This window comes from Sorex fumeus, unplaced genomic scaffold (genome assembly GCF_029834395.1).
Source record: "Sorex fumeus unplaced genomic scaffold, SorFum_2.1 ptg000014l, whole genome shotgun sequence".
In the NCBI taxonomy this organism is placed as follows: Eukaryota; Metazoa; Chordata; class Mammalia; order Eulipotyphla; family Soricidae; genus Sorex; species Sorex fumeus.
Genome location: NW_026606071.1, coordinates 6695448 through 6767536, shown reverse-complemented (window position 1 = coordinate 6767536; position 72089 = coordinate 6695448). Strand labels below are relative to the sequence as shown.

The 72089-nt window shown below is 39.5% G+C and overlaps 1 protein-coding gene across 2 annotated transcripts; it reads left to right on the top strand.

Moving 5' to 3' along the window:
* Positions 1-34483: 34483 nt before the first annotated feature.
* SLC40A1 (solute carrier family 40 member 1) lies at positions 34484-59330 on the top strand. Of its 2 annotated transcripts, none has more exons than XM_056111897.1 (8): positions 34484-34904; positions 35327-35394; positions 42267-42426; positions 46182-46297; positions 47636-47762; positions 54568-54813; positions 55815-56465; positions 57737-59330. In XM_056111897.1, the coding sequence occupies exons 1-8, from the start codon at positions 34862-34864 to the stop codon at positions 58048-58050; spliced, it is 1725 nt and encodes a 574-aa protein (XP_055967872.1). In that variant the 5' UTR covers positions 34484-34861; the 3' UTR covers positions 58051-59330. The 2 variants fall into 2 exon arrangements, with proteins under 2 accessions (XP_055967872.1, XP_055967871.1); XM_056111896.1 differs by having other exon boundaries at positions 55812-56465.
* Positions 59331-72089: the final 12759 nt, after the last annotated feature.

Here is a 72089-nt window from a genome sequence, read left to right as displayed (position 1 = left end):
CATCCCATATGATCCCCCATACACAAACAGACCAGGAGTAATTCCTGAGTGTAGAGTCAGGAGTATCCACTGAGCACTGATAGGTGTGACCCAGACATAGAATGATTGATTGCACTCATTATATAAATGATATAAAAAACATAGTCTATGACTGATATATAAAGATGGAAGAAATAGGGGCTAGGAGGACTAGGTCCATGGTTGCCCAAGTATGTGTGTGGGAGGGAGGGGGAAGGGCAGAGGGGAGTTAGAATAAAAACCAGACTACTATGAAGAACTGAGTGCTGAAAATAGGTAAAGGAATATATATGATAATCTTTCAGCACCTGTATTGCAAAGCATAATGCCCAAAAGAAAAAAGAGAAGAGAAAGAGGAAGGAAGAGAGAGAGAGAGAGAGAGAGAGAGAGAGAGATTGCATCTCACAAAGAAGAGGATAAGAGACAGACAATAAGGAAATCACACCCTTGTAGACAAAGCACAAAGGAGGTGAGCAATTAACCTGGGGATCAGACTATTGCACACATGCAAGGAAGACAGAATCCCGCCCTCTATGCTGGGTGTGTTTCTGCCTATGAAAGGAAGGGGGGGGGAGAGAGAGAGAGAGAGAGAGAGAGAGAGAGAGAGAGAGAGAGAGAGAGAAGTGCATGCTATAGAGGTAGGTAGGAAGAAGGAAACTGAGGACATCGGTGGTGGGAAATGTACACCGGTGAAGGAAGGGATGTTGAAACACTGTATTACTGAATCCCAACCATGAATTCTGTAACAACTTTGTAATTGTATATCTTGTATATCTTATGGTGATTCAATAAAAAAAAGATTAAAAAAAAAGAAAAGGATCTGAGATCAATTCCAGGTCCTGTCCCATAACTCAGTGTGTGACTGTTTCTTCTCCATTGTGGGCACCACAACAAAAGTGAAGTGGTGGTGGTATCTATTATTTACCTGAGCATGAGAAGCACTAATACTTAGTAGCACTGTAGCACTGTCCTCCCATTGTTCATAGATTTGCTCGAGCGGGCACCAGTAACGTCTCCATTGTGAGACTTGTTACTGTGTTTTTGGCCTATCAAGTACGCCACGGGTAGCTTGCCAGGCTTTGCTGTGTGGGCAGGATACTTTCGGTAGCTTGCCAGGATCTCTGAGAGGGATGGAGAAATTGAACCCAGGTTGGCCCTGTGTTATATTCGATATGCCAAAAGAAGTTATTGATGCCCGCTCGAGCAAATTGATGAACAACGGGAGGACAATGCTACAGTGCTACACTAATACTTGGTATGTGATTTTATCTTGGATTCTAATTTCATGATCCATAAAATAGAATTTTTCATGCTTACTTCCCTTAATTAATATCCTATAGTAACTAATCAATATTCTATTAAGTTTTGCTTATACTGCTGGGGTCAGCAATATTTTAGCCAGAGAGAAGCAAATATGTACACTCAAGACAAATCTTATCCTGTAGCCGCTCTTGCATACTCTAAAGCCTTACTGCATTCCTGAGTGGGAGGGAGAGGAGTGGAGATGTGGCCTACAACTCTGGGCACGCTCAGAGGACTGTGAGGTGCATGCCAGTGTCATCTTTATCAACCAAACAGACACTAATTAGAACACGTCTTTCCTCTGTCCACCCAGTCTCACCTCAGCACATCTTCCCAATCTGATTAGCTCATATTTACTCTTCCTCCTCCTCCACTCATCTACTTCTCTTTCTTTACCTGTTGTGGTCACTGTCACTGTCACGGTCCTCCCGTTGTTCATCGATTTGCTCGAGCGGGCCCAGTAACATCTCCATCGTGAGACTTTGTTGTTACTGTGTTTGCCATATGGAATATGTCATGCGTAGCTTGCCAGCTCTTGAGGGGGGTGGAACCTGTTGTGGTAAAAGTATATATTTGCTATATTTGTAACTTTCCTTCTCTTTTGCCTTCTCTGACTTGATACATATATATATATATTTTAAACTGGTTGACAGAAGAATCATAGACCGAAGTAGTTTGCAGGGAGAGTGTGATCTTCCCAACTTCAACATCAGTTCTCACAGTATGGTCTGGCATATTTTTTAAGCCTTTACAAAATAAAAGCATTGGAAAACAGCCATTAGAATGAGACAGAAATTTTAATGTTGCAATCATAAACTATTTTGAGATTGTGAAAGAAAATTGTTGCTGTTTTTGAAGTTATTTTAGAATTGCTTGCAGTTTTTTGTTTTTTTTTTTAGCAATTCTGTTGTGCTTTCTATAGGTAAAAAAGGTAAAGGCCCTCCCATTGTTCATCGATTTGCTCGAGCAGGCCCAGTAACATCTCCATTGGAGATTTTGTTGTTACTGTGTTTAGCATATTGAATACATCACGGGTGGCTTGCCAGGCTCTGCCGTGCGGGCAAGATACTCTCGGTAGCTTGCTGGGCTCTCCGAGAGGGGTGGAGGAATCGAACTCAGGTCGGCCATGTTGGCTGCGTGCAAGGCAAATGCCCTACCGCTGTGCTATTAAGCATTATTTTTATATTGTCTTAACAGTTTGTCCCTCTTTCAATGTCAATTTCTCTTGTGTTTGTTTGTTTGGGGGTCCCATTCTGTGATTCTCAGGTGCCATTCATGACTCTACTCAGCAGTGACGCTTGTTTGGCTGTGCTTGAGGGGCCATAGGTGTTGCTAAAGATTGCACCTGGGTTGGTCGCATCCTTGGCAATCAAGATAACCTCTATTCTTTCACTGACCCCTCCACTGTGTTTTTATGTCTACTCTTTAAATCAAACTACAGTGCACTTGTCAAGAAAAGGTCAAATGTGCTAGTTTTACCTTTGAGGAATATTTTTATTTATTTATCTATTTGGGGCTGGAGCCATAGCACAGCGGTAGGGCGTTTGCCTTGCATGTAGCCAGCCCGGCCGAGTCAGGTTCGATTCCTCTGCCCCTCTCGGAGAGCCCGGCAAGCTACTGAGAGTATCTCGCCCGCAAGACAAAGCCTGGCAAGCTACCCATGATGTATTCGATATGCCGAACACAGTAACAACAAGTCTCAAAATGGAGATGTTACTGGGCCTGCTTGAGCAAATTGATGAACAACGGGAGGGCAGTGTTTGTTTTTGTTTTTATCTATTTATTGAATCACCATGAAATACACAGTTACAAAGGTGTTCATGATCGGGTTTCAGTCATAAAATATTTTAACACCCATCCCTCCATTAGTGCACATTTCCCACCCCCAATGTCCTGTTTCCCTCTTGTCTCCCCATCCCCTTCACTCTCCCCCATAGATGTCTCTATGGAAGGTACTTTCCTTCCCTCTCTCTTTCTCTGTCTTCTTTTAGAATTTGCAATATAGATACCGAGAGGTTATTATGTTTGTTCCTATACCTATTTTCAGCACACAGTTCTTATCCAGAGTGATTATTTCCAACTATCTTTGTCCTGGTGGTCCCTTCTCTATCTCAACTGCTTTCTTCCCCAGGACTTGAGGCAGGCTTTCAGTTGTGGACCAATTCTCCGGGCACTTGTTTCTACTGTCCTTGGGTATTAATCACATATTATGCTTTTTACAATATTTTTATATTGAGGAATATTTTAAAGTGGACCAGAGAGATAGTGCAGAAGGTAAGGTACCCTTGCATGTGACTGTAGTGGTCATCATCCCAATCCCATCTCTGGTAACACATAAGATCTCATGAGCACTTCCTAAGATAACTCCTTAGCACAGAGCCAGGAAAAGTCCTTTAACATGGCTTGGTGTGGCCCCACCCTCTTTCTAAAAATGACAAATTTATTCTAAGCAATTTTAATTAATCATTATCATTATTTCTCCAATAAGAATTTTATACAAGGTTGAAAAATGATGGGGGTATGGTGTCGCCAGCAGGTCAGTCTGTACTTGTGAGGAGAGTGCATCAGCAGCCTGATGGCACCGTCAGACTTTCAGATACCCCAAAATTACTGCTGTGCCTTTGGCCAGACCCCAAAAACTTGGGGGAAAGTTTACCAAGAAAGTAAATGGACAAAAGTTAGGTATGTGGGAGACATACCCACAAACCACCTCTGGCTCAGCTATATAATTTGAAGCAAGGCCTCTCTGGTTCCTGATCGAACTGCTTAATGGCCATAATCCCAGAGACTCAGAGACAAATCTCGAAATGCAGCAGCTTTTGGTAGAGATGCGTCCAGTTCCTGCAATGGGTTACAGGGGCCAGACCACCCCAGGGGGGAAAGAATGTTGTTACTTCATCTGCTCCCCCTTAGTGGCTTGGTGGCTGCCATCTTCCAGAGGCCATTGGACAGTCAGGTTTGGGCCCACAGTGGCGAGACACATAGGGCCTTAAGGGATTGGGGTAGAGCTGGCCCTTTCCTCCCCACCCCAATGAGACCTCCGAGTCGCTGCCCATGAACGGCCACTCTGGCTCCTGATCAAGCTGCTTAATGGCCATGATCCCAGAGACTCAGAAACAAATCCCGGAACCCAGAGGCTTTTGGCAGAAATGCATCCAGTCCCTGCAGTATGTCAACGGTGCCTGGCCACCCCAGGTAGGAATAGGTTTTGTGTCTTGGCCTGTTCCCCCTGGTGGCTCGGTGGCTGCCATCCTCAAGAGGCCATTGGATGGTCAGGTTTGGGTCCGCAGTGATGAGACACGCAGGGCCTCCTGGGATAGGGTTGGAGCCGGCCTTTCCTCCCCGCCCAAATGAGATCCCAAGTTGCCGTCCACAAATGGCCTCTCTGGCTCCTGATCAAGCTGCTTAATGGCCATGATCCAAGAGACTCAGAAACAAATCTCAGAACCCAGCAGATTTTGGCAGAAATCCCTCCAGATTCAATTGTTAAAATTTTGGAATTCCAAATTCACGTGACCACTACTGCAGCTGCATGACATCACGTGTTATTCATAACCAGCAATAGACAACAAATTGTCTACTGTTGCCTTTTCAGCAGATCTAAGTATTGGGGTAAAATCCCAAATAATGGTGGGTCTGGTGTCGAAATATTGAATGTAATCAAAATAGAGAGATAGTAATGTGGAAATCATCTGCCCCACAGGTAGGGGTAGGGTGTGGGACGGGGGATATACTGGGGTTTTTGGTGGTGGAAAATGGGCACTGGTGAAGGGGCGGGTGTTTCATTGTATGACCGAGACTTAAACCTGAAAGCTTTGTAACTGCTCTCATGGTGATTCAATAAATAAAATTATAAAAAAGGGGAAAAAAATAAGGTGGAGTTCATGCCCAATTCAGTCAGCCTAATCAATGACTGAATAAATAGCAATACTCCTACATAAAAAAGAAAATGAACTATCCATGAGCTTAAAAGAACAATTTATGAAAGGAAAGACAAAATAATATGGCATATGGAATCACTTTGAAGTGGTATGTATCAGGGGATTATTTTTTTCTCCTTTAGTAGAGGGCTCCAAACAGTGCTTCTGGAACACAATAGCCACTGTCCATAATAGTTAGCCCAACCTAGTGGATTTGATGATTCCATGGCCATTCAGGTGACCTCGAGGATTACATCAGTGGTGCTCAGAACACTATGTGGTGCCTGGGACCAAGATTGGACCTCATGCATGGAAGGCATGGGCTCTAGCGCTTTGAACTCTCTTTTCCGGCCCCAAGTGATGTTATTAGGTTCTTGAAGTCTTCTAGAAATCTGTACATACAATGCCTATGAAATTCATTTTCTCCAAATTGATACATTTATTTCCACTTTAATCAATTAGTTTTGTGGAGTATAAGAGAGGCTTCCTCTCTACTGCCAGATTTCCAAACTGAGTAGTTGTGATATAAAGAGTTTCTATAATGCAATTTCAGTAATTAAAATAAAAACTTCTGTACTCTTAGCTCAGATATTTATGTTCAGGCAATAATTTAAAAATAGGCTGAAACACAAGTGTCAGTACTATAGTAATAATCAGGACTGTTAATGAAGAGAAAATAAGGATAAATTCAGATGAACTGGATAAATAGCTTTGCTCTTATTATTGGAATCATTGCTCATTTCTCTTCCTTGTTCCAGTCCATAAACTTAACCATTGGCCATCACTACATCATTCCTCTCCCTCCTTATAGGTGCTGTAATTATTTGGATAGTGGTTAGCTCAGTGAAATTTTATAGGGGGGTTGAGAGAAAGTATGGAGCTTTAGGTGTATGCATTGCATGCCAATGACCCAGGTTCAGTCCCTTCTATCACCCATGGACCCTGAGCACCACTACCAGGAGTGATCCCTGAACACAGAGCAAGGAGCAAGTCCTAAGTACAGTTGAGTGCATAGGTGAGTATGGGCCCCAAGACAAACAAATAAAAAAAATAACAAGCAACAACAAAAATGTAGGACCTTAAAGGCTTGCGGAACTCATATATTAAAAACTATTTTAAATTTAATTCTGGAGACAATCTTAGGAGTCCTCTAACTGAACTCATGTAGGTTTAAGGCAAGTTATCAGTGCTCCTAAATATCTTTTTAAAAGTTTATTGTATTTATTATTAGTTAAATTTTTTTTTTTTTGTTAAAGCCCAGTGCTCAGGGCTTACTCCTGGCTCTGCATTCAGAGATCACTCCTGGCAGGACTTAGGTATCAAATCTGGGTTGACCACATGCAAGGCAAGCACCCTACCTGCTGTACTATCTCTCTCAATACCATGAAATATTAAAGTAGGAAAGCAGAAGCCTCAAGCAACTAGTTATTTTAACAGATAAGGGAATCAGGCCCAGAGAGACTTGATTCTGGTGTAAGGCTACAGAGTTCTCTTCCAATTAAAATCCTCCCACCCTCACCCCTGTTTTCTCAACCATAACTCTTCCTGCATTGTGCTGTCTTCTCAATGTCTTCTCTTTTCTCTCTGTGTTAGTCCATGTGAAGCATAACATTTATTCTGGTTTATTTAGACACAGAATGTTTTGATCCACAAAATGAGTTAGTTTCTATTTTAGTTTAAAAAGACATGATTTTGGTGGCTTTCTTGGAAGAGGGGCACACCCAGCTGTTCCCAGGGGTTACTCCTGGCTCTGTGCTCCAGGGTCAGTCCTTGTGGTGCTGAGGGGACCATACTGCCCCGGGAATCAACCCCTTGGGGGCCATTTGCATGCAAGACAAGCGCCTTACTGCCTCTCTAGTGCTCCTAGTCGAGATCTGTTCCATGTGTTATTCTTCTGAGTTCTTAGCTTGTGACCTAGTGCAATCTCCATGGTGAAATGAACTGGCATAGTTCTGGGGAGAAATTCCTTAGAGTTTCCCAAACACATTTTTTTTAACTCATTTAAAATTTCCTGTCCAGTCAAGGCAACTCTCTTTTCTCTTCATAAATCCTTGGAAGCCCTTGGAAGGCCTGGACTCTAATTATGTGACCTCTCATATAGGAAATAAAACCATATTAGGGGCTACTGGGGGACCACTGGATTGAATAGATGAGGAAGAGGAGGTGGGAAGACAGAGGGAGGGAGAGATGAAGGAAGGAAAGAAGGAAGGAGGGAAGAGAGAAAGGAGGAAGGAAAAAAAAGAAGGAAAGAAAGGAGGAAGAAAGGAAAGAAAAAGGAAGGGAGGAAAAACAGAGGGAAAGAAGGTGGGAATGGATGGAAGAAAGGAGGAGAAAGGAAGGGAGGGAAGGAGCTATATGACAATGTAACTAACTCAGTTACTTTGGTGCTCATGATTAAAAACATGGAGCTTGAGTAACTCCAACCACTATGGTCTTGTTAGCTATGTAGTTGCTGAACTGGCAGATATCTCTAACACTGCTTTCCTCCCTATTTGCAGAAGCAAGAAAAACAGCGTTGGGAATTTTAACTCTGCTTTGGAAGCTGCTCTTTATGTAATGTTGGCAATTGTCAGATTATTACGCATTTTCCTGCTCTTTATATTACATCTCATCTTCTGATTAACCTACTATAGAGTTGCTCTTTTCATTCTTTTAATAGAAGGATGAAAAAAACCATAATTATCTTTTGCATATAAACCAAGGTACAGTCTGCACTGTTTGATAGAGTGAAGCAGGTAACAGGGATAGTGTGAAAAATGACAGCTCAACATCCATGTGGACAACCAAATACTTTGCTATAGCTCACAATAATTTGGGGTGACTCAGAATGAAATGAGGCTTGTAAATAATTATGGTTAAGGCTATCAAACTGTCAAGCTGGACTGCCATTCAGAGGCTTGATATAAGCAAATCCTAAGTCACATTTTCTGTGGCAATGCATCATCTGATCTAAGTACACTTAATTAAGTAAATTTGCAGTTGTTTAGCTTCCTCTAGCCTCTGGGAAGACTCTCTAACCCAACTCTACTGAAAACTTTCTCTTTCTTTTTTTTTTAATCAGAATTCTGAAATTAGACAAAATTTTATTGTTTTGCTTAAAGAAAAAAATTTTGTGGACCAAATAGTTTTATTTAGAAAATACTATGAGAGAGGGAAGAAGAGAGAAGAGAAAGAGAGAGAGAGAGAAGACAGAGAGAGAGGGAGAGAAAGAGAAAGTCATGACATAGGGATATTATGTACCCCATTAGTTGGGATGAATTCTGAATGGGCTGTAACGATAGCACAGAGGGTAGGGCGTTTGTCTTGCATGCAGCAGTCCTGGGGTTCAATTCCTCCATCCCTTTCAGAGAGCCCGGCAAGCTAATGAGAGTATCCCGCCCGCATGGCAGAGCCTGGCAAACTATCCATGTCATATTCGATATGCCAAAAACAGTAAAAATTAGTCTCACAATGGAGACGTTATTGGTGACTGCTCGAACAAATTGAAAAACGGAGGACAGTGCTACAGTGCTATGTTCTACTTTATCAATATCTAAGTAGCTCATGAGTGAGATAGCTAGGGAAGATTTGTCAACTATCTGCATGTAAAAGTGTGTCTATCCCATCCTTTTTGAAAGGAGGTTTTTCTGAGGGCTGAGAGACTGGTTTGGTACTGGAGGAAGTCACATGAAAGGACTTGGAAGGCATATGTGGTTAGCTGGGCCTAAGGAAAGTCGGGTCAAGGAAAGGGGAACCTGAGGACCAATTCAACCCACTTCACAATCCACCTGACCGGGTAGCAGATACCATGACCTCAGCCTGGCTTCTCTCCTGATCCTTGGTAAGAGATGGTAAACATCTGAACAAGCTCAAAAACCTAAATAACAATTATAATGAGGCACCAAAGAGCCACACCTTGCTCCACATTATTTAATAACATAAATACTTTATCATTCCATCGATTTAAAGCATGCTATAGTTTCTAGTTACTTGAACATGTCTCATAAACTATCTTTACCACCTTGTTTGATGCACATATATAAGTATATATATATATATGTACATATGTATATGCAGGAGTGTAGCTACATTAAAAATTTCCATATTTTTGAACAAATTTAATTTTAGTATGAGCACTTTTCTGTGTGCCTGATAACACTGTCATGATTGAATTTTTCAATTACTTCAAATCAATAATTCATTGTAATTTATTCTGTTGTTTGAAACAAAACATAAAAAAATTAACAAAAATTGACAGCTGAAAACTCCCAGCAAATGTTGAGCCTATTAGCTAACTCTTTCAAGAGAATATGCATTGGGAAACAGATTGACATAAGTGTGAGTTTTTGCCACTTTACCAAACACTGGGGCTGGAGTAATAGCACAGTGGGTAAGGTGATTACTATGCACACAACTCCTGATACCCCATATGGTCTTCCAAGGACTGCCAGGAGCGATCTCTGAGTGCAAGCCCTGAACATGGCCAGATATGGCCTCCTTAAAAATAAAGTATATCAAATATTGGAGGAAATTGATATGAGTAATTTGCTTTAATAAAGTTAATTCTTAAGGGGCTGGAGCACCTGTACAGCAGGTAGAGCCTTGCATACAGTCAACCTGGGTTCGATTCCCAGCATCCCACATGGCCCCCCAAGGACCGCCAGGAGTAATTTCTGAGTGGAAAGCCAGGAGTAACCCCTGTGTATTGCCAGGTGTGACCCCCCAAAATTAATTCTTATATTATATACTAGCAAAATTTATCTCTGTAGGGGAGAATAACTTGTACAATCATGAGAATCAAAATTTCATCTTTCATTCATCCAAACCCAAGAATGTATAACACCAAGAGTAAAGGCTAATATAGACTTTGGGTAATAAGAAAATATTAATGGAGGTTTGTCAATTGTTGCAAATGTGCCACTCTGGGGGATGCTATTTACTTATAAGAGGAAGACCTTGCTAGTGCATGGTCACGGTCCTCCCGTTGTTCATCGATTTGCTCGAGCGGGCCCAGTAACGTCTCCATTATGAGACTTGTTGTTACTATGTTTGGCATATCGAGTACGTCACGAGTAGCTTGCCAGGCTCTGCCATGCGGGCGAGATACTCTCAGTAGCTTGCCGGGCTCTCCAAGAGGGGCAGAGGAATTGAACTTGAGTCGGCCATGTTGGCTGGGTGCAAGGCAAATGCCCTAACGCTGTGCTATCGCTCCAACCCTTGATAGTGCACAAAAGATTATAATTTGATTGAATTGATAGAAATAAAACAGAGAAGTAATGATTAAAATTGGCTAGGAAAACTTAAAATGACTAAATTCCTTAGGTATCAAAATTAAAAAGGTAAAGGTAAAGGCCCTTCCGTTGATCGTTGATTTGCTCAAGCGGGCCCAGTAACGTCTCCATTGGAGACTTTGTTGTTACTGTGTCTGGCATATCGAATACTCTGGGTAGCTTGCCGGGCTCTCCGAGAGGGGCGGAGGAATCGAACTCGGGTCGGCCATGTTGGCCGCGTGTAAGGTGAACGCCCTACCCGCTGTGCTATCGCTCAAAACATTTGTAATTTTTCTTTCCTTCATTTGCATTGAAATGAGTTTTACTTTATTTATATTAAAATTACTTTTACTGATTTTAGAACTTAGTTACCTGAAAAAAGAAAACAAGAGGTAGTACACATGTCTACATGTACAGATTTGGATTTGAGATACTTTTCTGGATTAGTTTTTCCTTGCCTCCTCCGTATCTCCATATCTGACATCCCAGATGAAGAGATATACTGCTTCTACTCCAGGAATATTTGCCTCTTTGCCACTGGTTACCAAATGCAAACAAAGGCTTGCTAGCATCAGTCCAGAACATGAGCCTCTTACTTCTGTATGCAAAGAAATTTGGAAAGTAATAAAGTAGGATTCCTTCATTCTGTTAGAGATAAGTATGGGATGGTAGTTAAATCTGTGAGTCAGGGAGATTTCAAAATGCTGTGTGTGTATTGCACAGACCTTTGCTCTTAGGTTTGTGCAATGTTTGCTTAGTAGGAGTCAGTTGTAACAAATTCAAGCAAATACAGATAGTGTTCAGAAGCTTAAGATATTTTAGGTAAAATAAGTTAGTCTTTGATCCTAAGATACTTTTGAGAATCATAAATAGTAATAATGTATTTTAGCCATAACTAGATTAACTTCTGAAACTGTAAGAATCAATAAATATTTCATATCTGTACATATAACCACACACCCATACATTCTAAATATTTATATTGTCTCATGGGTTAAGTATTTAAAATAAGTACTAATTGAAATGATAAAAATGATAAAATTGATTGCATAGCTCTGTTATTTTTAAATTTTGTTTTAGATTTTCATTGGCTAACATGATAAAAATTAGAATTTTTCCCATTGGTACTCTGTTAGAAACATAGCTTTATTTATTGAAAACAATTTATATATCATTTTCCAGCTCTGTTCTGCAGAGGGAGTTTATGTTAGCATGTTTTATCTATGATCTTTGTTTTGAACTATTTAGAAATTTAAAAACATAACTACATCAGAGGCCAGTTTATATAAAACAATTTTTTGTGTAACTTTTATTCTACAAAAACATCGGTGTAGTTTAATAGCAAATTTATCTATAGTATTTGTAAAATGTTATTATAGGTAGAAAGACTAAGGTAACATGATAAATTTCTTCTTGCTTTGTTACTGAGTTATAAACTAGTTTAAATCTCTTTCCTTTTTCTCCTGCTCCCCAGTCTGGAAACTCACTTTTATATTCCAAATGCTCTGACTTTTGACATAGACTTTCTATTGTGAATCTAGTCTTTCTCTTCATTACTCTGTTTGCTTGCATGTACTTTTTTTTTTAGGTCACACTCGGCAATATACAGGGGTTACTCCTGGCTCATGTACACAGGAATTACTCCTGGTGGTGCACAGGTGACCATATGGGATGCTGGGAATCGAACCCAGATCGACTACATGCAAGGCAAATGCCCTCCTTCCTGTGCTATCGCTCCAGCCCCTGTACTGTTCTTATTACCTGAACAATTCTAGAACTGATGCTAAAGTAACTTATTAAGACTCTTTAATTTGCTTGGTTTAACTGAAATGCATAAGCTTTTTTGATTTTGATATTTTTACAGAATACCTGTATCACTGTATCACTGTCATCCTGTTGTTCATCGATTTCCTTGAGCAGGCACCAGTAACATCTCCCTTCGTCCTAGCCCTGAGATTTTAGCAAGTGCCACCTTGGAGGCTCCTTCAGGGTTAGGGGAATGAGACCCATCATTATTACTGGGTTTTGGCATATCGAATACACTACCGGGAGCTTGCCAGACTCTGCCAAGCAGTCAGGATACATTCGGTAGCCTATCAGGTTCTCCAAGAGTGAGAACTAGACAATACAAAGTACCTGTAGCTATTATTTTCGTAGAATAGACAATATTTCAGAAATCTGACAATGTAAATGCAGAGAAATTCTAAAATAATCTAATTAGAGATTGCTTCAGAGAACAAAAACAAATCATTTTCTCTCACACAAACTTTGTTGTTTCTCCATTTGAAATATATATGACTAAATTGTTAATACCTTCATATCAATCTTGGAATTCCCATTTCTTTTACAGGAAATCTGATTTTTGTTAGTATCTTCTAATGAATTCAACCACATGAGAGCAGAAATATTTGAATCTAATAAATAGTCAAAGGGACTGGAGAGAGAGAGAGTACAGGTTATGGAACTTGCCTTGGACAAGGCTGACCTTGGTTTGATCCCCTGCACTGCATATGATCCTCCAAGCACTGCCAGGATTGACCACTGAGCACAGAGCCAGGAGTAAGCTCTGAGCATCCCTGGGGAAGGCCCCCAAACCAAATAAAATAAATAAACAATCAAAATATATTCCTTACAGCAGGAAAGGAGATTTTTGTTGTTTTTATTTCGTTTTGTTTTTTAATGACAAACTTTAAGTGGTTTGATCAGAACAGTTTAAGTCAGAGCTCTGACCTAGTGCTTTGACCTTAAGCCTGTACAGTCCTATAATTATAATGCCCATATCCATGTAGAAGCAAGGATCTCATTATTGTATTTAATTTTGGAAAAAATATATATATAATAATCAGGTTTGGTAAGGGCACAATGAATCATTGGCTACTGATATTTTCATTTTTTAATAAACTATAATTTATCATGATTAAATGGGATTAGGGTGTTTTTTTCCATAGTTGAAAATAGCAAAGAAAGAAAAGCAAAGAAAAATAAAATAAACTTAAAAAAATGTGTTTCTTAAGTAGTATTCTGAGGACGGAATATTATGTGTGGAATGATTTATGGAACTAAAAACTGCAAAATGATTTATACTTTAGGGGAAATTTGTTTCTAAGCTAGCACAGTTAAGTAGCTATTTTTGTGTTATTATTGAGTGCCAGATGGCTGTCACACCTCCTGCCCTCTGCTGTTGCAAAAAAAAAGGAAGGGGCTGTTGCAAGCCTCAACTGTTCCTTGTATCAGAAAGGGGTTAATGTCCTAAACACCACCCAGAGACCCCTGAAAACTCACTGGTCAGAAAATGCCTTGCATAAGAGACCTGGGGAAAAGGAGCCTTTTCTTGCCACTATTATGAAGAAGAAAGGAATCCTGAATTAAAAAAAAAAAACTCTCCTGGATGTGGAAGGGGGCAAGGAGGGGAGGTGTGGGAATGGGGGGGAGGGAAGGAGGAGAAGAAGAGAGGGGAGGGGAAGGGGAGGGGAGGAGAGGGGAGGGGAGAGAAGAGGGGAGGAGAGGGGAAGGGAGAGAAGAGGAGAGGAGAGGAGAGGAGAGGAGAGGAGAGGAGAGGAGAGGAGAGGAGAGGGAAGGGGAGGAGATGGGGGAGAGGAGAAGGAAAGGAGAGGAGAAAGAAGGAAGAGAGGAGGGGAGGGAAGGAGAGAGGAAGGGAGGACAAGGGAGAGGATGGGAGGGAGAGGATGGGAGAGGATAGAAGGGGAGAAGAGGGGAGAGGAGAGAAAAGGAGAGGAAAGGAGAGGAGAGAAGTGCCTGCCATAGAGACAGGCTGGGGGAAGCATGATGGCAGGTGGGAAACTGGGGTATGCTATTATTAACACCTGTCTAGCAGTGACTGTGTATGAAGAATTGTAATAGGTGACAGTTTTCAAAATGAATAAAATCTCATTTCTACTTACAAGTAACTCCTAGCCACTCTGTTTATCTGGTTGTACCACAGCATCCCATTGGTTATTCTAGAGGGAAAACTGCTTCTTGGGTGTTACCCTGGCTCCAACTTGGGACTTTGTCATGAAGTAGAGTGGAGAACTTTGTTTTAGAATCAGATTTGCTTAAGTTAGTAGGATCAAATTCCAGAATAAAGTATGACAATGGGGACTGACTTTGACTTTTAAAATTTGAGTGTCTAGAGATATATTTTGGAATTTTCAGATACAAATTGTTAACAAATCAAATATGCTACTGCCTCTCCTTAAAAATTTCCTTTCTAGTTTCATTGAAATAATAAATGTTCCTCTGCTCTTGAGCCAGCTGGTTCTAGGCCAGGGGCTTCTTGCCACCTGGTATGCATCCTAGCCTGACTTCCTCTCAGATTTATTTAGTTTATTTCTGGCTTTGAAGATCAAAGGTTCTTAGAAAACTTTTCCGCTTTTCTGTGAGATACGCAAGGCAGATCACCTATTAACTTGGTTAGCCAGACACAAATTTTTAAACTTTTTAAAATTTTTATTTAAAAACAAATTTTACTTTTTATTATTTTCAATTTTTCTTAATGAAGAGGTTAGCTCTTTATTTTCTTGTTATCTTGTTTGTTTCATTTTGAGACCACCCCTAGTTGTACTCAAGGGTTTCTCCTGACTATGTGGCCAGGGAACACTCCTGGTGGTTCTTGGGGAATTATATACAGTACCAGGAATTGGACTAGGTTTAACAGTGAGCAAGACCATGTCTTACAGGCCCTCATCCTAAAACAAATCTCAGTCCTGGGAGAGGCCTTTTAGATGGTGGATATGGCGGATACTTTTCAACTTTTATATTCCCTCAGACCTTAATTTATTTCTAAGCCCCTTTAGGTTCTATTCTTTGAGTAGGCATAAACTTTTGTAAAAATGAGAAAAACATCTCCCAATAACAATCCTAAGATAGTCATTTTTGTTGCACATTAACTTTTCATATTATTATTGTTGTTATTATTATTGATATGCAGTTCTGGGGATGGAACCCAGAGCCTCATATATGCAAGTCAGTTAAACTACCTCTGAGGTACATTTCTGGCTTTAAGTTTCTTTATTAAATGCCCAATTGATATCTCAAAGGTAATTGGGATTATCTTTACTACTCTTCCTTATTAGCAGGGATAATTAAAGATGATTATGCAGATGCATATTCTCTGGAATGTGTTTTGGACAGACATTTCAGTGTGTATGTTGGAGAACTCTGTCTTGCTACCTCTCTCATGCTGACAATGAACAGATTTTTCAGATGGGTTAAAAAAACATTTGTTTAAGCAGAGGCAATTATCTCTACTCCAGCCAGGGAGATAATTTGCTACTTGTTCTTCTCTTCCAAATTTGTTAGTAAGGTTAATTAAAATTTTCACTCTCCATAGAGATAATTAAAATATTTTCCCTTCTGTTTTGGCTAGGCAGTAATAGACTATTTGGGAACCAATTAAGGGGGGACAAGAATTATGAAGATGTTGAAAGAAAAGTTACACTACTACCAATGGCAGAAAAAATTAACATTCATATTCTTTTTTTTTCTTTTTTTGTAGGAGTACTGCTATTTATTCAGCCACTGATTAGCTGATTGAATTGTGCATGAACTCCACTAACATTCATATTCTTTAACCAAAAATTTGTACTATCTTTATACTGAACCTGGGTATTCATGTTTGTCCTAGAATTATGCAACTACTTTTTTTAATATAAATTTCTCCCATAGAAATGATCTAGTCAATCAATAAACTTTTCTTTGCACTCTCCCTGTCTAAACATGGTGCTCTTGTACCAGTTAAAAAGCAAAGTCACTGGCTAATTTTTTTGTGAGTTCACTGAGCAAACTAAATTTTTCCTTTGGGCTTTTGCTCCTCAAAGCAGGTATGCTTTGAACTCAGAGGGGAAACAACTCCAACTGTTCATTTCTTGGGTCTCAAGAAATTTTGAAATTCATTTTGAAGGTAAGAGTTAAACTGCCACCCTTGTATTTCAGGCCATGGGATTTGTAGGCCTCCTGGCTGCTCAGGTGAAGAGCATATAGTGACATCATAATTTTTGTTTGTTTTTAAATTCTTTTCTTGGATATAAGAAACTGGAATGCTTGCCCAAAATAGACTTCATTCTACCCTAAAGTCTAAGCATGTTTAAAATGAATCAGGCAATAGCCAGGCATTGTCCTCTTTGAGAGAGAAAGGCACATCGTTCAGGGGTTAGGGTACTTGCCTTGCATGTGGCTAACCCCAGTTTGATCTCCAACACCATATGGTCCACTGGGCATGATGAGCCACAAGCACAGAGCTGGAGTCTGTGCTTCCTGAATGCTGAACAAATGCACAGAAGTAGCTCCCAGCCCTGCCAGATATTGTTCAAAAACCTATAGAAGAGTGAGAGAAAGTCAAGTATTTAATGTCAGATAACTTCATGTCATGCAAAATATTAAATGATGAAGCTAAAGTTTTGATACTTCATTTAGCCTGCAATTATTTATTCACTTTCATGGTCCTAAACTATCTTACTGAAAATTACAAATATTTCTGTATTATTTTTATAGACTGCTGATCATAGTTTATATTGTTTATTATGTACTTATATATTTAGGATATATGTCTAATATGTTGTATTTTTATATCTTAAATGATACATTTCAATGTTTTCCTTTAAGTAGTATTTTTTGTTTTGTTTTGGGGCCACATCTGACTATGCTCAGGGCTTACTCATGGCTTTGCACTAGGAATTACTCCTGGTGGGTCTCAGGGGACCATGAGTGTTGGTAAATTGAAACTGGGTCAGCGGCATGCAAGGCAAACATCCTATCCACTGTACTATCACCCCAGACCCCCCTCAAACAATTTTTTATATAACTCTTCCACAAGAAAACAATAAAATAGTGAATGATTAGTAGATAACAGTTCTTTATCCTTCTCAACAACATTTTCTCTCATGTTAAGTAAGGGATTAGTAGTACCCTGAACCATGAGCTTATGCTAGTGGATCTTGGCTTTGTGGGCATAGGATCTATTACTTTTACATTTCTGCACATTTGGAGATTTCCTGCCACCTAGCAGGCACTGCCTAATGACAGTTGACAGGCAGCAAAGATGCATTCTCTGGCTCTGCTCAGAATCTTCTGGAAGGCAATTTTCCATTTTATTCTGGTTCCTCTTCTCTCTTCACTCAACCTCTATGATTGTCTTAATATTTATGGTGTATAGAAAACAGTTATTAATAGATTGCCAAGCCATCTCCCCTCTTACCCAACCTTTTGCCTTTCTTCTTATTGATTTTTATCTGACTACTTTATAACTTGATACAACATTGATGATATAATAGAACACCTAATTCTGTGTCTTATATAATATCTTGTTCTGATCAGAGTAACAAAATGTAAGTATCTGTTTCTCAAAGATAAATGTTGTTTTGACCAAAACATAGAAAATTTTTCTCTGCGCAAATTTTATTAGTAGTTATTTTTAGTTCATCTATTCAAGATCTGAAGAACTGTAAAATAAAAACTGGCATCTCATACATTTTTGAAAAATTATAATGAGTTCAAGGAAAGGACCTCAGGCTTTTACCAGACATGAAGATAAAGTTTTACTATTTGCAATTGGTACATATGAACAAAAGAAATTCACCCTCAGCAAATCTGGCATTTTGGGTATGTAATTCCTGTAACTTAAACTAGCATGTTATAATGAAAATGCAAAACTCAATATAACTTGCACACCCTAACTAGACAATTTCAAACTATATGCAGTCTACGTGGATGCTAGGTAGACAACTTATACTTATCCTCACAGTTGATCTTGAGAGATGGAATAGATTGTATTTTTGATTCTTTGCTCTTATCTTAATTGTCAAGAGAGATCTCAGTTGTTGAAGGAGTTTCTGGACTAGTGCAGTTACTACCTGGTTTGGTAATCTGGTGAAGATGTCTATTTCAAGTCAAGTTCATAGAGATGAAAGACACTATGAGGTTGTTATTGGCCCATGGTTTCTTAGCACTCTGGTCTAGAAACTCATTAAAATGAGCCCCAGATGACTAAACTTTCACTTCCTTGTCTATAAAAAGGGCACAATAATATGCTTACTTCTTGGGGTTTACTATGTCAAGGAAATGATTTCATATGTGTCAAGTACTTAGAGAGTGTCATGTTCATAGTGCCATATTGATGCTATATAGATTGGTTGATCTGGAGGGCCATATCTGACAGTACTTGTAGATGTCCCGGGGCGGGGGAGGTCACTCCCAGCACTGTTTAGGGAACTATGTGGTACTGGGGATAAAACCCAGGGCTCATGCACATAAATCATGTGCTCTAACCTTTTGAATTATTTCCCTTGTTCAAGTGTTACCTACCCTTAAAAATTATTGTCTCTCTAAAGGCAACAGAAAGGAAAAGCAGGAGAACCAGTCTTCAGTAAGAACCTTGTCACTGGTTGAGTATAATTTAGGGAAGGGAATGCTAGGACAATGGTGGAGGGGAAAAGTATCTGCCATAGAGAAGAGGCTGGGAGTATAGAAGGGAAACTGGGATTGTTTGTGGAGGGAAGTAGATAATGTTGAAGGGATTGATATTACTTTGTACATCTGTAACTGAATAATGAATAACTTTGTAATTGTAATTCATGGTGACCAAATGAGAGAGAGAGAAAGAGAGAGAACGAAGAAAAATGCCTGCCATAGAGGCAAACTGGGATGGGGGTGGGTGGTGGCAGGAGGGAAACTGGGGACATTGGTGGTGGGAAATGTACACTGGTAAAGGGATGGGTGTTGAAACTTTGTATGACTAAAAGCCAATCATAAACAACTTTGTATATCTCACATGATTAAATAAAAAATTAGAAAGCAACTAGTAGTTATAGTTAATAAAAACTAGTAGTTAATTTCAAAATAAATAAATAAAATTTAAACAATTTTAATACAATACCATGACAACCCAATCACACTTGCTTCAATCAAGGATGCTGCATTTATAACACTTCTAATTTTCATAGAAGCATATTCCTTTCTAGGGTAAATAATATGCTCTCTGTCCAGCACCATATGATGTGTGATTATAAGTTAATAAGCACCAGGTTACTTGATGAGAATGAAATGAAATGGATGGTTTGATAGAATCTTGCATATGAATATGCATAGTCAAGATGATCCTTTTATTTACTCTTGTGATCTTCCTAGGGCTACTTGTCAAGTAGTTCCCTTTTTCTGGTTTAATGCTGAATCTTTACGTCTGCCTCTGTCTCTCTCTCTTCAATAGGAACCGTCCCTTTCCAGGAAAGATTTAATCTCCCTGGAGAACCTTGCTGATGCCAAGAAGTATCGCATATTTCTTGACTTTAGCTCTAGTTTTTTTTACAGTCACTCTGAGGCCTCCAGTCACCTGCCAGATAACCCACATAGTTCCCATTGTTCTACACCATGTCCAAAGCCCTGACTCTGAGAACAGAAAGAAAATGTGTTGAAATTTGCTTTTTACTGACTCTCTGAAAAGGGAGAGAACATTCTTGAACAATTGCTTTTCAACCAATTCTATTTTGTCATAATGATAAGTTACAAGGAAAAGAAATCAAGGGTTTTTTTTTTTAAATCTTATATTGAAGACCTTTAGTGAAAAGGTTCTGATGGGAAAATTAATTTTTTAGATGTTAAACCTTTTCTTTGAGTACTTAATAAAGAATTAACATCAGTTTCACACCATCTTCTTTTCTGTGACTAATAACCAAAATTCGGTTTTCAAATAATTCGGGGGTGGGGTTGGCGACCATACCTGGTCATACTTCAGGGGCTAAATCATACCAGATACCTGGTGTAGAACTAGAGTAAGTCACATGCAAGCACGTTAGGCTCAATTCTAGCTCACAAACCTCTTACTAACAATTTTTATTATAAACTATTACCTGTCAGTAGAGTGGTAGGAATGAAGTGAGGAGTTTGCATCAGCAGTCAAAGTTTGCTGTATTAAATTCTGAAAAAACATCAGTGCTTGGGAGAAGTCAAACATCTTTTTTGCCTCATTAAAGAAAGCTAATTTTGATTAATTATTATATTCACTTCGTAGAGCTATTGTAACAAATTACCATAAACGATGGCTTAACACAACAGACATTTACTGTTTCACAATTGTGGAGGGAAGAAATCCAAGATAAAAGTGTTAGGAGGGCAGGATTCTTCTGAGGACTGTGGGCAAGAATTTATTCTATACCTCTTTCATAGTTTCTGGTAGTTTTCTGGCAAACTTTGGTGTTCTTTGACTTGTAGATGTTTGCATTACCTATGGCATTCTGTCTGTCTCTCTCCCTCCCTTTCCCTTTCCCTCTCCCTCTCCCCTAACCTTCCCCTCCTCCCCCCACCTCTGTGGTGTGTGTGTGTGTGTGTGTGTGTGCGCGCGTGTGTGTGTGTGCATGCGCACAAGTGCATGCACAATTTTTTTTCTTTTTATTAAGATGTCAGTTATATTGGGTTAAGAGATCCTTAATATATGTGTTTTTACCTCAGATCTCAGTATGCCCTTTTTTTGACTAATTATATCTTAATGACCCTATTATAAATGAGAGCACATTCTGAATCACTGTGACCAGTGAAATTGGAAGGGGCACAATTCAACCCCAAACAATTATTATCTTTCCCTAACTTTTTAAAAAAAATTTCTGTTTTTTCATAATGCTCATCAACAATGGAACCTGTTGTTTGGTTGGGTGTTTTGCTTTAAAAGGTATTTAAAAAATTAGGTGACCAAATGAGACCATCTACAAACTAAACAAACCACTGCTAGCCTGGAATTTTAATGCTGAGTTTACAAGTTGATTAAGATTGGCTTCATTTCATACACACATTTTCAGAAAAGGTATTTTCTTATATAGATTTCAAGACTACATTAATCCATAACTTGTAGTGTGGGAAATAAATTATATAAAAAAGAGAGCAAATAGATTTTTTAAAAGAGCAAATAAAATGAGATCACATTTTTAAAGCTTCAGATTTTCTATACTCTATTTATGAGGAAACCATAAGGGTGCCGCCCATCCTGCATGTTTTGGACTCATGCCAATCTAACCAGGAAAATCTTACATCTTGTAAACTTCACTTTCAAATCTAAATAGTATTTACTAGAGTGGTAAAAACAAGTGATTGCCAGATGATTACTTACAACTTTATTGCCTCATTTTTTTTGCCTGGCACATACTGTTTGACACTTAATGAAGTGTGTAAAACCTACTTGTGAAGAATGTAAGGCATTTTAATGACTTTTAAAATAAGTGATCTTTTCTCTTAATATGTTATTCTCTTTTTAAAAAGGTAGGTAGAAATGAGAGTAGTATTTTGGTTTTACAGTTCTGTTTACTTGAACTTATGTTTGTGCAATTAAACATAAGTACATTTGGAGGTGACACTACACTTGATCTTAGCCTAAAGGCCGAGAAGCCACAGCACATTGGGTAGGCTTTTGTCTTGCATGGGGCCAACAAGACCAACCTGAGTTTGAGTCCTCTGCCCCTCTCAGAGAACCCGGCAAGTTACTGAGAGTATCTCCCCCCGCACGGCAAAGCCTGGCAAGCTTGATCACTTGATCACTTGACTTCCTGTTAATCATCGATTTGCTCGAGCGGGCGCCAGTAACGTCTCCATTTATCCCTGTCATGTGCTAGTGAAGCCCAATGGAATCTGTTCATTCTAGGAACACGAAGAGCCTCAAACTGATTGTTCAGGATCTTGATGAAGAAGTCTGACCATCTGGTAGGTGGGAGGCCACGCGGTCTTTTGACGTCCCATGGAATCCAGTTGGTAACAGCTCTAGTCCAGCGGTCATCTCCAAATCTCATTACGTGTCCAGCCCATCTGATTTTTGACTACTTGGCAAACGAGACAGTGTCCCTGATTCTTGATCTTTGACGGAGGTCGGAACTCCGGATTCTTTCTCTCATTTGAGTGAAACATGATACACCAAGCATAGCTCTTTCGATTCCTCTTTGGGAGACCCGAATAGCGTTCTCATCCTGTTTGCGTAGGGCCCAGGTCTCTGAGGCGTATGTCAATGCAGAAAGAACAGTGGAATCAAAGAGATGTGCCCGGAGCCGGAGGTTCTTCGTCCTCCTAGCTATTTCTTCCACACTCTTGAAGGCCTTCCAAGCTGCTGTCTTCCTCTTGTGCAACTCAGGTCATTTGTCATGTTGACTTCTCGACCTAGGTACAAATAACTGTTGCATTCAGAGATGGTCGTTCCGTTGAGAGCAAATGGAGCGTCAAGAACGAGGCTGTTTCTCATAAACATTGTCTTCGTAATATTCAGCTGTAGTCCGATCTTTCCACACTCATGGTTGAAGTCGGCCAGCATTTGTGCCGCTTGGCTAATGTTTGGTGTTATTAGAACAATGTCATCAGCAAAGAGGAGGTGGTGTGGTTGCCGACTATCTATCTTCACTCCCATTCCTTCCCATTCCAGTCATCACATGATGTTCTTGATGGTGGCACTGAAGAGTTTTGGTGAAATGATATCACCCTGCTGAACCCCTATATCCGATATGCCAAACACAGTAACAAGTCTCATAATGGATACATTACTGGGCCCGCTCAAGTAAGTTGATGAACAATGGGAGGACAGTGCTACAGTGCTACATTCGGAGGCACAATTACAATGGGATATGGATAATTATGTCTTATATCTATGTGTTCAAACTTAAAGATTCAATGCTCATTAAAATAACTAGAGATAGTTACTTTTTCTGAGAAGACATCTTACTCCAAGAGATGTTATTGTGAAAACAACTTCTAGTGTTTTTGACGTTTGATGTTTATAATCTATGAATATGTCTGAGAGCTATATATTTATAAATAAATTAGTAATTAGTTTGAAGAATCACACAAAAGAGTTAAATGTCATTCAGTAATAACTATCATATGTACAACTATCAAAAACTCTAAATTTGTCACTTAAGCTGAAGACATAATTTTGAGAACAAACATATTTCAGATATTAAATTAAAAATATTGAATTTTGCTTTTCTTGAAAGTTTTTATGATACTGAATACTATAGTACCTAGGGTTGTTGTGATACTAGAAAGCTTTTTGAATTTTAATGTTTTATTCATTTTATTCCTTGTTGACATTGTATTTATTTTTATTTTTATTTTTTTTGCTTTTTTGCTTTTTGGGTCTTACCTGTCAATGCTCAGGGGTTGCTCCTGACTCTGCACAGGAATGACTCCTGGTGGTGCTCAGGACACCATATGGGATTCTGGGCATTGAACCCAGGTTGGTTGCATGCAAGGCACTTTCTCCACTGTGCTATCATTCCAGCCTCTTGTGGACATTGTTTAATCAGGTCAAAAAAAAAAAACTCAGAATATTCTTGCACTCTTAAAAAAGAAACAAACTTTCAAAATCTATCCAAATTTTTACTTCCATTTTTATGAATAGGTATTATTCCCTTTATAATGGTGTATTTGTGGCATCTTTTTTGTCTTATATTCACTATGCAAAGAGATATGACTATCTCTTTTTTACTAAAAAGGAAGTTGTGGTTCAGAGTTAGGTAATCTCACCACGAAATAACAAATAGCAATGTGACTTAATTTTATTTTTTGAACATTTAAAATATTGTCATTTAGCTAACATAGATACAACAATGTTAATTTTTATGGTTTTGATGAACACTTACTGCCCCCTCACCACCACCAAAGTACCTAAGCCCTTCCAATGCTGTCCTTGTACCATTGCTTCTAGTAACCTTTTCCTTTCCCCTTTTCCAGCTGCTTGGCAATCTCACTTTTGCAACTGAAGGCCTCAAGTTTGTTACCACTCGATGTTGCCTTACTTTGTTTCTCTATATACCATAGATGAATAAAATTATCCAGTATTTGTTGTTGTATGTTTATATACATATGTTTATCCTATATAGATATATAGGAATATATACAATAGAATACTGTGCAGCTGTATGTAAAAAAAGAAAAAAATCTCCTGTAGTTTGCTGTAACTTGATTGGAACTGTTTTGCATCATGTTAAGTGAAATAAGTCAAAGGAAGAAGAAACACCAGATGAATCCCAGGTTTTCTAGTTTCAGTGCTTCTCCACTATGTTATATTATTTTTAAAAGACTTTGAGGTAGAATCCATTGCTCATTAGGTTAATTCCACGTAGCATTTATTGAGTTTTTTGTGTGAATAGTTAAAAAATGTCTTGTTAATAGTATAATCAGCAAATAAAATTTAAGCTAGAAGAATCAACACTAAATATCAAAAGAAATATATTCCCTTTTAGGTTTCAAAACAAATGGTTTCCAGTATGGAAGTTGCCTTTCCTTTGAAGGTATGGTAATTATATAGCAATACCGAATCCAATATTCATCCCTAGATAAATACATACAATGTTTATTATTCAATAAAATATCTCCCCTTGAGATATGTGTTTTACTTTTTTTTTTTTAATCAGAGAGATGTTTTAGCCAGAAATCTCTATAAATTTCCCCCAAATGGTTATCTGTTCCTCTACTGGTTGAGGCAATGGTTTAAATACCTGACTGGATTTTAGGTTTAGTTGGGCAAGCAGAACTATATACAGTTTGTTTTGGAGCTACCGCTGTTGGTGCTCAGGGGTAATCCCTGGCAGTGCTCAGGTGACCACTTAATGCTAGGGATTAGAACCAGGGTCATGGCCACTGTAACTGCATGCCAGCATTCTGTCCTATAAACAGTTGTGTAGACAGACTTTCTACAGACATAGCAGTCAGAGATATTAAAATATTTTGACCTGAATCTATCAAAACAAATACTTCTAAAAATATTTTTCTATCTGAAGACTGTAGGTAACTAATATAACCAAGAGACATGATTGGGGCGCCACTGGAATATTTTTATCATATGACTTTTGTATACTTTTAAGTTCTGCAAAAAATTTCACAACAAACGGCATTGATGACTCGCCCTCTTAAACAAGTGAACAGGAGAAATCAGAGTGTCAGACACTTATACTATAAGAAATATCAATAGTTTAAAGAAAATGTGCCATATTTTCCTTGGGGCCAAATATCACAACCAAATACCAATTTGATACCTGACACGATAAGAGGGCTGGAGCAAGTAGTATACAGTGGGTAAGACAATTGCCTTGCACGCGCTCGACCTGGGTTTGATTCCTCCGTCCCTCTCAGAGAGACTGGTAAGCTATCGAGAGTATCCCGCCCACACAGCAGAGCCTGGCAAGCTACCCGTGGCATATTTGATATGCCAAAAACAGTAACAACAAATCTCACAATGGAGACATTACTGGTGCCCGCTCGAGCAAATCAATGAACAATGGGAGGTCAGTGTGACAGTGCTACAGTGCTACCAACTTAATGTCATTCATGAGAGTTTAGTTCTCTTTTCTAAATATCTAATCACAAGTTCAGAATAAGCTCACAAAAGATAGACAAATATATGTAGTTTGCTGTGGTCACAGTTGTTTCTGATCAAGTTAGCTCCTTAGTAAATGAGACCTTTATGTGGAGACAGAAGAGAGGCCGTGAAATAAATTTGAACCTTCCTGAACCATTTTATATTCAGTCATCTTTGGCTTAAATGGTCCACTGGATGAATTGCTGACACACAATTACTCATCATTCTACAACAGTCCACATTTACCTTAAAGGGCAATAGGTTGCACATACAAAGGAAAAACAAATTAGGCATGTCTAAAGTAATTGGTACTACGAAGAAACAACTAAACCCATTTAATGATACCCTACATCCTCATAAACTGATAATTGTAGTCTAGATGTTTTTCATTTGCAGTTTTAAATTAATCAAAATATTAATGTTTTCCAGTGTGACTTCCTAGGGATGCATTATTATGTTTTCAAAGGATGGAACAATCTTAATGTGGAGAAGAACACAGAGTTGATTACACAAAAAGCACACACCTTGTGACCACAAGAAATGGGATGCTGAGCTTGCCACAGCACAGTAATTAGCCATTAGCGTCTATCGGAATGAAAGGGTGGGGATGGGAAGGAGAAATTCAGACCTGGTGTGGATGGAGGCTCAGGTGAAATGTAAGGAAGCAGTTCTTGAAGAAGCTGAAACCAAACTAAAAGGTCAAGGGCATGTATTTTTTTTTACAATACTATCTCTGAGAATATTCTTAACAATCAGTTCTGACAGCATCTTTTAGACAATTTTGACCAGTCTATAAATAGATACTGAAAGTCGACCTTTACACATATGTGGAATATTCTTCTAGAAGCAAACCTACTGCAGATATCTAACTGTAATAGTTCATATAATGAATGGAATAAACTATTACAAAAGTAAGGACTAAGTGGCCAAAGTGCATACTTTGCAAACCAAGGCCATGATTTTGAAATCTGGTGACCTTTACACGCAGTGAGCTTGGGACCCCTGTTGTTGGGGACGCTAGTGCTACACAGACTGTGTGTTCTCTGATGCCTTGCTGTCAGGTGTGAATGAACAGCATAATGTGTGAGGCATGTGAGGCCTCTGGTGAGCTCCACGACAGAAGGGTCACTACTGCAGCCAGAAGTGTGATACCTACCACCCCAGAGAACATGTGTGTGTGAGTGCCACACCAACCCCGGGCAAGCACTACAACCATAATGTGTTCAAACATCATAACTAAATGAGGATGACCCCCTGAGAGCACCCCAACTAAAAGTATGTGACTCCTGGAGAACACTACAACCAAGCAAGTATCTGACAACAACAATCAACCAAAATGGAAGGGAAGGAGATTTAAAACAGAGGCAGCAGCAGCAGAAGCAGAGACAAAAACCACCACACTGAATTCCTTTATTTGGTAATAAGATTTTCTAGGTTATAACTTATGTGGAAAATGAAATAAAAATAACCAAGAATAAGTTGCCTAATGACTATCTCAGTCTTCCCAAGATTATAGTAGTGAATCAATTCAAGTGCAGCATTAAGGACAAAACCATCACCGATTTTCCTCTTAAATGAAATAATACCCAAACATGTAAGGGAGATTTATTGAGATTTCTTTCAGAACTATTATGACAGCTCAGATTTAAGTTTAATTAGTACTTTATGAGTTCATGTCATTGAAAAGAAGAATTTGCAATTTGTCTTGTTCAAGGATTGAGGTGGCAGAAATTAATACAGAAAAGCCTTCTTGCGGCTCAACGAACTAAAACCACAGAAAGTTTAAATTAATCTTCTTGTTTTGAATACAGAAGTGTCAAGAAATTCCTTCAGAGTGTTTCTGATTCCATTCTAAAAAAGTTATAACTTTAAATGCTGATTCAAAATTCATCTGTTGGGGCTGGAAGGATAGCAACCAGGTAGTTTGCCTTGCACGTGGCTGACCCGGGTTCAATTCATGATACTCCATATGTCTCTTGGTCCCCAGTAGTAGTGATCCCTGAGTGCAGGCAGAGTCAGGAGCCTGAGCACTGCCAGGCATGGCCCTCAAACCAATACCAAAACAAAATTCAGCCATAAACAGTCTAAAACTAAAACCAGACCAACCCTCTCCCTCAATATTTATTTTCACCTACTCTTCATTTCTTGACAATTCTGAAAAAAACATACCTGGGATTTCTGTGAGCTTATTTAATGTTTTTGATTGGTCTTCTTGCCATACCATGTACTTCAGGGGTTCTGCCTGGATGGTAGTCACAATTCCAAAGCTCCCCAATAACCCCAGGTATTAAGTGGTTCCTACTCCACCCAAAGGATGGTAATACCCCAGCCTCACCACTCACCCCACATTTTAATACAACTTCTACCACTGAAGCTGTAATATCCAGTAGGGTGTTAAGTTCTAAACTTAACATCTAGTAGGGTGTTAAGTTCTAAACTTAACATCTAGTAGGGTGTTAAGTTCTAAACACCCAGCTGGAAGTTACTGGTTCCTGTCATCTTTCAGGAAGACAGCAGGAAGAAAAAGCCCTACTTATGTTCATTGATCTGTGTTGTCCCAAGCGGTAGGAGGAAGAATAACAAAGCAGAGCAGGCAAGCCCAGGCTGGAGTCCCAGCACTTGCCTGCAGTACCTGAGTGACCTTGGGTGAGTTGTTTAACCTCTCCCTGTCTCAGTTCTTTTGTGTACCATGAGGACAATAACAGCATTGCTTCAGAGGAGTGTTGTGAAGCATAAAGAGATAATATCTGATAAGCACCCTGTCTAATATCTGCCATTGGCATGGGTCATTTATTATATATGTGGGCAGATAACAATGCAGTAAAACACCTCTCACAGACATCCTTGGGAAAGACTTTCTTATTGTATTTTTAATGATGAAATGTTGAAATAGTCATTCTGGTCAGCATTTTCTAAGTTTTCCAGAAAAGAATGCTTTTGGTCCAGACACACAATAAGGAGTCACTTCATTATGTTAAGTTCTCTTGATCACACTTTTGCTTTGGATGATCAGAAATTCAAGCATCCCAGATGAGGGATATCAATTAATCAGGATTTTATGACTGTGAGCCACCATTGTCTTTAACTTTGCTACCCTCATAATTTGACATGTTATTATAATTAAGCATTTCATGAGATGAAAAGAATATGCCAAAAGTATGGAAGTGTACTTCTTAAACAAATCTAAAACAAATCTAAACAAAACAAAATAGAACAAAAGCAGGAACCGTGGCTCCAGCAGTAAGAGGTTGAGGTCAGAAAACAGTTTGAAAGCAGGGACTCTCATATTGGACACATGGATTGTGTCCTCAATGTCCCATAAGGAGCTCTGAAATTTTGCTGATGACCCAGAATGCAAATTTTATACAGAAATATATGGTCGTCTCAGCCAGCTACAAGATGCAATTTAGAAATAGGTTGTGTAGTGTGAAGTGTCAGGGAGAATAGTGAAGCTTGTTCTGATTTGGATGAGGCCCTGTGTGCTGCCTGTGTGGAGGACTTAGAAGAATGGTGCAAATAAAGAGGGTGCCAAGAACATGAAGAAAGTGGACTGAAAATATGAGGAATCTATCCTGTTCCTAGGGTTTGAGAGAGGCAGAGCTGCATGCAGCCTAGCAAGTTCTTGAGACTGTGAAGGAAATACCATAACAATGCTAGGTATCTGCTTCTGTATTATTAAAGACAGAATGTAAGAAGACAGTTTAGGACTGTCAGCCAAAGAATCTATCTACAGAAAAAGTTGAGAGATCAAAATATTATTAAATGAAATTTGTATTTTTTGACTCTGCTTGGATAAAATGCAACTGTAAATCAGTTCTATACTTTGTTCATTTTTAGCAATTGTGATGGGCAAGTGATCTCTAAAACTTCTTCCTAAACTTTGTTTTTGTTTAAGATATCCTAAGACCAAATTTGTTCTACTTTAAAATTTAAAAAAATCTGGGTTATTTTTTTGGGAGGAGACCTCACCTAGTGGTTGTCAGGCTTACTCCTGGCTCTATGCTCAGGGATAACTCCTGGTGGAGCTTAGTGGACCACATGGAATGGCGGGGATCAAATTGAGTCAGCCGTGTGCAAGGTAAGTGCCTTCCTTACTGTACTATCACTCTGACCCCTAGTCTACATTTATCTTAATGAATGACACTACCACAAAAATGACAAACCTCCCTTATAAAAGATACATGTGTTTTTAAATTAAGATAAACAATATAAAATCATTTGAACTCTTTTAAAAATACATTTCAGTGGCTTGTAGAATATTCATAGTGTTGCACCACTATGGCCCCTATTTAATTCTACAGTATTTTCATTACCCTCAGTGGAATTTACCCATACCCATTATGCAGTCACTATCCCATGACTTCAACCCCTGACACCCACTAACAAACTTTCTGTCTATATGAATTTACCTTAGAAATAAGTCTTTTATGAGATCTGGAGAACTGGTGCAGCAGGTAGGGCATTTACGTTGCATGCAGCCATCCCAGTTTCAATCCCTCACACCACTTCCACTCCCTTGTTCCCTGCTAGGACTGATCTTTGAATGCAGAGCCAGGAGTAAACCTTGAACAGAGTTGGGTGTGGCCTAAAAATCAGGAAATGGTGAAAAATGGGAATAAATAGGCCTTTTTCTTAATCTTCTGAAATTTTTATTAAACTTTGCAATTAGAAACTGTAAATGACTGAGAATATCTTTATGTGCATGCGTATGTAAGAGAGAGAGGGAGAGGAAGAGAGAACAAGAGAGAGGGAATAGAGCATTCATGAAAATTTTGCCAGCTCAAATATATTTGATATATTCCAACAAAATGAAAACATAGAAGAATGTCACTGTCCTCCCCTTGTTCATCGATTTGCTCGATGGGCCCAGTAATGTCTCCATTGGAGACTTTGTTGTTACCGTGTCTGGCATATCGAATACGTCACGGGGAGCTTGCCAGGCTCTGCCGTGCGGGTGAGATACTCTCGGTAGCTTGCCGGGCTCTCCGAGAGGGGCGGAGGAATTGAACTCGGGTCGGCCATGTTGGCTGCGTGCAAGGCAAACGCCCTACCGCTGTGCTGTCGCTCCAGGTAAAGTAAAAGTAAAGTAAAGGCCCTCCCGTTGATCATCGATTTGCTCGAGCGGGCCCAGTAACGTCTCCATTGGAGACTTTGTTGTTACGGTGTCTGGCATATCGAATACGTCACGGGGAGCTTGCCAGGCTCTGCCGTGCGGGTGAGATACTCTCGGTAGCTTGCCGGGCTCTCCGAGAGGGGCGGAGGAATCGAACTCGGGTCAGCCATGTTGGCTGCGTGCAAGGCAAACGCCCTACCGGCTGTGCTATTGCTCCAGCCCATAGAAGAATGATTATTTTAAGTTAGCTGTCATAATTTAAGTTATATTTACTTTCTCATGTTATTCATAGACTTAAGAATTGTCTGATAGTTCCTGCAATACGTCATGTAATGTTGATGGAAGGTTTTTAAGTGGCAACATGACTTTATTGCTCCTTATTCATACCCAATAGAAACCATTCTAGCTCCAAGTTCTTCATGTAAGAGACTATAATGCTGCTATCTTTCCTTAGACTAGTGTAGTGGTGACTATCCTTTACTCTGTTTGTACCGATGTGCACATCAGATACAGGAGAGGCAGCAGGATACTGATGGTTGTTTTTTATTTTTTTTTAAAGCTTTCTTTTGTTTTGGGTCCACACCCAATAGATGCACAGGGCTTATTACTGGTTCTACACTCAGGGATCAATCCTGGTGGGTTCAGGAGACCAGATGGGGTGCTGGGGACTAAGCTAAGTTTAAACTGCATGTAAACAGCACCCTGCCTGCTGTACTAACACTCCACCCCTGAAAATGAGCGATTTAGAAATAAAATGATAAAATTCATTTGTTTTCCAGCCATAAAACATACCAATTTTTAAATGAGAACATTTTATTTCAGCTGAAATCCTTTAACATTAATATCACAATGTTAATGGTCTTGAGGGACTTGTGTGTGTGTGTGTGTGTGTGTGTGTGTGTGTGTGTGTAATCTGATTAAAACCTTGCATGACCTAGTATGATAAAATTGGATCATGAGTTCTGTAAAAACTACATACACGGTCACGGTCCTCCCGTTGTTCATCAATTTGCTCGAGCGGACCCAGTAACGTCTCCATCATGAGACTTGTTGTTACTGTGTTTGGCATATCGAATACGTCACAGGGAGCTTGCCAGGCTCTGCCGTGCGGGCGAGATACTCTCGGTAGCTTGCTGGGCTCTCCGAGAGAGGCGGAGGAATCGAACTTGAGTCGGCCACGTTGGCTGCGTGCAAGGCAAACGCCCTACAACTGTGCTAACTTTTTAAATAAATCTGAATTTTCAGCCAAAGTAAGAAGTGCTAGCTGGTAGTGCTTGGAGACCTATGTTGTCAAGACCAGTGGATTACAGTCTCTTTGTATTTGCATCTATCATGAGTATTTTCTAATTCCATTTCCACTATTTTTGGGGTTTGGGGTTCAAACCTGGCAGTACAATGGTGGGTCAGTCCTTGAGTAAGACCTGGGCATGAAAGCTTGTGCTCCAGGCCTTGATCCTCCATTTTCTTTCCATTCATGAGACCCACCACCACCACTACTACTAACAACAGCAAACATGGAGGCTCTTGGCATTTCCATTACAAAGGATTTAGGATTCCCTTGCTAGAGCCCCAACACTGTCAGTTACTTAATTTCATGCACTTTGCTTCTTTTCTTTCCAAAGTATCTTTCCTATGTGCTTCAACATAGTCTTGCAAGTCTTAGTTTGTTCTGCTCACCCCCGTGAGTTGATCTGAGCATTCCTATAGCGAAAACTCCAACTCCAGTTTGAGGTGGACATTGACTTAACTCTTAGTTCCACAAACACTTCTTGGGAATCTCCTTTAAGCCACGGGGAAGTTGGAGGCCGTAGATGTGCGGAATAATATTACTCTTGAGCCATGTGACAATGCAACACACAGAAGAGCTTGTTTCTGAGACCGCTGAGTATCATCGTATGACCCTTGCCGGGGGACATCAACAAAACCTATCTTTAACAAGACATCCCGGCAATGTGGAGGTTAATCTGACAAGCTCTATCCTTCAGTGGATCCCTCAGATCCTGTGGATCCAGGGTTCCATTTTCCAGCTTCAGAGGTTTTACAAAATTCCAGGAGTGAAGAAAAAGGAGGTGAAATGTGCAGCGGGAAAAGAAAAGTGAAGGGGGGGGGGGGTGGGAAGAGCTTGAAACAGGGGAAAGCAGTTAGCAGCCATAGCTAAACTGTAACCCCCCTATCTCTAACCTCCAGACCACTTGCCAACCGAATCTAGGGGCACCCCGCCCTCAGATGTATGGGGCTCCTGATGGAGCATCCAGATACCGGGCAATTATTCGGGCAAGTCTCCTTCAGCGCTGGGCGTCAGTCGGGCTGTGCACGCGGGGTGTGTTGTCCGACTGCAGTTTCCATGCGGAGGATCCACTCCCGGGTTTGGGCGAGATTTGGAAAGGGTAAGGTCCCAAGCTGAAAGTGGGGGGCAGAAGGGTTTGTACGCACCAGGGGGTTCTGTCGGCGATGAATGAGGGACAAGGGGACCCACAAAAGCCTAAGTCGGGTCGTTTATATGTTGGGTTTGGGGTCTGTTTTCTTTAAAATTCACCTATCCCTCCAGGAGCTCACCCGGACAGGGTCAGACCCGGGGCCACAACTGGGATAACCGGTATTCCTGGTGAATGCCTGTCCCGGGCGATGCGGGGCGTTTGGAGGAGAGCGGGGCGCGGCTTGCGGAGGGAGTGTGGAGCGCTGGCTCGCAGGGGGCGCGTAGCCCCCGGGAGCCACAGGCTGGGCGCAAACCCCCGCCCCCAATTCCCCCTCCCCACCACGCTGGGCGTGGGTCCCTAACCCTCTGCAGAACCAGATATTCCCAGCTCTCTTCAGGCTCTGAAGGGGGCGCCTCCGATTCCGATCCGCTGCCCCGATTCCTTCCCCTTGGTGCTGCTTCTTGGAGGGAAGACCCTCTGCCTTTGCTGGGAATAAAAGACTCCCCAGCCCAGGAGGATCGGGGTGGGACGGCTACGAAAGCGGCCTCGGAGGGGACAGGATGGTATTTCTTTATATGCAGATGCATGTGAAAAAATGACATTCGGGCCCGGCGGGTGGGGAGAAGGATGAAGTCGCTCAAACGGCGGGTGCCCCCGCAACACCGCAGAGGGTCGCGGGATGCGCCCACCCCACCCCCAAGTTCGCTGCAGCGAGTCCAGAGGCTCTTCGAACCCGGTTGGCCGAGGGTCGCCTGGAGTGGGCCCAGAGGGCCTGAGCACTGCTGGCCAGCCTCCCTCTGCAAACGACTTCGCTTCAAAGACCCCCCTGACCCTGCTCCCCCACGTCCGCGCTGCAGGTCTGCGTAGCGCCCGTCGGTGGCCGCCCTCTCCCCGACGGGGCGCGGGGCTCTTGCAACCCGGCTAGGCGCGCCACCGTCTTCCCCCTCCCCGCCCGCCTCCCCGCGTCCCTCCCGGCGGCGAGCCCAGGGCCCCAGCAGGGCGGCGGGCCGGGAAGGGCGTGGAGGGCGGCGGGCTAGCGCCGCGGGGACGCCCGGGCCGGCCGGGCAGCGAGGGGGCGGCCCCGCCGAGGCGCACGGAGCCCCGCCCCCGGCCCGGTATAAGTGCGGCGCGAGCCGGCGGCGGCGGCGGCGGCGGCGCGGCAGCGGCGGGGCGAGCTGGCACTGGGGCGCCCGGCGCGGCTGCTGAGTTCGGCCTATTGAGCCTCCCACCCGCTTCCATAAGGCTTTGCCTTTCCAACTTCAGCTACAGTGTTAGCTAAGTTTGGAAAGAAGACCCAGAGAAGACTCTCCCCACCCCTCCGTGCGCCACTTGGCTTTTTTGTTGTTCACCCAACTAGCTTTGCCGTTGGGGGTCTGTTTTTGTTTTTGTTTTGTTTTGCACAAGGCTATTTGTGATTTTAGTGGTGCTCTCCTCGGTTGCCTACACTCCTCTTCACAAGCACCTCAGCGAAAGCAGCAGCAGCGGCGGCTTCGGCAGTGGGAGCCGAGGGGGAGCCTGGTGTCATGACCAGGACCAGAGAGCCCAACCGCCAGGGAGGATGCTGCGGTGAGTTGAGCGTGCACGGACCTGGGCAGACCTGTAGCTCCACCGAGGGCTAGGCAGAATGCGGCTCAGTAGTGTTTTCTATATAACTCCTTTGCAGGGCAACTCGAAGGTGTGGGCATAAGGCATGCAGGCCGGCAAGGATGGAGTAGGCTGCGTAGTTTGGATGGCCTTGTTTAAAGGGAGTGAAAGGATGTTGAACGAAGAACATTTTTCATTTGCGTATTAAGTTAGGCAGCTATTGGCGGAATTTGAGTTGGTATTGAGTAAACTCAGCTCCTGGATTCCTAGATGACCCCGTGGAGTGTGCGTTGTTTACTCTACGAAGTAGATTTTAATAGGAGCAAATGAAGAGGCTTGAAAGCGTTCCAGCCTAAATGAATGCCTTTTCTCCCCTTTTTATTTTTCCCACTCTCTTTTTGCAGGATCCTTCGCAAACTACCTGACCTCTGCGAAATTCCTTCTCTACCTTGGTCATTCCCTATCTACTTGGGTAAGTAAGAATATGCAGTAACTCTTACAACATACTTGCACAATTTTGTGTCCTTTTATTTGGGCCGGTTGTATTAAGCCACCTTGCAGTTTGTCATGAAACTTAAACAAATTGGACAAGGTATTTTGCCCCGGAATATTTTCCCATAGGTGTTAGTAAATGCTGTTTAATTATAAGGTTATAAGACTGTAGATTGGTAACTACCCAAAGACAATTAACAAGCAGAGGAATGTTTGTATTGCTTGTAAATTGTATGTTACATTACTAAACGATAGTAAATAGAAACGTTTGGTTCTCAGTTGGGAAGGATATCACTTCCACCCTCTTTCACTTTGAAATGATCAACTTCAGCATCCTGCACTACGAAAATACAGCAGAATAGTGACTGACTCAGATTAACACTAACATTCTAAGATTATCAACACAGTTGACCCCAAAGCAAATATCTGAGTGATAAAATTTCTAGGCTTTAAAAAATATTATCTATAGGAGGATTTTTCAGGAGCATTGCAGGCTCTTTAAAAGCATCATTCAATCAGCAACTGCTTCCTAATTCTTCCTTGGCTTCATATGTGATCTTGGAGGGGTCCTAGAGAGTTCATGAACTTGATCTTGCTAGAAAAAGAAATAACTACAAAAAATGCTGGGTGTGGATTTAATAACAATAAAATCTTTATTATTTTTTAATAATCAAATCTTTAAAATAAAACAATTATTCTTTTCAAAAGCTATCAATCCGAGCATATTGTAGTAACACCTGGTATTTATTTTAAACCTTAAGGTGAAAGATTTTGAGAGTACAGTTTGTGAATGTTATTTACTTTTAAGTTGGAAACTTCATATGGATAATCCTAAAGGCATTTAGAGGGAACTGTTGGTCAGGAAATGTGTACCTTATGGCCTTGGAAAATTATTAAGCTCGGTTATCAGCTCTTTAAAAAATGTTAGTTCAAAGATGACTTTTTAGAAAGGCGGGCACTTCTTTCCCAGATGCTCAGAGGAGGATGACTCTGCAGATATGTGTAAACAAAGTGGAACCGGTGGTTAGCTGTTGAGTGTAAGCAGAAAGCTAGTCACACTGTCCTTAATTTATTGAAACCAATTCCTTGTGCTTCCACTAAAATTCAACAGGTGTAAGGTATTAAAGAAAACACAACAGGTGATGGAGGTTGGATCTGAAATTCTTACCTTCAGATATGAAACCCGTCTCTTGGAAAATAAGTGCTTTGGTTCCAAATACTGTTTAGGTTTAAGGTTTATATAACCTCTCAATAATCGGTTGGGGGGTCACACTTGCCTAAAAGTGGATCCATGATGGTTCTGTGTGGACTTTTTTGGTCATGTCTATTCAAATTCCATCAGAAAAGTGACAGACACTTTTAATATTATAGTAAGTAGAACAAAGGGGGTTCTGTGGATAAATTGGATTTTAAAAAAAGAAAAATTAAAAATTTGAGCTAAAATCGTAATAGGATTCTATGAATTTCCACATCTCATTGCAAAGAGGTGTAAAGAGGAATGCTTTCTAGCTGTAGTAAATTCTATCTTTCGTATTTTGTTTCCCATTATACACTAATTTTATGATAATGAATTTGCTGTGTGTATAAATATGTATATAGGTGTGCATGCATATGTATTCATTCCCTGATAACTCTTGATTTTCTGATTTCCTGCACACTGAGCGTAAAGGTGTTAGAGTACAAGGTAATATCAAGTTAAATTTGTGTAGGATTGGATGGTTTTTTATTTTTGCATTCATTTTTGTCTGCCAGATCAGTACTCTGTATTATACTTAGCCAAATAAAAGTTACTGTTAGAAGTGAGTCCTGTCATAAAACAGCTGCAATAAAATTTAATATTGACTTTATTTATTTTAGGGAGACCATACCTGGCAGTGCTCTTGGCTTACTTCTGGCTCTGCACTCAGGGGTCAGTCCTGGCAGGGTTCAGGACACTCATATGGAGTACTCACTGTCCTGACTCTCTGGCTCATGTATTGACTTTTAAAAGTTTTTACATAGCATTGTCTGTAGCACTGTCCTCCCATTGTTTGTTGATTGCTTGAGCGGGCACCAGTAATGTCTCCATTGTGAGACTTGTTGTTCCTGTTTCTGGCATACCGAATATGTCACAGGCAGCTTGCCAGGCTTTGCCATGCGAGCGGGATACTCTCTGAGAGGGACGGAGGAATTGAACCTGTGTCGGCCGTGTGCAAGGCAAACGCCCTACCCACTGTGCTATCGCTCCAGCCCTATATAAGATCACAAATATAACAGTGGACACTCATGCAAGAGAGTGGTCTATTTCTTATATCTTATTCTCATATCATCTCCATTTACACCCCAGCTCTCTCTCTACTCACTGAGATTGCTGTCAAAATTCCATGCGAAATGTCACCATCCAACACTATTCAATTTTAATTTTCCTCATAGCATTTACACCACCTGACTGCTCTGCTCTGCTCTAGCTCTGCTAATTGGGATACAAGCTGCATGAAAGCATGGGCCTTGATCTTGGTCAATGGCTGGACTTCTAGTGTCTGCAGTAGTGTTGGGCATATAGGGGTGACTCCGATAATGTAGGGATGATTAAGTGATTAGTAATTGTGATCATTCTATTCAGATATTCTTCAACTCTCAACTCTCAGTATTCTGGTGGTAGATGAACACATAGACAGACACCAGTCTGGTGGGAGGGCAGGAAATGAATGTAAGAAAGGTATGATCAGGCTTGAGATTGTTCTTGACCAGTATTTAGAAATTTAGAATTTATCTGATTATTTTTTGAATCACCGTGAGCTAGACCATCACAAAGCTATTCATGATTGGGTTTCAGTGTATATTTCCCACCATCAATGTCCCAAAGCTTCCCTCCTGACACCTCCTTAACCTTCTTCCCCCACCCCCCCACCTGCCTCTATGGCAGGTAAGTTTCTTCTCTCTCTCTCTCTCTCTCTCTCTCTCTCTCTCTCTCTCTCTCTCTCTCTCTCCTTTTGAGCATTATGGTTTGCAGTACATCTACTAAGAGGTCATCTTCATGCTTGTTCAGACTGTTAAGTATTTTTATTGGGAAGGTATGGCTGGAGTAGCTTTTTTCTTTTTTAACTGGGTGGTAGCTTTGGGCTGTGGAAATGACTACCAGAGCTTCAAAAAATTCAGTGAGATGGGAGGGGGGAGGGGTAACTTACCATGATCCAGAGAAATCCTGAAGATTTCAGTCACAAAACCGTCATCCCCAAATTTCCAGCAGGTTAATATATTGGTGAGGTCCTTCTCGAGAAGGTGGAGTCCAGCCAGGGCCACGGCAGTGAGTTTGGATTGTGGGAGCAGTTGACTGCTGGGGGCTCTGTTTGGGCAGGCACCAGGCTAACCTTCCCCTCCTCTAATATACCTGGGTCTGTTCAGCTTGCACAGGTTTGGGATTAATTGCTACATTTGATCTCTTTTGAGATTTATTTATGGGTCTCTGAAGCAAAGCCGACAAATAAGCTTGTGTGGCTGAGCCAGAGATGGTTTCTGGTCGTGGCTTCCACTTACTTAACTTTTGGTGGTTTAATTTCTCAGAAAACTTGGTCCTAAGTTGTTGGAGTCCAGTCAGAGGCACAGTGGTGATTTTGGAGTATCAGAAAGCCTGAAGGCACCATCAGGCTGCTGATGTACTTGCTCTGCAGGTGTAGGTTGATCTTCTGGTGGTGCAGTACCACCTGTGCCCTGGTGGCGATGGCTGCAGCAGTCCCCCACCCTTGGCAAGGACCAGAATTAGGGCCAGGCTTGCTACCTTTCACATTCTGGGTTCTCTGCGTGGGCTGCAACCCCCAGTCCAACAGAACCTGACAGGGGGCATATACCCCATCCTTGGTCTCTAGACAGTTGACACCCAGGGAGATTTTCTTCCATAATATGCTATGGGCAGCATGGGTTAGTCCAGGTAAGAAATGGCAGTGGGGCCACTCTGCCATGGTGAATCACTAGGACCCAATAGTGGGAACACGAGGCACCCCCTTAACTCTGGGACCTTTGCTCTGCAGTGGTGCTCAGTTGGACCTGAAGAGCCCTATTCTGACACTTAAAACTCTACCATTGGGCTGGAGCAATAGCACAGTGGGTAGAGCATTTGCCGTGCATATGGCCGACCCTGGTTCGATTTCCAGCAACCCATATGGTCCCCTGAGCATCACCAGGAGTAATTCCTGAGTGCATGAGCTAGGACCTGTGCATCACCGGGTGTGACCCAGAAAGCAAAACAAAAACAAAAACAAACAAAAAACCTCTACCACTGCCCATAGCACAGAGAACTGCGGTAGCTCTGCCTGCTGGCCACTATCCTCACAGTGCAACTTTTGGGACGCTCTCTGGCTGGTTTCGTTTAATGATGCTTTCCCTGAGACAGAATATCCATGGGGCACCCACAGTCACTCACACCGTAATCTTATGGGTCCATTGGTTGCTCAGAGCTTTGCCATCCCTCTGCCAGCACAGGCGCTTGCCACTGTGCTGCTGCCACCTTGACTGGAAGATGGAAGGAAGTCAACCTTTATCTGATTCTTGGGCTATGTGAACGTGGCTTCTTAAAGCCCAAACCCTGTGGGAAATGAGCTAATGAGAGTGATTTTGTTCCTCTCTCTCCATGGAGGAATGAACAAGAGAGGGAAGACTTTATAAAATGATATTTTGGGGAAAATATAGTAATTTTTTTAAAAAAAGAAGCAATAGTAAACTTTTCTTTTTAATGATAAGAAAGAAGGAAATTTACTCAGTGAGAAACCTGTTATTTAGAGCATTTGTGTGCTTTTATTTTTAGAAGCTACTTAGAGGAATGGAGATTAGAATCAATTGTTTCCCTCTCCCTATCACATATTATTTTAATCAAATCCATTTTTGCTTCTCATACTTAAAGATTAAGAAACTGCTGTAATTTGTTGTCCATAAAGGCATCTTCACCTTAATATATAAATATCTCTTTTTATTGGTTTCAAATAAATTATGTGTATGATACACTTTCAATCAGTTCAATGGTATTTGCAACTTAACTCCTACTTAAGTGAAAACTTTCTATTATAAAATCAAACGTAGATGAGCTATTTCAGAAATATTAATCGTGTGCCTGTTAATTCTCAAACTCTCCAAAGATTGACAGAACAAATCTAACTACCAGAAATCAGTCAAGACTTTTGTCTCCTGTCCTCACTTTCACTCATTTGCAGTGGCAAGCTGCAGCGTATCCTCTCTTAGACTGATTCCACTGTCATTTGTTGTGCATTTATTCTGAGCCACACACTATGCTGAGGATTAAGAGGGAAGAAAGTTCTAGATTTCACATCCCTCACTTGTCATGTGATAATAAATCTCTATGGTACCTCCTGGCTTCTAGCAAGTGTTTGTTTTTAACATTTCATTTACTTGACTGTACCCACCCTGGTCCCTGAAGCTTTATTCTTACATTAATTTTAAATTATGGTGCTGAATTATTTTCATAAATATCTACACTACATCAAGTTTTCCCTGCCTTGGGCGGGATTGTTCTTGTTGAGGTGTTGTGCACTTGTACATGCCATCAACACCCCAACACACACACACACACACACACATACACACACTCTTTCTCTCTCTCTCTCTCTCTCTTACAACAAATCTAACAACTCCAGATATTGCAACTTGGCCCTTGGAGGATCATATCGCTCCTCACTTGAGACAGGTTTTCATGATGTTTATTGTAAACAATTGAGGACGTTTCTCTGTATCAATATTAGTCTTAATGGTTGCCCTGGCTTTATTAAGTTTCTAAAAATTATTTGGCATAGGATAATGCATAACACCTGTATATTAAATTTATTAGGAATTAGTAGCTTTGAAGTGAATTAAGAATATAAGTACTTTCATATAGTACCAAGTCCACAAGGAACTTAGCTTGGGAATTTTGTTTCTTGCAGTTATTTCCAATATAGGTTATGAGAGAACATTGTTACCTTGTTTTGTGTTAACCTCAAGAAGTGAGGAACCTACAGTCCAATATAGATGTTTCTACATATTAACTTATATGACTTATTTATTCTACATTTCCCTTCATGAATTCCAAATTCCTATATATATACTGGGGTGAGAAAACAGTGGTAGATTTTTTATCCTTTCCAAAACCCGTCTGCATTAAGCTATTATAATAGCTGCTTGATTTTACACTTATTTCTCTAAATCTTCATGCTGGGTCAGAATTGTTGAGATTGATTTCATCTTTCTGATTAGTTCTGCCATGTAATGACTTGGAAATCTATCTGTAAAATTCAGTGTTGATTTTAGAATGTAAAAGTAAAACAAACTTTCAGTAAAACAAACAAGACAAAAGATTTTTGTCTCATCATTTTACAGACTGGGAAACAGGACCTTTCTTGACATTCAAGGTAGAGTGCAGGTATATTAACTACTGTCCTGTGGTTCCATTCTGGATCAGAAGGAAACAACTTGTATGCATCTCAGATTAGAGTAGAAAAATCTAAGGAAACAACACATTTTATTTCAAAAACTCTTCTTGGGACAACATTTTTCCCCCTAGGATAATGAGTATGTCTATTTTATTAATATGTTATCTCAAATTTTTAAGATGTATTTTTCATGGTACAGAGATGGACAGTTTTGTACTCAGGGATCACTTCTGGTGGGCTCTGGGGACCATATGGGGTGTCAGGAATGGAACCCAGGTTGACCTTGTGCAAAGCAAATGCCTGTATCTGCTGTACTGTTGCTCCAGCCAGCCCTGGGATGGACAGTTTTAAAACCTGACTGTTGACTTGAAAAAAATTTCTTTGGTGTAACCAGAAAGTACCTTTTGTAAAGGAAGTAGCCTTTTGCATAACTGACTGCAAACTCTTCTTCTTCAAGGGAGATCGGATGTGGCATTTTGCTGTGTCTGTGTTTCTGGTTGAGCTCTATGGAAATAGTCTCCTCCTGACCGCAGTCTATGGGCTGGTGGTAGCTGGATCAGTTCTGCTCCTAGGAGCCATCATCGGCGATTGGGTGGACAAGAATGCCAGGCTCAAAGGTGAGTGATTCTCTAACTCAGATTGTGTTTGTGCAACTAGTGCACATGTGTCTGTGTGATATTGATAACTTTGTCTTGGATCTCCTGGGGTGCTTGAACAAAGATGGGATGCTAGAATCTTGACCTTAAAGGATTTTTTGGGTGTTTTTTTTAAACTCTGCCTGCTCATAAATTCCAAATGTTAATGATTAACAAAGTAGCAGTCTTCTTGGAACCATGTTAAACATTAAAAGCTTGCTTAACCCAGCCATCCTTTCTCACCTTAAGGGACTCCCTGTCATGTAGTGTCCTGTGACAGATTTATCATCTGTACCCTGGGCCGCTGGTTCCACACAGAATTGTGTGTTGGGATGTTGAGAATTGTAGATTCAGAATAGCACATGTGATTCTGGGTCACAGGGATCTGAGTTACACATTTTTGAGGGTTAAAGAATAATATATTGACATGTATTGTGTTAGTACTGAAATCATACATTTTGATGTAGGAATGAGAGAAAAGTAATTGAGCAGTTCAGTTATTCAGAAACCTGGGAAAACTGAACAATTATTATTCAGGGCAAAAATTTCATGAATTGCTCAGTTAATGCTAAAGCCTAGGTGTGGCATTGCAGATGTTACTAGTTTTCTTTTTTTCCTTTTCTTTTTTTCTCTTTCTGTTTTTGAACCTTACCTGGGGGTACTTGGCTTGCTCCTGGCTCTGTGCTCAGTGATTACTCCTGATGTATCCCAGGTGACCAGGTGGTACCTGGGATCGATCTGGGACTAGACTGCATGCAGGACAATCACCTTAACCTTATATTATCTCCAAGCCCATGCTATCAGCCCTTCTTTTCAGTGTACCATCTTATCTTGGGTAGAGAGTAACTAATTTTCTTTTTAATCAAATTCTGTATATTTTTGTTTTGAAAATGGTTAGACTAAGAGACATAGGAAAAATGTCTTTTTTGCCATCATTAAAGTATTTGCATTATTAAAGTATATTACAAATATACATATACATATACTTGATCACTTGATTCCCTGTTATTCATCGATTTACTCGAGCAGGTGCCAGTAACGTCTCCATTCATCCCTGTTGCGTGCTAGCATAGCCCAATGGCATCTGTTCATTCTAGGAACATGCAGAGCCTCAAACCGATCATTCAGGGTCTTGACGAAGAAGTCTGACCATCTTGTAGGTGGGCGTCCATGCGATCTTTTGATGTCCCGTGGAATCCAGTCAGTAATGACTCTAGTTCAGCGGCTGTCTGTAAACCTCATTACGTGTCTAGCCCATCTGATTTTTGATGCCTTGGCAAATGAGACAGTGTCGCTGATTCTTGAGCGTTGACGGAGATCCGAACTCCAGATTCTATCTCTCATTTGAGTGAAGCGTGATATTCCAAGCATAGCTCTTTCGATTCTTCTTTGAGAGACCCGAATAGCGTTCTCATCCTCATCCCTAGGCCCAGGTCTCTGAGGCATATGTTAACGCAGGAAGAACAGTGGAATCGAAGAGATGTGCTCATAGCTGGAGGTTCTTTGTCCTCTTAGTTATTTCTTCAACGCTCTTGAAGGCATTCCAAGCCGCTCACTTCCCCCTGCGTAACTCAGGTGCCAGGTCATTCATCATATTGATTTCTCGATCTAGGTATATATACATATACTTAAAGTATATTATAAATTGAACTCTTTTAACTTCTTGATGTTGAACATTGAAATTGTAGGCTAGCTAAAGATAGCTGAGTTAAATGTTGAGTTAGGCATTGTTGAGATAGTAATAGGGTTTCAGTGCCTGCCTTGGGTATGACTGACCCTGGTTAGAGTTCCAGAACCACATAGTCCCCAGAATATTGCTGGGTATAGCCTGGGAAAGCCCCCAGTACTGCTTGGGTATGGCCTTGAGAACTACATGAGTGGTCCCCAGCGCAGGGGTTGGATAAATGTGCCCACAAACACCAGCCTCAGGTGGCCAAGGCTAAGCCACGAGGGGACCCCCATGTCTCCTGAGCACTATTTGGGAGTCTTCTCCAAATAACAGTTTGATAGAATAATGATATCCCATCTGTACAGTGTAATCAGTTTATGTCACCCTCCATGAGAATCTTTTCTGAGTTAACCCTTTCTTCCCCAACACACCTGTGGATATTTGTTAATAGCTTTTGTATTGTTGTTATTCTGTCTTTAATTATCTGTTCACATATCTGTCCTTCCTCTGGTGTTTGGGTCCTGAAAGGTAAGACTGTTGTTCAGTTACTATTTTATATTTATGTAATAAATGTGCATATGAGTGAATTAATTCCACGTTGGGGTTTTATTTGAAACTAATTTCAGAAAGCCAGGTTTTGTCATAAGGCTTTGATATGACCTCCCAAGATGAAATGAGCTTCACTATCCTTGAAAACAAGAGCTGTAATTACACCTTATATTTACAACTCTGGATTTTCAAAGGGTTTTTATGTACATTTTATTTTTGCACCCTAATGACCCAATAAAGTAAGGACCCACCTTAATGACCCATATTATAGATACAGGCATAAGAGACATTAGTAAATATGGCCTAGATTGTCTACCTTCCATCGTCACTTTAAGAAATTTGGCAGTTCACTGCTTATTGGACAGCCAGGTATAAGCTGGTGGTGACGGGGCAACTGTGGCCTCATAGAATGGGGGGCAGAACCGGCGCATCCTTCCTGCCCCACTGAGGCCAAGAGTTGCCCTCCACAAGTGGCTCTCCAGCACGGCCATGGCCCCAGAGGCACACAAACTAATTTTGTAACTATGTGGCTTTTGGCAGAAATCCCTCCAGACTTAATTAATAAAATATCAGAAATCAAAAATCATATGGTCTTCATAACCAGCAATAGAAAACAAATTATTTCACAATGCCTTTTCAGCAGGTCTGATTGTTGAGAGAAAATTCCAAATAATAATGGTGCATCTTTTGTTGAAATAATGACTGTAATCAAAGTAGAGAGAAAGAGTTAAGTGAAAATCATCTGCCTCACAGGCATTGAGAGAGGTGGGATGGGGGGTATATTGGGGTTCTTGGTGGTGGAAAATATGCACTGGTGAAGGGATGGGTGTTTGATCATTGTATGACCGAGACTTAAACCTGAAAGCTTTGTAACTTTTCTCACGGTGATTCAATAAATTAAATAAATAAATAAATAAGTAACCAGGAAAAAAAAAGAAAGAAATTTGGCAGAATCTGTAATGGAAGGCATTGGTTTGTATTTAAGAGCAGTGGCACAGAGCATTACTTTGCCAAAAGAAGTAGCGTGGCTACTTTATTTTTGGCCATTTTTTTACATGCATTTCCTATTTTACCATACTGTCTTATTTTAGCAGATTAAGCCGTCCATGTAGGAGGTTATGGATTCCATAACCTTCATTAACCTCCAAGCCTTATCTCCATGCTTTTATTTTAGCTTAAGTAACAAAGAACTGAGGAGAGATAAGTATTGTCTGTGTAATTTAGTTCTGTTCATGATAGTAACTTTCAAGAGAATAAATGAAAGCAGTTGTTTTGAAAGGTTTTACACAAAATGGTAAGTATTTCATCATTTTACCTGCGAGTTTTAATTAGGTTGGTGTGATTTTTTTTTTCTTTACAGTTCAACTGGAAATAGTTGGGGCAAAATTTACTGGAGAATGAATTTTTTCTTATATTAAGCTGCAAATATTTTAACTGCTAGACTGGTGATGTGTGGGTGAAACAGAGCTCCATTGAGATGTTTTGCTGTAGTCAGCAATTTGTTTGTTTCCTTCTACAGTGGCCCAGACTTCATTGGTGGTACAAAATGTTTCGGTCATCCTGTGTGGAATAATCCTGATGATGGTTTTCTTACATAAAAATGAGCTTCTGAGCATGTACCATGGATGGGTTCTTGTAAGTTCTCCATGATATTTTCACAGCAGAAAATTTAACAGCCGGCAGTGGTAAAAGAGGAAAACGTTTGAAGGCTAGAAACTGTTTTCTGCAAAGGGATCTCTGTATTTGTTTTCGTATCCCCTACATGTTTCTCCTCCCCCCATAATAGGCATTCATTAACTACTGTCTTGTTTTTTTATTTGCTTTATTGGCATATCTAAGATTTTATATAACTCAGTTGTTATTTTTAAGTTCATTAGTATTAACCTTAATTTGCACAGACTACATAAAAGTGTTACCCATTTACAAATTAATGAATATAATATGTTCTAATACTAATTGAAATTTTTATTAGGGACATGGTCTAGATAACACTGATTTCAAGTTGACAAAAAAGAGGAAATACTTGGGTGTGGTGGAAAAATATTGGGCTTGTTGTCAGAATTGCATTTTATTGCGTGTATTTGGATGACAGTAAAGGGTTTCAAAGCCTAGTAGGATATTAGAAATCTTCTATTACAACCTTTCACAACGTGGGGTCATATGACTTCCTGTGGGCCTCAATTTGTTCCAGAGGGAAGCACAGGTAAAAATATTATAAGTGGGGTCTGGAGCTATAGCACAGCTGGTAGGGCATTTGCCTTGCATGCGGCCAACCTGAGTTCGATTCCCAGCATCCCATATGTTTCTCTAAGCACCACCAGGAGTAATTCCTGAGTGCATGAGCCAGGAGTAACCCCTGTGCATCAAAAAGCAAAGACAAAAAAAAAAATCAATGTTATAAATGGAGGACCAGAGCCTAAGACTAGTGGCTGACTGGTTAGGTAGGGTTCCACAAGAAGGAAACACAAGAGGACCATGGTTGGAAAAAGATTGAGAAGCACTATGTAGTCTATTCCCTTCAATTTATTGATGAAAATAGTAAGACAAAGTGATACTAGCTTAATGCCCATTGTGAATATAACTAGAGAGTATCTGAATTCTAAATTAAATACAGATCTTCTGACCCTTCATTTTTTTTCAAAAATAGGTATTTGTAGGGAAATATTAAAACTCATCCTTATATTAACACTTTATGGCAACCGTCTCAAAAATGTGCACACAACTGGTGTTTATATAAGGTGTACTACAGATGTATGAATTATGAAGGTATTTTGCCCTTTCACTTGATGACTGATATTTATTGTTTGGTGTGTACAAAGTAAAATGATTTCCTATAAATTAAATTAAAATTGAAGTTTTATTAGTATGTCACCAGATTTCTCACTAGCCTATTTTTAACTATAATTGTAGAGTAAGGTAGGTTTGCTATGGTAAACTGACATTTTAACTCAACTTCCCCTTGAAATTTCATAGACTTCCTGCTACATCATGATCATAACAATTGCAAATGTTGCAAATTTGGCCAGTACAGCTACTGCAATCACAATACAAAGGGATTGGATTGTTGTTGTTGCAGGAGAAGACAGAAGCAAATTAGCAGGTAATTTGATTTTATGTTTCAACAAAATGGTTTATGTTAGGATTTACTGAAATTTGTAATAATGAGGTAGAAACTATGATTCTGGGCATTTTTAAGAACCATACATTCAAAACAGTCTTTTTCTTACACAGTCTCAAAGCATACATTTGTCTCTTGCTTATGAAGTTATTTAGAACCACAATGAACTTCTCTTTTATCCTATGCAAACTAGACAAATAAAGACTATTTCTTTTGAGCTACTTATTTCTTTTATTGTTTGATTTTATGGACAACACCCGGTGTTGTTTAGGACTTACTCTTGGCTTTATGGTCAGGGATCACTCCTAGTGGGTTCGTATGTTATGCTGGTGATTGGGGATAGAACCTGTGTTGACTGCATGCAAGGCAAGTGCCCTACCCAGTGTACTATTGCTTCATCCCTGAGATGCTGCTCCTTATTTTTCTAATGTTATTTTAACTGTTTATAAATAGTTACTTAAAACCTAGAACAGTGAAAATATGTCATAGGACTTATCAGTCATGCCAAGGATGTTATTTTCAGGTACTTAGTTATCTGATGAAGGATTTTATATTTATTCAAAACAAATGAAAACAACTTTATTCTAGGAATCTCTAGAAGTTTTTCCTTCAGTTTAAAGATTATGATCTGTAACTTTTCTGTTTGCTTGTTTTGACCATGCTAACTTTTTTTTCCTTTTTGGATCACACCTGGCGATGCTCAGGGGTTACTCCTGGCTCTGCACTCAGGAATCACTCCTGGCGGTGCTCAGGGTACCATATGAGATGCTGGGAATTGAACCTGGGTTGGCCACATGCAAGGCAAACACCCTACCCACTGTGCTATCACTCCAGCCCCCACACTAATTTTTATTACACTTATAATTGCTGTTAGAGACTAAAGAAAGAGAAGGCAGAATACAGTTTTTAGGATACTTAAGATCTTAGTTGTTCATGGAAAACAAAAGAGGTCAAAGATCCAGAGTGTTTTCAAAGTTGTGAACCATTAAATTAGTATTATTTGGGGCTTCATGGAATTTACCTCATTTGATATTCCCTACCTGTCCCTCAGTGTATAGACTGATCATTACACAGGGTGAAGAGTATGTCTGCCTACTGAACAGATCAGCTGACACCCATCTAGTAATCAGATCAGCTGAATCTGCGCTCTTGGTCACTAAGACCCATTGGTATTATAAACATATTGCTTCACCATCTTGACAGACAAGTTAACCATGACTTGTATGACTTATCTCAGGACACAGAGAGCCATTTTAGGTGCGGGGGTTAGCAAGCAGGTTTGTTTGACAGTACAATGTTATTTTATAGAAATAATAATAAGGAACTGGTGAGAGAAAGAACAAACTCTCTGAAAGATTTTTAAATTTTAAAAATTGCTTAATTTATCACTCTGTCAGCAGTTTTATATTTGATATAGGAATAAGGAGGATGTTTTAGGCAAACTTAGCTCATGTGAATCTGCAGAACATTTTTTTCTGAAACTGGAACCATTATTCTCTGTGACTTCACTTCTGTGATGATTTACTAATTGGAAATAAGTTTGTGTTCCTTTTATCACAATAAACTGTCATCTAATGCTTTGCCCCTTTATTTTCCAGAAAGAAAATAAACTATATTACATAATAGTTTAAGTATGTAATGTATATTTGTCTTAAAGTTCAAAAGGCACAGAAGAGTATGATTTGAAAATAGATAATCTATAGGGTGGGAAAGTTGGCTTTGAAAATGATTCTTTCCCTTATCTGAGTTTCTTAACTCATTTTGAATGGATATTTTAAAAGACATTTTCTCAGAATATTTACCTTGTCTTAGATAAATAAATTAAAAATAAATATTTCACATCACTCTGGGGGCTATTCCTGGCTCTGATGTGATTTTCCCCAAACAACAAAAATATGACTGGGCCATTTTCACTTGTCTTTTTTCATATTAGGATTTACTGTAGACTGTTCTACTCAACCAGTCTATTTTCTGGGACTCTGGAATTTATCAGATTTCAGGAAGGAAGTATGCTGCAGGTTGAACTCTTGTCTGCTGTGATTTCATATGCAGTATGAGTTGCATCCAGCCAGCAGTATAGGACGGTAGCCTGTAGTAGAAAAACCTCATTGTTGTCTACCCTTCTAATTTAATTTTAAAAACAGTGATTTAAAACAGGATAGAAAGCTTCTATATTTTTCAGGATTGGCATTTGGTTCCCTTTCTCCTACAAGGCAGAGATAGAGACAAAGGGGAAATGGAGGGTAATGGGTAATTAGAAAACAGAAGAGGTAGGAGCCTGCCTTGGGTTTTTAAAGGTTGTATCTGTGCACAGACATAACAACTCTTGTCAGGAATAATTTTTGTTTATACAAGTTGAGTTTTGAGGTTGATGGCAAAGAGTTCTTGTATGCAGCCCACCCAGGTTCGTTCCCAATATCCCATATGGTCCCCTGAGCCCAGCCAGGATGACCCCAAACTCAGATCTAAGAGTAAACCCTGAGCACACTCAGTTGTGTCCCCAAAACAAAATAACCCCATCCTTTGAAAAAATTTTAAGTTGTATGACTGAGGTTGTAGGACAGTAGAAATAATCCCTGAAGATTTAAAAATTTTACAATTTCAGGGGCATCAGAATAAAATATAGCTGGTAACCCATATTAGCTCCAGAAAATGCATTTTTCCCACAAACACATTAATTACTTTGTTACCTCACTTGTCTAGCTACTTGAGTTAGTGTTTTAGTAAAACATTCTCCTGTGACATGACCTTTAGTCTGTCAAACATATTTAAAACTACTTCCTTTTCCTAGACTTTTCCCCATCTATTGTATTATTTTTCTTCCTTATCTCCCTTTGCTAATCTTTGTGAATAGTTTTCGAAGTTTTCTTTTGTTCATGGTCTAAAGAAACAAAAGCTGAGAAAGTGTAGTATATTAGTTTCATGTTGGATGTTTTATTGATTAAAAGTTGCTTTCATATTTGAAAGAGACAAATCTTTTTCCTCTAATTTTCTCAGGAAATCTGTTAGTATGTATGAAGTATAATATATTCATTACAAAAATAAAGAGTCATTTCAAAGCATATTTTATATCACAACTACAGCTCAAAACAGTTACGTTGTACTGAAATGATCATACATTTGTATATTTGAATAAGAATAGATATGAGTTTATAAAAAGGATATGGGTGTTAAATGATTGGGTCTTAGAATTCTTTTCATTTTTCTTCAGAAAAATAACTGTTTCTTGACATACTCCATTTCTTCTATCTAAACACCATCACATTCCAAAGTGTAATATGCAATATATATCTTTAAATAATAGGAAAACTTTTTAACTAAAATAAATTTGTTTGGGGGCTTTCAGAATCAAGCGTGTAATTTTATTAGTACCTGAAATTTGGATTCATATACTGACTGGCATCATTTGGGTTCGCTCTGTACTTCTGTTTGCATATGAATTAAAAAATTGTTGGGGGCAGGTGGCAGGTAGTGAAGCCTGTGTGAAAATGGTCACAAGATCAATGAAAACTGCCTTTGTCTCCCATGTGAAAGGTGAACTATACCAAAGTTCTCCTGTTATCATGGACGCCTTTTATACTCAGAGAACTAATTGGAAAGCAATTTAGGACCAGGAAGAACTAAAAAAAGAATATAGGCAATTTTCTGTTAATGTACTTATTAGTCATACATTGCTTTCATCTAAAGGTAGTTGAAGTGATTCATAGATTTATCATTAGTTTTTGCTCTATACTCTGAGGTGGGAAATGAAAAAGTAGGTCATTTTCTTGACTTCCTCTCCTCACATCATCTTGTCCTCCATTCTGACTCAGCTGTCTGCTCCCATCATCTTAGATAGACTCTGTGATCAGGTCTAAATACCCCTTTTCCTGTAATCCTCTCCTTACATAATCTCAGTCTTAGACATCCATGTCTTGAACTACTATCTTCTGAAAATCTAGCTCTCTCCTGGTACCACAACCTCAACAATTCTCCAACCTGATTGGTACCTGCAAGTCATTAATTACCTTCTCACTGTTCATGTCCTCTGTTGTCTTCCCTACCCAACTAAATTCTCATTGCATGATTTCCTCTTAGTGCACGTCCTCAGTTTACTGTGCCTTTCTTCATTGAGTCTCTTTCTTGTTCTCTTGCTGTGTGTCTTTGTCTCTGTCTCTCTCTCTGTCTCTGTCTCTGTCTCTCTCTCTCTTTGTCTCTCTGTCTCTGTCTCTCTCTCTCTCTCTTTCTCTTACAAGATCCTGCTTAAATCTAACTCTTTCCTGGCAAGAAAACATAATGAGGAAAAATGCTTCTCCTTGCATACTGTTCTCATTTAAAATTCATTAAAATTCATGATCTTTGAGTTCACATTGGTCCTTTCATGCTGTCATAGGGGCATACAATTTTCTTCAGTTCTTAGACCTTCTTTCCTAAATGACTATTTATGACTTTCTCTTTTTTCTTCATTTTGTTTTTCCTCACACTTTGATGGCCTTGCTTCATATTTTGTTGAGATAATGGGAAAATGGAGCAAGAAGTGCCATATGCTTTCACCTTTACATTGCTCTTATTGTTTGTATCTGAAGCCCTCTGTGAGGCCTTAATTCTTGTTCCTCTTAGTGAATAGTTTAGAAAACTTCCTTTTGTGCAGTGGATTCAGTTTCCATTTGTCTTTCCTCCTTTCTTCTGTATTATTTTTACTTTTTGTAGTTGTTCTGTGATCACTGAAGATCGCGTAGGCTTGATTGTGGTACTTGCATATGTACTCACTGGGGACTGCACTGCTTTGTTGTGGTGCTGGTGCCTATTTTGGTTGCTTTGGTGCTCGCACATGCTCGCTTGTGATTATGCTCCTGGTTCTGTGCTCACATATCTTGTGATATGTAGCTCATTATGGCCACTTGTTTTGAAAAATAGGCATATGAACAGCTTATGATTAATTTGTTTTTTCTTAAAAATACTGTTTTGGGAGATGGAGAGCTAGTACAGTGAGTAAGGGTCTTTCCTTGCATACGGCTGACCCAGTTTGATCCTCTGAACCATATGTGGTTCCAGGAGTGATTCCTGAATACAGAGTCAGGAGTGATTCCTGAGCACAGAGTCAGGAGTAAGCCCTGAACACCACTGGGTGTGGCCAGCAAATTTTTAAAAGTCTAAGAAATAAAAAATCCTTTCTGGTACCTTATTTCTTTGTCATTGACTTAAAAGATATAAATATATATTTATGTGGAGTAGGTGCTAATCTCATAACTATCATCAACCAGCTATTTGCAGTATCTCCTCTTTCTAAGGTCCCAAGTAACTTCATGGGACTAACCTAGATCTACTTCATAGTGCTCATCTTTATTGAGACATCTTTAAAAAAGACAAACAAGACATCTTTACAAAAAGACAGTGTCTTTTTGCCAGTTGATTATTCTCAACTCTTTGAAGCACAGTTACCTCCTTTGGAACCTAGCCTCTGCTTCTTAAATGAGACATTTTAAAACTTATTAAAATTTTCTCAACCTCCACTTTTATTTATTTATTTTATCTATGGACCTCATATGGAAAGTGGAGGTCAAGGAAACTTTGGCCACATAGTTTTCTGAATGTCAAAAAAATAAAAATTAAATCAAATTACACTGTATATTGAATACAGATTGATTGCCTGTGTTGCATTACTCAAACCAAAAGGGATCATGAGAGTAGAAAAAAAAAGCCCTATTCTAAGACATGGCATTCTCCTGTTTCACTCAACTCTTTTCTCCCTTTTTTCTTGCTAATGTCTAAACATAGGCAGAACCAGGACTCAATCCTCAGACCTTGTCTCAATCTATTACCATTCTCTCAAATTCATCTCATCTTGTTGCTTCAAAATTCAACCAACTCATGACTCCCAATCTGGCTCTTTATTCTCCCTTACACTCCAGACTCATATATCAAATGCTTGCTTTTTTTTTAACCTCTTGAATGTCAGTAGGTCTATCAAAATCAGATCCTCTAGACCTAAACCCTTGTTTATTTCTTATTTCTCTGATGTTTCGTCTTCCCCTTCTCAGTCAGCAGCAACTCTATCCTTCTATTGGTTGTTCAGAGAGGGGAAATAAAACCTTTATAGTGCACCTCACTTTCTCTCATACACCTCATCTAAGCTGTTTGCAAATTTTTCTGACTCTACTTTAAAGTACCTCAATGAGCTCTTCATTTCCATCGAGCTCTCCTGATCCATTCCCATGACCATCTCTTATTTGTCTTCTGTTTCTATTTTTGTTTGCCCCAACCCTCCACCTAACTTTTCCTTTCCTTTGAAACTTTTCCTTTCCCTTGAGAATTTTATATATATTTTTCCTGCTTAATTTTTTTTTACCACAGTAGTTAATGAATATTTGACACAGTCTGTGTGTCCTCTGTATGTCCTTCCCTTTTTTTCCTATGGGAATATGATTTCATGAAGACAGGGAAGGATATTCTTCATATTCCCCCATAGTATCAGAATGGTGTCCCCCCATAGACATTTAAAAAGTGTTTTTGAAAATATGATTGTAGCCACTGATCATTTTAAAAGTTGATGCAAGACTAGTTTGTGATGCAATACTAAGGACATTGTGATTTTTTTTTTTTTTGGACATTGTGATTTTTAAGGCAAGTCTAATGTGACTTGATCCAAGCAATAAATGGTTTTCTAATACAATGGTTTTCTGAGAGTTCTTTTTAGGCTTTCACATTTTAGAAATCCATATTCTAGGTCTATGAGTTTGTGCTATATAAGTGGGCAGTCACTTATTGATAGATGGGGCACTGATCTGCCTTTCACTCACCTCTATAGATATGAATGCTACAATACGAAGGATTGATCAGTTGACCAACATCTTGGCCCCAATGGCTGTTGGCCAGATTATGACATTTGGCTCCCCAGTCATTGGCTGTGGTTTCATTTCGGGATGGAATTTGGTATCCATGTGTGTGGAGTACTTTCTGCTCTGGAAGGTTTACCAGAAAACCCCTGCTCTAGCCATGAAAGCTGCTCTTAAAGTAGAGGAAGCTGAATTGAAACAGCTGAATTTACACAAAGGTAAATGTTTTATTCTTATATTCTTATGCTTAGACCTTGAATGTTGGTAAAGAACAGAATGATTTTGAATTTGTATCACATTTTATTACCACTAAACGCCATCATAAGGTGACTAATCCGTTTGGTAGATGAGGTAAAGCCATGTGTTTGAGGGGTTGAGAAACAGTACTGGATTGTACCTCAGAGGATTGTAATTGGGACTTCTTGTGAACAGTTGACCAAAAGAAGCAATCAGTGGAAGAATGGCTGGATAAAGTTGAACCATAGGAATGGGAAGAATAGTGGTGGCAGAGAAAATAGGAAAATTATTAGGAGTTTAAAATGTTGTTTCAGGACTATTTGTCAAATACAGGAAAGGAATGAGAATTTTTTTTTTAATTTTTGGTCACACCCGGTGATGCACAGGGGTTACTCCTGGCTCATGCACTCAGGAATTACTCCTTGCAGTGCTCAGGGGACCATATGGGATGCTGGGAATTGAACCTGGGTCAACTGCGTGCAAGACAAATGCCCAATCCATTGTGCTATTGCTCTAGCCCTAGGAATGAGAATATGAAGGGGAGCATTTCCTAAGAAGATTGTTTTGGGCCTTTTTTTTTAAAATGTAGGAGTACTGCTATTTATTCAGCCACTGATTAGTCTGGTTGAATTGTGCATGAATTCCACTGTTTTGGGCTTTTGGGCTACTGGGATCTTAGGGTCCCAGTAAGTAAGATATTGTATATTCTCAACTATTAAATTTTGTCTTATAAAATTTCCTATTTACTTTGGTGGGAATGTAAATTGCTAAGAGAGAGAGGGGGATACCAATGGTATTTTAATTGCTGCTTCAAAATTGTTTCTTGGCTGGAATTCTTTATCAATAAAAGAAAGTACACATTATGTTTTAGGCTATTCATGGTGGAATGTAAGAAGAAGAAGGAAAATATGCAAAGATAATTGGCTTTCTTTCTTTATAACTTGCTCCAAAGTAATGACTTTTTTTTCCCTTTTATTAGCAGAAACTGAGCCAAAACCCCTGGAGGGAACTCATCTAATGGGTGAGAAAGACCCCAACATCCATGAACTTGTACATGAGCAAGAGCCAAGTTGTGGGTCCCAAATGGCTGAGCCCTTCCGTACCTTCAGAGATGGATGGGTCTCCTATTACAACCAGCCCGTGTTTCTGGCAGGCATGGCCCTTGCGTTCCTCTATATGACTGTCCTTGGCTTCGATTGTATCACCACCGGGTATGCCTACACTCAGGGGCTGAGTGGATCCATCCTCAGTATTTTGATGGGGGCATCAGCCATAACTGGAATCATGGGAACTGTGGCTTTTACTTGGCTTCGTCGAAAATGTGGCCTAGTTAGGACTGGATTGATCTCCGGATTTGCACAGCTCTCCTGTCTGATCCTGTGTGTGGTCTCCGTGTTCATGCCTGGAAGCCCCTTGGACTTAACGGTTTCTCCCTTTGAAGATATCCGTTCTAGATTCATTGACGCAAATTCCGTACCTGCAGCCATCTCTACAGAAACACCTGAAGTCCTTACAACTGAAATGCTCACAACTAATGGGTCTGACCCTAATGTTTTCTCTGCAATGAGTGCTAAGTCTGAGTCCATGATCTCTGTCAGCCTGCTATTTGCAGGTGTCATTGCTGCTAGAATCGGTAAGATGTCTCTTTTTTTTATCTTAGTGAAGTAAAGCATTTTTCTGCAGTGTAGTTTCTGAGAGAATATGACAATAATGATCTGGAATATTGCCCAAGTATTTTTTTGTTTTGTTGTGGTTTGGCTGTGGGGCCACACCCAGCAGTGTTCAGGGCTTACTTCTGGCTGTACACTCAGGGTTCCCTCCTGGCAGGGAATTGAGCCCAGGTCAGCAGTGTGCAGAACAAGTATCCTACCTGCTGTACTGTCTAGTCCCAGCCTGAATGTAATTTAAGCAAATCCCACTCTTTGTCTTATATTTAATCTAGAATTTAATACATAAATTTTATTTGACAGTGTTTTCATGTATACACAAATGATTTTTGAAAACACAGGCTTGTGCATTTTAAAAATATTATTCTGTTAATAAAATTTAATTAAAATATTATCTATGATAGTCATACTGATATTTGATTATTTAGAATCTTTATATTGCTATAACTATTAGTCTATAGTCTATAATTTAGAGACTGTTTCAATGGGCAAGGGAAAAAATGAAATGTTTCTACTTAAAATGAAAACACTTGGGTGAGTAAAAGATCATTCAGTGGTTCTAACTTATGTGTATTTATTGTATAATTTTCCAAACAAATAGATTTTATAGCTCCAGAAGGAAACAAGGTAAAGACTTCTTACGAAGCAATGTTTGATCAATCATTAACAGAGTAGCTATGAATTACCTTTTCTGAATTTGTTCTTGAAATGAAACCATACCTATTTATCTTGTGATACAAAGCAGTTCATTAATTTATCACAGACATTAATATTCAAGCAAGACAGCTTTATTGTCGGGGCTTTAGAAACCAAGTAATAAATGTAATAATGGTTTAAAGTTTCTTTACATTTTAACTACAACAATATATTAAGTTATAGTTTGAAAAAATTAGCTTAAAAATAAAAAAATATGTACTTAAATAGGATTTATTCTGTCTTTGATTTTAGAATTTTGCTTTTAGAGTATGAATAAACATCAAAAAAAGAATTATTAAGTTTGTAGATTAAGATTTAGTTTTGTCTGGAAAAATAATTTCCTGAAGATACTCAGCACTTATTAATGAAAAATAATTCTCTATGACACAGCTATTATAAACAGATATTTATTTTTAATATGGTGACTTTCACCACATAAGCATAGTAATAGGGTTAAGTGTGTTTTGTGCCCATAAACTAATTTTAAATCTTTAAATATGAAATATAAAGCAATTATTTAAATTCAATTCTTTCATTATAGGTCTTTGGTCCTTTGATTTAACTGTGACACAGTTGCTGCAAGAGAATGTGATTGAATCTGAAAGAGGCATTATAAATGGTGTACAGAACTCCATGAACTATTTACTTGATCTTCTGCATTTCATCATGGTGATCTTGGCTCCGAATCCTGAAGCTTTTGGCTTACTCGTATTGATTTCAGTCTCCTTTGTGGCAATGGGTCACCTCATGTATTTCCGGTTTTCCCAAAAAACTCTGGGCAGCCGGCTGTTTGTTTGTGGTCCTGATGAAAAAGAAGCTACAGATGAAAACCAAACCAATACATCTGTTGTATGAAACAGTTTTAACTGTTGCTATCCCTGTTACTAGACTATATAGAGCACATTTGCTTAGTTTATACTTCAGAATTCCAATAAATGGCTGGGTGTTTCTCTCTGGTTTTAACACAGCTGTACCTTGAGAGCTAAAGGCTATTTAGGTAACCTAAGAAGAAATAAGATGGTTAATATCCCTTACATTTAGAGGTGGGAAAAAATGGGCAAAGAAAAATTTAGTTCTAATATGGAGACTAAAATATACCCCCTATTTCTCATGATCAGATAAAAATTTATATAAAAGTCATTAGTATGAATTGAGTTATTTCCAGTAGATATTTATTATATGTATTAGAATTAAAATACTTATAGAGGTCCAATTAATTGACTTATTTTGGACATTTTATTATTGATTATAAAACAAATTTTGCTTCAAATATGAAGATTAAAGTTTGATAAATAGTATTATCCTTACTGATCTTATTGATCTTAAGGGATTTACACATATGTGGAAAGATGAGATACTTATATAGTGTTCTCTCATAGAGTCTGTGGGTTAAATTTAGAGAGCACCTTTATATTTACAATGTCAGCTAGGGAAATTAGTTTATTTAGCATATGGAGAACTGCATAAAATGGCTTATGATGTCAGCTGTAGGTAGAGGCAAAGCTGTAAAGTAGATTTGTAATACAGCAAATGCATAAGGGCTTTAGACATGCCAACAGTTTGACCATAGAAAACTTAGTCACTTAATGACACATGGAATGTTTAATGGCAAAATTCGCATTTACCTTACACCACTATCATTAATGATCTCTATCTTGGAATATGAGGGAATAAGCTTTTAGCCTTGCAAGTTCCATGTAGAAAGCAAAGCCACGCTTGGAAAGGTTTTATTTTATAAATCATTTGATTTACTTTTAACACACTGGCTCACTTTGAGCATTTTTACTTTTACTGTTTTATACCCAGGAGTTATTTTTACATTGTTGTGTAGAGCAAAACTGTTCATAAATGTATCCCTTTCATATGTCTTTGGAAAGAATGGGGTTTAAAAATAACTTTTGTATATATTAAAAAAAAACTGTTTTACGAGTCATTTTGCAACATGCCAGTACCAACTGGTACTTTGCCTTAACCGTTGATGCACTTTGGAGGAGACTGCAATACGTTGCTGAGAGCACTTTCTTTATCCTTGACATTTAATCTTTTTCTTCTCTCTATAGTATTACATAATGATTTGCTATGTTGTAAAATCTTTGTAAAAATATTTCTATATAAAAATATTTTTAAAATCTTGATTTTTTTCTGAGTCATTGTTTTTCAATTACTTAAACATTGTCTTTGTTATAGAACATCAGTTTGAACAGAATAATCTTTTCCACTAAAAAGGGATACGATGTATAAGGGGACCAGAATGATAATGCAGCTGTTAGTGCATTTGCCTTGCACCCAACCAACCGGGGTTCTATCCCCATCACCCCACATTGTTTCCTGAACCAGGAGGAGTAATTCCTGAGTACAGAACCAAGACTAAGCCCTGAGCACCACCAGATGTTGCCAAAAACCAAAGCTAAAAGGGTTACAGTGTCATGGAAACATATTTTTAATGTTACTAAGTTCATATGCTAGATTGGTATCTTCAGCTTTTATCCAGTTATCCTTTTAATCTTATATACCCTTGTTCCACCATTTGGTTTCCTAGTTTTCTTTTGTGTCAACCCATTTATGCCATTTCCACCTTGGAAATACAGGGGGCCCACAATGGGCAGTAGGACCTCCAGTTGAGAAATGCTGGTCTAGGTTGTTGTGGCTCTGGGGTAAATTGTAGTAAATATGTGACCTTGAAGACACATTTATCTCTAAATTTTACATTCTCTTCTAAAAAATGGATCTGATGATATGAAATCAGTTCTACCTACCTTACAACTTTTCTGTTGAGTCAACTAAGACTAATTACATGGAGGAACATATTACCTACTTTTAGCACTCAATTCTTGTTCACGGTGATCATTTTCAGTTTTCATTGTCATAATGTTCCTTCTCTGTCCTAACTGCCCTCTCCTCTTCACCCCCACTTGTGACAGTCCTCCTGACCCTCATTTCTATTGTCCATCGATAATAGTCACATTAAAGATTGTGTTGATAATTAAGTGAGTGGAATCACATTCTGAATTCAACATACATTTGCTGAAGTCTTGAAATATACTCCAAACCAACTGGTTCTGGGATGATGATTCTAATCACAACATTGATCAGAAACAACTTCTTTTCCATGAGCCTGAGAACTTTCAGTATCATCCTTTGTCTATTGATCTGCTCATAACTTTTGAATGGAAAAGTAATGCTTTTTTCAAGAACAGGTGACTGAATAGAATATAGTACAACTACAAAATGGAATATTACGCAGCTGTTAGGAAAAATGAAGTCATAAAATTTGCTTACAAATGGTAATGGAGAGAATCAGACTAATTGAAATGACTCAGAAGGAGAGGAACAGACAGATTTATTGCACTCATTTGTAGAAAAAGCACAGTTTGAGTCAGATCAAACTTTTAGAACTGGATGTGGTAGAGAATCACTGAAGTGTTGGATGGTCTCTGCCTGGTCTTGCACCAGGACATAGAAGTAGGGCTAGGCAGGACCAACTAGCAATACAAGTAAAGTGGATCAGATACAGAAGAATAGTCTTTTGCTCAACCTAGTTGTATTTCCCAAAAGTATTATTTTGCTCCCACCTGAAGATAATATTTTTTTCATTCCTTATTCTATGAAGGACGCTACTTTTTTGTCTTGTGGATAACACCTGGTGGTGTTCAGAGGTTACTCCTGGCTCTGATTTGCGGAAGGACCATATGTGGACCAGCCACAGACAACACAAGCACGTTAATCACTGTACTATCTCTCCTGCCACCCCCACCCCCATGAAGTCTTTGAAAAGAAAAAACGTTTAATTGAATCACAGTGTGATATACAGTTACAAAGTTGTTAATGACTGAGTTTCACAATGTTCCAACACCCACCCCTTCACCAGTGCTCATTTTCTGCCAATGAATGTCCCCAGTTTCTCTTCCAGCCACCTCCTCTGCCCCACCCCACAGCATGCTTCTATGGCAGACACTTTGATTATCTTCTCTCTCTCTCTCTCTCTCTCTCTCTCTCTCTCTCTCTCTCTCTTCCCCTTCACATTTCCCTTTTAGACTCTGTGGTTTGCAATACTGAAAGGGCATCTTGCATATCACCTCCTTTCAGCGCTCATTTTCTGTCCGGAGTGATCATTTCCAAGTACCATTGTCTTAGTGGTCCCGTCTCTGTCCTAATTACCTTCCTCCTCCCCTTTGTGGCAAGCTTCTTACCATGGACCTGTTCTTCTGACCCTTGTTTCTGTGTCTTTGGATATTATTCATGTACTATGTTGTGTTTTTTTAAATTTACATCAATAAATTAGTGCAGTCATTTGGTGTTTGCCCCTCTCCCTCTGATTTTACTCAACTTGATACTTTCCATGTCCACTCATGGATAAGCAAATTTCATAACTCCATGACATCTTCTCATGGCTATTAAATTGATTCAACATGACATTCTTTTAGTATGTTAAGAACAAGAAACGTATTTTTATATCCATAAAGAAATATCTTGATTCTCATATACGTCTTGCTACATCTGACTTTTTTATATTCCTTCCGTTGCCCTCTTTAAAAATAAGATGAGTAAGAGATTGATTTCCTTCTTACTGTTAGACTGGAATGATGAAAGAGGCATTCCAAAGGGAGCATGGCAACGGACATGCTGTTGGGAAGTAGCAGGCTGGGGTCAGGCAATGGTGAGCTGAAAAGCACCTGGCTAATAGCACAGTGGTAAGCAATGCAGGCTACCCTGTAGGAATATGGTCCTGCATTGTCAGAGCTTTTGATTTTTTCAAAAGCACAGAAACTGAAGTTTTGCATTATATTTACAAATTCTTAAGTTTGCTAAAGTTCTTTTTTTCTTTGTTTTTAGTCAAATAGAATACATCAAATACAAAGACTCTAAAGGCTGATTTTTTTTTAGCTTTCTTCTAAAAAACAGGATTATTTGTTAGTGAGAGAGTACTATTTGAATCAATTATAGGAGGAGAGTTATGTATACCAAAATTGTGAAGTATTGAGAACAAGAAATAACTGAGAAAATTAGTCTTAAAAAGTATTTACCTTTGTTGAATATAATTTAAGGTCAAATAATCTATGTAGTTATTACCTTCCAATGAGAATATGTCCTGTACTTTCATATTTCATGTGGTGTTTTCACTTGTTGGGCTAAAGGATAATGATGATTCTTTGAAAATGACCAACTTTGGCTGAAATACAAATACAAAGGACTTCTGATTAAAAAATAACAACATCCGACAAGGGGTTGATATCAAGGATATACAAAGTACTGGTTGAACTCCACAAGAAGAAAACATCCAACCCCATCAAAAAATGGGGCAACGAAATGAACAGAAACTTTCCCAAAGAAGAAATCCAAACGGCTAAAAGGCACATGAGAAAATGCTCCACATTATTAATCATCAGGGAGATGCCAATCAAAACAACAATGAGATATCATTTCACACCACAGAGACTGGCCCACATCCAAAAGAACAAAAGCAACCTGTGCTGGCGCGGATGTGGCAAGAATTAAATAATTCTAAGTTATTTAAGTACTACTTAAAGAGGAAACATCTGCTTTAACATTTCATTAATTAAACCCTTCTATATCTTGTTAAAAAGATAGTACATGTGCTTTGTAGATGAAGAAACCGATTCTTAGAATGTGTATGTGCTTATACTGCTAGGAAGATATGCACAATAGAATCTAAACCAATTCAGTTTCCAAAGGCACATTTTATCTTCCACACCACACAAATCTAGCATGGCACTTTTAGTGTCAGCAAATGCTTTATTTTTGCTCCCAGTTGGTGATTCTCGATCAACTCAGCTGGCAACTTAATGCAAAAGCCAGAAGATGAGATGCTGCTCAGGCTCTGATGTATATAAGACACCCAGGCCATGCAGGTGGTGCTCAGGGGCCCTTCAGGTGCACCCATCAATGTTTGGGCTTGATATGGTTCTGGGAATTTAAGCCAGGTCAGGTGCACATCAAGACTTCACCTTAATCCCTGTACTAACTCCCAGAACCCAATCTTTAAAATTCTTAATAGTCTGAGATTATTATTTATTTACAGTAAATATATTTTACTGACTCTTTCAGGGTCAGGGGAATGAGACCCATTGTATTTATTTATTTACATTGAATTTCCTGCCCCCGTGCCTGGTTGTCCTCACCGGGGCCCCTTAGAGGAGGGAGGGTTGAGTTTCCCCTCTCCACCTAAAGTAGAGCCCCGACAGCTGAAGACCTCTAGGACCCAGCCAAAGCCATGCTGAGACCACTCTCCACTCTCTTGGACGAGGAACCGGCAGATGAACAAGGTGTGTGGAACCCAGGGCTGAGATCTCCAAGCCTGCTCGGTTTGGGACTGGGCCTCCTCCACCCAGCTCCCTTACCTTCCAGTAGCTAGACAGTTATACCCACCAACTGCCATGTAACCCCATCAATGGGCAGAATCCAGAGACTCTAAAACCAAGCTCCTGGAAGCTCTTATTCTCTAGTTCTCACTCTCAGAGAACCTGGCAGGCTACTAAGAGTATCATACATGCCTATATGCCTGACTAGGAACACCTGTAAAGGTGATTAGAGGCTGCCCCCAAAGCTTCCATCCCTCTCGGAGAGGCTGGCAAGCTACCAAGAGTATCCCACCCACATGGCAGAGCCTGAAAAGCTACCCGTGGAGTACTCGATATGTCAAAAACAGCAACAATGAATGGTCCTCATTCCCCTGATCCTGAAGGAGCCCCCAATATGTCATTGGGCTACACTAGCACCTGACAGGGACGAAAGGAGACATTACTGGGCCCATTCGAGTGAATTCATGAACTACGGGGTGATAGTGATAGTGATTGTATTTCCAAAGAGGAATCGAAAGAACTAAGCTTGGAGTATCACGCTTCACTCAAGTGAGAGAAAGAATCTGGAGTTCCGACCTCCATCAAGGATCAAGAATTAGGGACACTGTCTCGTTTGCCAAGGTGTCAAAAATCAGATGGGCTGGACACATAATGAGATTTGGAGACTACCCCTGGACTAGAGCCATTACTGACTGGATTCCACCGGACGTCAAAAGATCGCATGGCCGCCCACCTACTAGATGATCAGACTTCTTCGTCAAGACCCTGAACGATCGGTTTGAGGCTTTTCATGTTCCTAGAACGAGCAGATGCCATTGGGCTACACTAGCACGCGACAGGGACAAATGGAGACATTACTGGCGCCCACTCAAGCAAATCAATGAGTAATGGGATGTCAAGATATCAAGTGATCAAATACATTTTAACCTCCTTAGTAAAGTAGGGATATCTCTATTAGTTGACTTTGAATATCAGGAATTGAAGAAAAAAAAAGAGTTTGTCCCCTGGTTTACAGTATAGCATTTCAGGGGCTTAACTTCCTACCTCTATATGTCTATAATTCTTGCTACACCCACCCTATTAAAGTTTCAGAGTAATCCCACCACCAAAAAGACTCCTCTGCTCATTTCTCTACTTCTTCTTTACTTCTGGTAACTACCTGGTCTAGAAGTTGAATTTTTTTGGCCAATTTTTAACTTCAGTTATTCATATTCTATATTTATGACAACTGGTAGTTGTCTTTCACCTCTTTGCTTATTTCATTAGCAGCCACCTTAAGATGATTCATTCCATTTTGTCCTAAAGTCATGTTTTAATTTTTTAAAATAGTAGCAGTGGGGCTGGAACAGAGCCTTGCACATGGCTGACCTGGTTTTAATCCTTAACATCCCATATGGTCTACTGAGAACTACCAGGAATAATTCCTGAATGCAGAGCCAGGAGTCAGCCCTAAGAACTGCTGGGTGTGACCCCAAAATCAAATCAATCAATCAATCAATCAATCAATAAAACTGATATGACAGCAGTGTTCCACTGAATATATCATAGCTTCTTTATTTAGTCATCTGTCAATAAGCATTTTAGTTGATCCCATATTTTGTCTATTGTGAATAATACTTCTATGAACACAGGGGTGTAAATATCCTCTCAAATTAGTGTTTTCATTGTCCTCACAAAAATGCCTAGATGTGGTGTTGCTGGTTTAGATAAAATTTTTACTTTTATTTAAAAAAACTAATTACCATAACATTTTTCAAAGAAACTGTATTGATTTACATGTCCACCAACAACTTATCAGATAGACACCAGTATTTCTACTTGAGTTTCCAAGACCTTAAAACTTTCCCTACTGTACCTGTGAGGCGAGTGCATCAGTAGCCTGATGGCACGGTCAGGCTTTCAGATACCCAAAATTGCTGCTGTGCCTTGGCCAGACCCCAAAAACTTGGGGCAAAGTTTACCAAGAAAGTAAATGGCCAAAAGTTAGGTATGTGGGAGACACACCCATAATCACCTCCGACTCAGCTATATAATTGTAGGCATAGTCTCTCTGGTCCCTGATCAAACTGCTTAACAGCCATGATCCCAGAGGCTCAGAAACGAATCTCGGAACCCAAAAGCTTTTGACAGAGATGTGTCCTGTTCCTGCAGTATGTTACTGGGGCTGGACCACTTTAGGTGGGAATAAGTTTCGTGCCTTGGTCTGTTCCCCTTGGTGGCCTGGTAACCATCATCCTCCAGAGGCCATGGACAGTTAGGTTTGGGCCTGCAGTGATGAGACATGCGGGGACTCACCAGATGGGGGTGGAACAGGCCCTTTTCTCCCCATCCCAGCAAGACCTCGAGTTGCTGCCTACAAACGGCCTCTTTGGCTCCTGATCAAGCTGATTAATGGCCATGATCCCAGACACTCAGAAACAAATCTCGAAACCCAGAAGCTTTTGGCAGAAATGCATCTGGACTGCATACACGGCCATGGCTCCAGAGGAAAAAGGACTTAATCCAGAGCCTGGCATCTTGCAGCAGAAAAGTGAATGGACCATGCGTTAAACGACGGCACCATGCCTCCCCGGGAGGGAAAGGGTGTTGCTCCCTTCTGCCTTTCTCCTCACCGGCAGCAAGGTGGCCGCCGCCTCAGAGCTTATTGGAAAGCTAGGTATGAGCCAGCAGTGACGGGGCAACTGTAGTCTATGGGAAGGGGGGTGGTACCGGCTCGTCCTTCATGCCCTACCAAGGTCACGAGTTGCCCCCCACAAGCGGCTCTCTGGCACAGCCATAACACCAGATGCACAGAAACCAATCTCTAAATTATCTGGCTCTTTGCAGAAATCCAAAATTGCATGGCCGCAATAGCAGTCGTGCAACATTATATGATTCTCATAGTCAGCTATAGAAAACAAAGTATTTCACAATGATTTTTCAGCAATTCTGATTGTTGGGGGGGGGGAAGTTCTAAACAATAATGGTGCATCTTTTGTTGAAATGATGAATGTAATCAATGTAGAGAAGAATTAAGTAGAAATCATCTGCCTCACAGGCATTGGGTAGGGTGGGAGGGGAGTATATTGGGGTTCTTGGTGGTGAAATGTGAGTACTGGTGAAGGGAAAGGTGTTTGATGATTGTATGACCGAGACTTAAACCTGAAAGTTTAGTAACTTTTCCCACAGTGATTAATAAATAAATATAAGACAATAAATAAATAAATAAATAAATAAATAAAACTGAAAAAAAATTCCTAATATTCATGGTTATATCCACCCATTTTGTCTTATGTGGTCCTTGTGCAATAGTTACTTTACTTTGGGGCTTTTGAGTGGAATGGGGAAATAGAAATAGCAGGAAAAAACCTGGGCTTATATTTTAACCTTGTCAACAGCTAGCTTTGTGCTCTTGGATAAAATGTTTAACTTCCTTGACTTTCTGTTCTTTGTTTACACAGTGGGAATACCCCCATGGCTGAAATGACAGAGTATGGAAAGCCTTCAGCTCCTCCTTTGAGATCAGGCAAGGTTTAAAAACTCTAGCCCAAAAGGATCTAGCAGCAAGGAGGTACCTTCCTGGTGTAACTAATTAGGTTGACTTTGGTATGAAAAATCCTGAGAGAAATGGGCAAAAAGATTGTACATAAAAAACACCACATCATTCTTCTTCTGTGTGCATGTAGTGCTACTGACCTGTTGACATTTGCAAATAGGTGATAATGAGTAAATCAAGTGAAATGTTCATCTGGAGAGGGCAAATGCTCCCAAACTTCTGTGGGACCTACGATTCTGATACGGGAATAAACCTTTATTGTTTTTGTGCTCTCTGCCCAAGTAGATCTTAAGAAAAACCCACACATTGATATAAGTGATCCATTTATGCAGAAATCTTCCCAGTTAGAGTGACACCTGCTGAGATAAAACAACATACTCAAAAGTTGACCAAAGGTACTGGAGTTCATCAATATTCTTTGTTTTACACGTATGAAGCAGATAGTTTCAAGAAAAGCACTACCACTAAATAGCAGGATTAAGATAAGTATGAAAGATGATAGACCCTAAAACAAAATAGAACATAAAAAGCCCCATCCCAGAGATAATTCAGAAAAGAGGACATTAAAAGATATTTAGGGGTAAAAGAGATAGTACAGAGGTTACTGCACTTGCCATTATACTGGTTTAAATGAACACCATCAGCTGTTGTCCTCAAAAACCAAATTTTAGTTACTACTTTCAGAGATTAAAAAAGATGTCTTAAAATATTATTTTAATGTTTATTAAATCATAATTATTTTTATGTCTTAGATTAAAATAAGCACAGGACTGGAGATATAGCACAGCTGGTAAGGATTCTTGCCTTGTATACACCTGGATTCAATCTCTTGGTCCCCCAAGTACTGCCAGGAGTGATCTGGGAGTGTAGGCCTAGCATTAAACCCTGAGAACAGTCATCTGTGGCCCCAAAACCAAAATCAAATAAACAAAATAGCAAAAGTAAGCATAAGATTTTATGTAAAAAGAGAAAGAAAGAAAGTATTGGAAGTTAAGAAAAAAGTGATTGCCGTATCCACCAAATACAACAACAATAAAAACGATTTAAAAACATAACAGAGACAAAAATAAATACCAGAGAAAAGTAAGTGCTCTTAAAGATCAATCTAGGATATACAGTATTTCTCTAGTAAGAAATGAAGTTAGGGGCTGAAGTGATAACACAGTGGGTAGGGCATTTGTCTTGCACACAACCAACTGGGGTTCAATGCTCAGCATCCCACATGGTCCCCCGAGCACCGCCAGGAGTAATTTCTTAGTGCAGAGCCAGGAGTAACCCCTGAGCATCGCCGGGTGTGACCCAGAAAGCAAAAAAAAAAAATCAAGTTAGGGGGCTGGAGTCATAATACAGTGGGTAGGGAATTTGCGTTGCACATGGCCAACCTGGGTTTTATCTTCGGCATCCCATAATCCCCCACCCCTACCTCCCCAGCACCACCAGGAATCTTTTCTGAGTGCAGAACCAGGAGTAACCCCTGAGCATCCCCGAATGTAACAACCCCTCCCTGAAACAAAAACAAAAAATAAAAAAATAAATCAAGTTAGAAGCCACAGCAACATTACAGCAGCAGGTAGGGTTTTTGCATTGTAGATGGCCCATCTGGGTTTAATCCTCCGCACTTCAAATGGTTCTATGAGCCTTGATTTCCAAATTATTTTCTTTCAGTGGTAAAGTTTCCCTTACATGAGTTTACATTCTTTCTCCTGGGGTGCAATCATAATATTTGGTTATGCACTAAGTAATATTTTAATACTATTTGCTTCTAATTTTTAGAATTAAGTTCTAAACAAAACTCAAAATTTGGGGGAGAGGGGTTTGGGCCACATCTGGTGGATCTTCAGGCTTACACCTGGCTCTGTGCTCAGGGATCAATTCTGGCAGAGTCTGGCGGGGCCATATAGAATGTCAGGTATAGAACCTAGATCAGCCATATACAAGGTAAAAGCTCCAGAATCTTTTTTTATTTCTTTCTGGGTCACACCCAGCCAATGCACAGGAGATACTCCTGGCTCATGCACTCAGGAATTCCTCCTGGCAGTGCTTGGGGGACATTATGGGATGCTAGGAATTGAACTTGGGTCAGCCATGTGCAAAGCAAATGCCCGACCCACTGTGCTATCGCTCCAGCCCCTGGTTCCAGAATATTTTTAAAAAGTTTTTAATATAAATATGGGCTGGAGCGATAGCACAATGGTAGGGCGTTTGCCTTGCACGCAGCCAACATGGCCGACCGGAGTTCGATTCCTCCGCCCCTCTCGGAGAGCCCGGCAAGCTACCGAGAGTATCTCGCCCACACAGCAGAGCCTGGCAAGCTCCCTGTGACGTATTCGATATGCCAAACACAGTAACAACAAAGTCTCCAATGGAGACGTTACTGGGCCCGCTCGAGCAAATCGATGATCAACAGGAGGGCCTTACTTTACTAATATAAATACTATAAATAATATAAAAAATATAAATGTAAATGTAATTTACATTTAAATACTATAAATGCGGATAATTTAGTAGTAGTGTAATTGTCACAAAATGTAAGTTGAGGATAGAGAAAAGAAAAAGGATAATATATAGACTTTTTGTGTTCTCATTTTAATGGAAAGAGATGAAGATACTATTTAAAAGCATCTTAGATAAAACAACAAAGATAATTTAGACATATTATTTGAAACTATAAAATCAACAATAAAAGAACTACAGGTACCTAGTCTATCTACAAGTAGAATATTTTGTGGTAGTTGTTATGTTATTTTTTTAGGTTTGGGAACACTTATAGAATTGCCAAGTCAATGCATGAAAGTAGCACTCCAAGATACCCAAATCATACCAAGTAGAAACATTCTACTTTTGGAAAGCAAGGAAAACCTGCAAAAATATTTAAGTAACAAAACTTGAGAGACGAATTCAAACAAAACAAAAAATATGAAGTGAATTATCTGTTCAAATGAAAGATTTTATTGTAGGTTGTTAAATCAGGCCTAGAGATAAATCAATAGTATTGAGAATTAGATGTCACTAGCTTAACACCAACTGTTTTTAGCAGATATTAAATAGTAACCTAGGTGTTTTATCTATACAGTTAATAACAATCTCCATTCTTCTCAAACACATTTTTTTTTGTTTATTTGGGGGCCACACCTGGCAGTGCTCAGAGCTTACTCCTGGCTCTGCACTCAAAGATGTAACCCTATGTTTCCAGGGATCAAACCAGATTGTCTGCATGCAAGGAAGGCACCCTACCTGCAGTACTATTGCTTTACACTCCCAGACCCCCCAATACAATTCTTAATATACCCAGTGAATTAGTTCGAGAATGACCTATACAGTTTGTTTATAAGTAAATATTGAAGAAGGCTGGAACAGGAATTTTCTAGTTTATTTTGATTTGTTGATGTCATTGATAACTAAATATCACATTATTTTGAAAGTGAAAATTGTATTTGTGCAAAGTAGAAGGGAAAGACTGTATAGTCTTAAAACTATATCTAGGTTGATTGCTGTAGTTATAATATAGATCTGTTATATGATTTTTATTATGTGCAATTATTGCTAACTTGTAGGCTATTTTCATCTGATCCTTTTATCAGTCTTCACATTTCTAACTTATCACTTATCACTGTCCTCCCGTTGTTCATCGATTTTCTTGAGCGGGCCCAGCAACATCTCCAGTGTGAGAATTTACTGTTACTGTGTTTGGCATATTGAATACGTCACGGGGAGCTTGCCAGGCTTTGCCGTGCAGGCGAGATACTCTCGGTAGCTTTCCAGGCTCTCTGAGAGGGGCAGAGGAATTGAACTTGAGTCGGCCATGTTGGTTGCATGCAAGGCAAACGCCTTACCCGCTGTGCTATCGCTCCAGCCCACATTTCTAACTATTTTAAAATTTTCTTCCCTATCAGTATTTCATTCATATTATCCAATATTTGACATTTCTTAAAACTTCTGGATCACTATGTTTAAGACAACAGAAACTTAGCAATGCATAGTGGTCATAAACAATTCAATGTACTATGCTAGTTGAAAATAGTGACACGTGTTTAATGTAATATGTTTTAGGGATTCTAAGTTCAATTTCTAAAAAATTGAGTGAATACTCAAAACACAGTAATTACCCATCAGTGTTAATATTTACAAAATAAGATTCACAGCTTTTATGAAAACATAAAAGCTGTTTTCAGTGACTAGAGACGTCTGTATAAAATGACATCTTCTCAAACAGAGGGATCAAACCCAAGGATGAGGTAACCACCCAAAGAGCAGTAATGTGAAGTGATTCTCTCCACTGATGAGGGGTAAAGCAGTAACTTTTCATTTAATTCTACTTAGTGGTGCATGGATGTTTTTTAATTGCACCTTCAGCACCACAAAATGAACATCATACTCTGGAACATATTTGAATACTTTAGGAGCATGACTATGGAGTATAGGTCTTTAAATTAGTTCATTTAGAGAATTTCTTTTTACTCTTAGAGTATCTGATATCTGCCCATTCCTACTTCTCTTTTTGTGTAATATATATTTCATTAACTAAGAGTAGCTATTAATTAAACACATGTTTTCCTATAACATATGTTATTATAGTTCAAAAGCTGAAATATAATTTGGATTTATCCAAAGGAAAACCTTGCATAGTCAAGTCAACAAAGTGAGAAGGGAAGCTTATTGTGAAATAGTTTGACTGTTGTGCTGTGCCAGAATGTTGTTTTCCAATGTCAAAGCAGACAGAATTCACTGGAAAAGTTGGCACTGAAATTAAGTATGATAAAGCAGAGTTCTCACACATTTTGGAGTTGTTTTAAATAATGGACTTCATTGTATGGATAGCTTCAGATACTTAAGCAATGTTCTCCATAGAAAAGCCTCTGGAAGAATTTTTGGATCATGTTGTGTATGTCTTAAAATTTGACTCATAGATGCCAAAATCTTCTGGAGAAAAGTTGAGCTAATTCAAATTCGCATGTTTTTGAGTGTCTTTGTAATCTATGATTTTATCTTTGTTTTTGCCAATCTTATAGATTGTTTTTATTCTAATATACATTTAAAAT

What these genes read in the sequence shown, in the direction of transcription:
- SLC40A1 (XM_056111896.1), top strand. Translation starts at nt 34,862, where the DNA reads ATGACCAGGACCAGAGAGCCCAACCGCCAGGGAGGATGCTGCG. An exon ending in TGTACCATGGATGGGTTCTT is followed by an intron (nt 46,298 to 47,635) that starts GTAAGTTCTCCA and finishes GAAATTTCATAG; the next exon opens with ACTTCCTGCTACATCATGAT. An exon ending in ACAGCTGAATTTACACAAAG is followed by an intron (nt 54,814 to 55,811) that starts GTAAATGTTTTA and finishes CCCTTTTATTAG; the next exon opens with CAGAAACTGAGCCAAAACCC.